Source organism: Silurus aristotelis (genome assembly GCF_946808225.1).
Source record: "Silurus aristotelis genome assembly, chromosome: 3".
NCBI lineage: Eukaryota > Metazoa > Chordata > Actinopteri > Siluriformes > Siluridae > Silurus > Silurus aristotelis.
In genome coordinates, this window is record NC_139576.1 from 36081679 (window position 1) to 36137227 (window position 55549).

At 40.2% G+C, this 55549-nt stretch overlaps 2 protein-coding genes across 3 annotated transcripts; both read left to right on the plus strand.

The window, feature by feature from the left end:
- Window positions 1-535: 535 nt before the first annotated feature.
- Window positions 536-26763, plus strand: lypd6b (LY6/PLAUR domain containing 6B). 2 transcript variants are annotated; one of them, XM_083536056.1, is made up of 5 exons: window positions 536-658; window positions 24127-24252; window positions 24980-25078; window positions 25279-25409; window positions 25954-26763. In XM_083536056.1, exons 2-5 carry the CDS (start codon window positions 24147-24149, stop codon window positions 26125-26127), a joined length of 510 nt encoding a protein of 169 aa, XP_083392182.1. In that variant the 5' UTR covers window positions 536-658; window positions 24127-24146; the 3' UTR covers window positions 26128-26763. The 2 variants fall into 2 exon arrangements, with proteins under 2 accessions (XP_083392182.1, XP_083392183.1); XM_083536057.1 differs by lacking the exon at window positions 536-658 and adding an exon at window positions 22356-22774 and having other exon boundaries at window positions 22817-24252.
- Window positions 26764-32475: 5712 nt separating this feature from the next.
- On the plus strand, window positions 32476-55073 carry lypd6 (LY6/PLAUR domain containing 6). Its single transcript, XM_083537273.1, has 5 exons — window positions 32476-32660; window positions 47544-47712; window positions 50564-50662; window positions 50892-51022; window positions 53152-55073. Exons 2-5 carry the CDS (start codon window positions 47595-47597, stop codon window positions 53320-53322), a joined length of 519 nt encoding a protein of 172 aa, XP_083393399.1. The 5' UTR covers window positions 32476-32660; window positions 47544-47594; the 3' UTR covers window positions 53323-55073.
- The last annotated feature ends 476 nt before the right edge of the window (window positions 55074-55549 follow it).

A 55549-nucleotide genomic window follows, 5' to 3' on the forward strand; every position in this document is an offset into this window, starting at 1 on the left:
ATCCTGATATTACACACACTATTACTGCTGTATTTTGAACAAAAATCCTAAAGTTCTTTATCTAATGTGATGCAGAATAATTCAATCTGCATTCCCATGCACTCTCCTGCTTTATGTGCATTACTGATCTGTCATGTACTCAAGATTGTGGTCTTATTTTATCTGTATTGTCTTGAAAAGTTCCAGCTAGAACCAAATTCCTTGTGTGCATCAACACACTTGGGCAATAAACTTTAATCTGCTTTAGATGTAACAATTATGGGATGCTTCTGCTAGAGATGCTGTATGTGGTGCAGTTGTGGCTCCAGTGAAAGGAGACGTGTTGAATTATATCCATTGGGTTTCTTGCGTTGTATTTTATTAATGACATTCATTCTTACTGTATGAAATTCCAAGAAATGCGAAAATAACTTGTGTTTTATTGTTTGTTTGTTTGTTTGTTGGTTGGTTGGTTGGTTTTTAGCAAAATCAACCTCACCTGTAGCTAAGCCACGCCCCCAATCGCAGCATCCCTGCCTTGTTTTGATTTGACCACGCCTTCTCGTGTGTTCGCCCCGCCCCCAATGGTTGACTCTCTCCAGCTCTCGCTGTGTTTCTTTCACTTCTGGTTTTATCTCATTTTATTATATTTCCGAAAGAAAACTCAAACATCATCAAGGTAAGACCTGCTTTTTTTTTTATCAACAGTGTGGGGGATTGTGTGTGTTTGTGTGAGTCAATCCGGGTATTTATAGCCGAACGCGTGCGCCTCCACTTCTGTTTTATTATAAGCAGTAAATAAACAAGAAGCTGTTCCTGAAACCGGATTTATTTACTAGTTTGTTTGTTTGTTTGTTTTGGGGCTGGATTGCAGGAACGAAGGAAGAACAATTTTTTGTCACGTGTTAACGTTTTATGTGGTATTATTATTTCTAGGAAGCAGTCTTTCTCGCAGACTAGTGTGACAGATACAGAGTCACGTGGGGAGTGTGTCCGAGTGTGTGTGTGTGTCCGTGTCCGATCGTTAGTTAGTTAGTGTGTGTGTGTGTGTGTGTGTGTGTGTGTGTGTGTGTGTACACACGAGCAGAACAACAGCCTTTATTACACAAAAAGCAACAACACACTGGTAACTGAAGCTTAGGTTTGTGTTAAGTTTTAGAATTTGTGTATGTGTTCAGTGTAGTGTAGTGTGTGTGTGTGTGTGTGTGTGTGTATAGTGTTAGGTGTAGTGTGTGTGTGTGTGTGTGTGTGTGTGTGTGTGTGTGTATAGTGTTAGGTGTAGTGTGTGTGTGTGTGTGTGTGTGTATAGTGTATAGTGTATAGTGTTAGGTGTAGTGTGTGTGTGTGTGTGTGTGTATAGTGTTAGGTGTAGTGTGTGTGTGTGTGTGTGTGTGTGTGTATAGTGTTAGGTGTAGTGTGTGTGTGTGTGTGTGTATAGTGTATAGTGTTAGGTGTAGTGTGTGTGTGTGTGTGTGTATAGTGTTAGGTGTAGTGTGTGTGTGTGTGTATAGTGTTAGGTGTAGTGTGTGTGTGTGTGTATAGTGTTAGGTGTAGTGTGTGTGCGTGTGTGTATAGTGTTAGGTGTAGTGTGTGTGCGTGTGTGTATAGTGTTAGGTGTAGTGTGTGTGCGTGTGTGTATAGTGTTAGGTGTAGTGTGTGTGCGTGTGTGTATAGTGTTAGGTGTAGCGTGTGTGCGTGTGTGTATAGTGTTAGGTGTAGTGTGTGTGCGTGTGTGTATAGTGTTAGGTGTAGTGTGTGTGCGTGTGTGTATAGTGTTAGGTGTAGTGTGTGTGCGTGTGTGTATAGTGTTAGGTGTAGTGCGTGTGTGTATAGTGTTAGGTGTAGTGCGTCTGTGTATAGTGTTATGTGTATTGTGCGTGTGTGTAGAGTGTGTATGTGTGTATAGTGTTAGGTGTAGTGCGTCTGTGTATAGTGTTGTGTATTGTGCCTTTGTGTAGAGTGTGTATGTGTGTATAGTGTTAGGTGTGGTGCGTCTGTGTATATTGTTAGGTGTAGTGTGCGTGTGTGTATAGTGTGCGTGTGTGTATAGTGTTAGGTGTAGTGTGCCTGTGTATATTGTTAGGTGTAGTGTGCGTGTGTGTATAGTGTGCGTGTGTGTATAGTGTTAGGTGTAGTGTGCATGTGTGTATAGGGTTAGGTGTAGTGTGTGTGCGTGTGTGTATAGTGTTAGGTGTAGTGTGTGTGCGTGTGTGTATAGTGTTAGGTGTAGTGTGTGTGCGTGTGTGTATAGTGTTAGGTGTAGTGCGTCTGTGTATAGTGTTATGTGTATTGTGCGTGTGTGTAGAGTGTGTATGTGTGTATAGTGTTAGGTGTAGTGCGTCTGTGTATAGTGTTATGTGTATTGTGCGTGTGTGTAGAGTGTGTATGTGTGTATAGTGTTAGGTGTGGTGCGTCTGTGTATAGTGTTAGGTGTAGTGTGCGTGTGTGTATAGTGTGCGTGTGTGTAGTGTTAGGTGTAGTGTGCATGTGTGTATAGGGTTAGGTGTAGTGTGCGTGTGTGTATAGGGTTAGGTGTAGTGTGCGTGTGTGTATAGGGTTAGGTGTAGTGTGCGTGTGTGTATAGGGTTAGGTGTAGTGTGCGTGTGTGTATAGGGTTAGGTGTAGTGTGCGTGTGTGTATAGGGTTAGGTGTAGTGTGCGTGTGTGTGTAGGGTTAGGTGTAGTGTGCGTGTGTGTGTAGTGTTAGGTGTAGTGTGCGTGTGTGTGTAGTGTTAGGTGTAGTGTGCGTGTGTGTATAGTGTTAGGTGTAGTGTGCGTGTGTGTATAGGGTTAGGTGTAGTGTGCGTGTGTGTATAGGGTTAGGTGTAGTGTGCGTGTGTGTATAGGGTTAGGTGTAGTGTGCGTGTGTGTATAGTGTTAGGTGTAGTGTGCGTGTGTGTGTATAGTGTGCGTGTGTGTATAGTGTTAGGTGTAGTGTGCGTGTGTGTATAGTGTTAGGTGTAGTGTGCGTGTGTGTATATATCATTAGGTGTAGTGTGTGTATAGTGTTAGGTGTAGTGTGCGTGTGTGTATAGTGTTAGGTGTAGTGTGCGTGTGTGTATAGTGTGCGTGTGTGTGTGTGTATAATGTTAGGTGTAGTGCGTGTGTGTATAATGTTAGGTGTAGTGCGTGTGTGTATAGTGTTAGGTGTAGTGTGCGTGTGTGTATAGTGTTAGGTGTAGTGTGCGTGTGTGTATAGTGTTAGGTGTAGTGTGCGTGTGTGTATAGTGTGCGTGTGTGTGTGTATAATGTTAGGTGTAGTGCGTGTGTGTGTATAATGTTAGGTGTAGTGTGCGTGTGTGTATATATCATTAGGTGTAGTGTGTGTATAGTGTTAGGTGTAGTGTGCGTGTGTGTATAGTGTTAGGTGTAGTGTGCGTGTGTGTATATATCATTAGGTGTAGTGTGTGTATAGTGTTAGGTGTAGTGTGCGTGTGTGTATAGTGTTAGGTGTAGTGTGCGTGTGTGTATATATCATTAGGTGTAGTGTGTGTATAGTGTTAGGTGTAGTGTGCGTGTGTGTATATATCATTAGGTGTAGTGTGTGTATAGTGTTAGGTGTAGTGTGCGTGTGTGTATATATCATTAGGTGTAGTGTGTGTATAGTGTTAGGTGTAGTGTGCGTGTGTGTATAGTGTTAGGTGTAGTGTGCGTGTGTGTATATATCATTAGGTGTAGTGTGTGTATAGTGTTAGGTGTAGTGTGCGTGTGTGTATAGTGTTAGGTGTAGTGTGCGTGTGTGTATAGTGTTAGGTGTAGTGTGCGTGTGTGTATAGTGTGCGTGTGTGTGTGTATAATGTTAGGTGTAGTGCGTGTGTGTATAATGTTAGGTGTAGTGCGTGTGTGTATAATGTTAGGTGTAGTGTGCGTGTGTGTATATATCATTAGGTGTAGTGTGTGTATAGTGTTAGGTGTAGTGTGCGTGTGTGTATAGTGTTAGGTGTAGTGTGCGTGTGTGTATAGTGTGCGTGTGTGTGTGTATAATGTTAGGTGTAGTGCGTGTGTGTGTGTGTGTATAATGTTAGGTGTAGTGCGTGTGTGTATAGTGTTAGGTGTAGTGTGCGTGTGTGTATATATCATTAGGTGTAGTGTGTGTATAGTGTTAGGTGTAGTGTGCGTGTGTGTATAGTGTTAGGTGTAGTGTGCGTGTGTGTATAGTGTTAGGTGTAGTGTGCGTGTGTGTATAGTGTGCGTGTGTATAATGTTAGGTGTAGTGCTTGTGTGTATAGTGTTAGGTGTAGTGTGCGTGTGTGTATAGTGTTAGGTGTAGTGTGCGTGTGTGTATAGTGTTAGGTGTAGTGTGCGTGTGTGTATAGTGTGCGTGCGTGTGTGTATAGTGTTAGGTTTAGTGCGTGTGTGTATAATGTTAGGTGTAGTGCGTGTGTGTATAGTGTTAGGTGTAGTGCGTGTGTGTATAATGTTAGGTGTAGTGCGTGTGTGTATAATGTTAGGTGTAGTGCGTGTGTGTATAATGTTAGGTGTAGTGTGTGTGTGTGTAGTGTGTGTGTGTGTGTATAGGGTTAGGTGTAGTGTGCGTGTGTGTATAGGGTTAGGTGTAGTGTGCGTGTGTGTATAGGGTTAGGTGTAGTGTGCGTGTGTGTATAGGGTTAGGTGTAGTGTGCGTGTGTGTATGTGTGTATAGGGTTAGGTGTAGTGTGCGTGTGTGTATAGTGTTAGGTGTAGTGTGCGTGTGTGTGTATAGTGTGTGTATAGTGTTAGGTGTAGTGTGCGTGTGTGTGTAGTGTTAGGTGTAGTGTGCGTGTGTGTATATATCATTAGGTGTAGTGTGTGTATAGTGTTAAGTGTAGTGTGCGTGTGTGTATAGTGTTAGGTGTAGTGTGCGTGTGTGTATAGTGTGCGTGTGTGTGTGTATAATGTTAGGTGTAGTGCGTGTGTGTATAATGTTAGGTGTAGTGCGTGTGTGTATAGTGTTAGGTGTAGTGTGCGTGTGTGTATAGTGTTAGGTGTAGTGTGCGTGTGTGTATAGTGTTAGGTGTAGTGTGCGTGTGTGTATAGTGTGCGTGTGTGTGTGTATAATGTTAGGTGTAGTGCGTGTGTGTATAGTGTTAGGTGTAGTGTGCGTGTGTGTATATATCATTAGGTGTAGTGTGTGTATAGTGTTAGGTGTAGTGTGCGTGTGTGTATAGTGTTAGGTGTAGTGTGCGTGTGTGTGTATAGTGTTAGGTGTAGTGTGCGTGTGTGTATAGTGTGCGTGTGTGTGTGTATAATGTTAGGTGTAGTGCGTGTGTGTATAATGTTAGGTGTAGTGTGCGTGTGTGTATATATCATTAGGTGTAGTGTGTGTATAGTGTTAGGTGTAGTGTGCGTGTGTGTATAGTGTTAGGTGTAGTGTGCGTGTGTGTATAGTGTGCGTGTGTGTGTGTATAATGTTAGGTGTAGTGCGTGTGTGTATAATGTTAGGTGTAGTGTGCGTGTGTGTGTGTATAATGTTAGGTGTAGTGCGTGTGTGTATAGTGTTAGGTGTAGTGTGCGTGTGTGTATATATCATTAGGTGTAGTGTGTGTATAGTGTTAGGTGTAGTGTGCGTGTGTGTATAGTGTTAGGTGTAGTGTGCGTGTGTGTATATATCATTAGGTGTAGTGTGTGTATAGTGTTAGGTGTAGTGTGCGTGTGTGTATAGTGTTAGGTGTAGTGTGCGTGTGTGTATATATCATTAGGTGTAGTGTGTGTATAGTGTTAGGTGTAGTGTGCGTGTGTGTATAGTGTTAGGTGTAGTGTGCGTGTGTGTATATATCATTAGGTGTAGTGTGTGTATAGTGTTAGGTGTAGTGTGCGTGTGTGTATAGTGTTAGGTGTAGTGTGCGTGTGTGTATAGTGTTAGGTGTAGTGTGCGTGTGTGTATAGTGTGCGTGTGTGTGTGTATAATGTTAGGTGTAGTGCGTGTGTGTATAATGTTAGGTGTAGTGTGCGTGTGTGTATATATCATTAGGTGTAGTGTGTGTATAGTGTTAGGTGTAGTGTGCGTGTGTGTATAGTGTTAGGTGTAGTGTGCGTGTGTGTATAGTGTGCGTGTGTGTGTATAGTGTGCGTGCGTGTGTGTATAGTGTTAGGTTTAGTGCGTGTGTGTATAATGTTAGGTGTAGTGCGTGTGTGTATAGTGTTAGGTATAGTGCGTGTGTGTATAATGTTAGGTGTAGTGCGTGTGTGTATAATGTTAGGTGTAGTGTGTGTGTGTGTGTGTAGTGTGTGTGTGTGTGTATAGTGTTAGGTGTGTAGTGTGTGTGTATAGCGTTGGGTGTAGTGCGTGTGTGTATAGTGTTAGTTGCAGTGTGTGTGTGTGTGTGTGTGTGTGTGTGTGTGTGTGTGTGTGTGTGTGTGTGTGTGTGTGTGTGTGTGTGTGTGTGTGTCATCCCCGTTTACACTCGCCGCACCTCACACTCATTCCCCACTCAATTATACTCACTCCATCTTCATTATTCCCATTAATTCCCACTCATTCCAAGGTATTTCCAAATATTCCCCATCATTTCCACTCATTCTCAGGTATCAGAGCTTTTCAGTAATGATATTTATGCACAGGGTTTGGTTTCTCTGGATATTTAAATGTCTAGGTTTTTGTTGTTGCTCTGAGCTGTGTCTCTGGGTCTTCTGTTCTGGTGTGTGACTGCACCTGCTTTAAAGAAAAAGCAGCTGTCCAACAGGTGCACCGGTACAAATAGACTCCAATCCTTTGGTGCTCATTTGCTTTTATTATAAAGGAGTTGTGTAGGTTTTGTTAAATCGGGATTGAAAAACAAAAATCGGGCAAAATGTTTATTAGAAAACGAGAGGAAAGTTGAAGGAATTTAGCTCCTTCCATTAATATTGGCACCCAAGAGGTAGCCATATGGAAATGTACCCCATGCTTAGGGTAAATATGGTGGTAACTAATTCTTCGGGGCTGGTCTTTTAGAGAACCTGGAAATTTTGTTAAGATACATGGTATATGGACTCCATCATATATCAAGGTATTAAATGAACACCTGACTATTTCTGCCAGAGAACCTTCATTAGACTATTGTTGGATCTTAGCTTGATCCAAAAAATGTATTGAAACTACAAAATCGAGGTCCAAAAAAATAGGTCACTTGAACCTCAGAAAACCTGTAGGGTGAATTGAGTCCTCCAGACATAGACTTTGAGACCTTGACAATTTGAAGGATATGTTAGTTTTGCATGTATTTTCAAACCCATCATTTATACAGTAGAATTGAGTACAGACTCGTACAGACGAATCGAAAGTCTGTATTTTTTTTATGACATAATATTATTATTAACATCCCTACTGGAGTTTACACATCTGATTACACATCCGCACGGTTAACTTGTATAAAATATTTTTATTTCGTATTTCTGTAACTTATCTCTTTTTTTTCATGCATTTAATAGCTTCTTTTTTTTTTTTTTTTACTCCGTATTGTCTTGCATTCCTTGACTATGAGAATGGATTAGGGTTTATCCGGAAAGATTCTGGACGTCTGCGGCGTTTGCCAAATTCCGCCAGGCTGAACTGCTCCCTCCAGATCCACGCCCTCCATCTGGAGACATGTATGTGCAGAGTGCCTCTGTGAGGAAAATTGGCCGAGTTCCCTTTAGCATTGAAGTGGTTTTAGAATCGCAGTTGCAGTAAAATGCTGTGCATCGAACGTCGTTTTTACGCCTTATTATATGGTCTTAAAAAGCTTTCAAGAAGTCTGGAAAACTACGGAATTTTAAAGTAAAAAAAATGTAAAGAAAACCTGTCAAGAACATCCACAACTCCATGGTCTCAGCAGAACCTTTTCTGAAGCATCATGCTGCCTCCGATACCATCAATTAGGCATTGGGCATCCATGACCCTACCAGTTGTTCTGTTTTGGTAGGTAGTAACTATTGCACACCAGGAACACGACCACACTCTCTACAGGTCTTTGATCGCCATATACCGGTACGCATGGGTCTGTTTACAAAGCTTGGACGCCAGAAATCTGTCGTCGACATGATTAATTACACCAGTCCCTCTCCATCCCAACCATGTCTCTCTCGTTCCTCAGCGTTTTTCTTTTACGAGCGGTATCTCCCTCCATCGGTCATTTTTCTCTCGGGCGAAGCAGAGCGTCGCCTCTCCTCTTACCGCAGCTGTCAGTGCGGAGTCTCTCCACGCCGTTCGGAGATCACAGGCGGCCTTGTTCGCTTTGAAGTTCCTCCATGCTTGTGCAGATATCTGGAGTGAGGCCGTCTCGGATATGAGGGCACATCCATTAGCCTGTCAGGATGCCCCGCAAGCAGCGCCCCGGATCACGTTCCCTCCCATCTGCAGGTGAGGCGTGGACCCCCGTAATAAGTGGAACTGTCAGTGCCTGGACGAGACGAGGCTGAAGACGTTATGGATGGAAGATCTAAGGGGTTACATCAGGTTTTTAGACAGTCGCACGTGTTGAGCTCCTTTGGCTCGATCAGAATCAGGTTGAAAAGAGATGAAGAGTAAAGATTGAATACCGAGGTGCAGTTTAATCTTAAGCCTGAACAGGACATTCAGATATGGCAGGATTCTTGCTTTTTATTAAACTGGTGTCTTTGAACAATGAAAATCGCCTTTGATTATTCTTAAACCTTACTTTTGTCTGTAGGTCTTTACTAGGGGTGTAACGGTACATGTATTTGTACTGAACAGCGCTTGTGTCTCGGTGGACGCGTGTACCGGATGCAATATTTTTTACACGCGGAACATCATTAAAATCGGGGTTCCCACCCGAACGTATTATATGGCGGACCGCACGTTAGTTTGGTCTCCGCCTCGCACTTTGAAAGCAGTCACTGTTTTTCATTAATTTTTTTATTATTAAACTTAAAAACATACACAATAATGCTGAAGCTAGAGTTAACGCAGTGTCACTGTGTAAACTATTTAATGTCACTCAATTTATGTTTATTCAATTTAAGCGATAATCAATTTTTTACCGGAATTGAACCTGAACCCGGACCTAAAACCTGGGTTATGTTCCGAAGGTTGAATTGTGTGTACAATAATATTGCAACTCGATATTATACCCGTTACTAAGGACTTTGACTCAAACTAATTGGATTAGATGCACATAGTTAAGCTTTTCTTTCCTTCTTGCCTTCATGGTGTTGTGGTTCACTCCAACAAGGTCATTAACCGCATCTGCCTCAATCAGTTCACCTCAAGCCAATTACTGAGGAATCTCAAGAATGGTCCCACACCCCCAATTAGTGGTGTTTATCACTCATGCAATGGCAACTGGTGCTCGTTCGGACGCCAGACTCTTTGCTTTGGGGGAAACGTCCTGCTGCAGAAAGTTTTAGGAGACAGCTGGATGGGGATGAAAGAAACATGGTATGTAGAGGAATACAGTGAGACGCTAACGTAGAGGTTGACCGATATGGGTTTTTCTCTGGTCGATGCAGATATTTATTTGGCCGACACATGATGCCGATTTATTTAGCCGAAGGTTTTTTCCCGTTTTTATTTTACGTTTTTGTTCCCCTTCAACAGTTAATTAATAAGACGTAATACCGAAAATTGCTTAAATTAAAAATGTATTAAACAACACCAGCCTCCCCAATCAGGGCACTTTTCAGGTTTGCTAACAATACACTTCCAAAAAGTTGCTTGTGTTCTCCCTCCAAAAGTAACAAAACAGTGACGAAGGAAAGAGGGAACAGACACTTATCATTCTTGCTCTTGTCTTTGCAGACATGATTGGGAAAAACTACACATCAGTTTAATGAGGATCGCGGCAGGTGTATTGCTCTCTATATATTTACAGTTTCGGTTTCCATGTTTGGATGCCAAACACAGACTACTGCCCCCTGCTGGTATGGGAGAGTTCTGTTCTCTAATTTGCAGCACAATCGCCCGATGCCGATTCATTTCAAAATGCCAATAAAGGCCAGATTAAATGGTGGACCTCTACTCTAAAGGTCCACAAGAAACAGTACAGTAGCTTTATAAGGATTGGTATACTTGGAGCTGTTTATAAAATGGACAGGAAAGAAATTTCATTACACTTCTCTCATCCTCTTGTGGCTGGAATTAAAAGTTTGGCAATAATTACCACTTTCAGTGCCGTCGAATGATTTATAACACCAAATCTCCTGGATGATCCCTGCCTAGTTTTTTTTTTTTTTTTTCCCTTCATCAAGCAGCTCCATGTCTTTCCGAAGGTTATTTCCCTGCCTCCTGCTTAGACGATGCACAAATACTTTTGGTAAGTAGATGTTTCGATTCCCCTTTAAATAGAGGTTTGTTGCTCTCCTTGAAGTAGCACGTATAATACCTAACCTCTCAGTTATTTACCCTCATCAGAAAGTAGACCGTCATTATACCAAGGCAGCTTGGCATGTCATGACGACGTGATTTAGGAGGGACCATATTTAGCTTTCGGAGGAGGGTCACGCCGCAGGCTAACGTGTCTGTCACAGGAGTTGGTTTCTGACATGCTCGGGTTTTTTTTAAAAAGGAATGAGATGACAGGAGGCGTTTTGCGGAAATAGGGCTTTATGTGCTAACATAACATAGATTAAGGGTTGTCCTTGAAACTCAATTTTAATGTTTCTACTTACATCAAGGCTGTAGCTTGAGTTTAGTTACCTAAATGTATAGTCTTTTAATTTTTGCTCCTTAATAGACACACATTGTATGACATTTTAACAATGGTAATGTTCCAAAAATTATTAAAAGTTTTTATATATATATATTTATATATATAAAAGAGAATTTGTAAAAAAAAAAAATATATATATATATAATTTTTTTTTTTTTTTTTATTAAACTAATTAAGTTAAGTTTTCATAATCATCCACTTTGGATAGCGTTTTTCAAAAAGCTGCGTTTTCGTTGAACATTATTTATTATTAATTAAATTGTTAAACTGTAAAAAAATAAATTTAATTAATAAATAATGAACATTGCACTGTGTTAGAATTGCAGTTTTAATAAAATTCTGTTAATCGAACCTGGTTTGGTTTTGGTGTTCATTCTTATGAGCTACAGTAGTTACAACCTTTTTATTTATTCCTATAATAGCAAACATCAGAGATTCTGACTCTGACATACATCAGGGATTGTATAAACACGTGTTCTAGTTTTTAGGAGTTTAAAATCATTATTTCAGATCTTAAATAAGGTCATAGAAATCTTTATCTTAAATGTGTAGGAACCCTGTGAGAAAGAAACCTTAAGAAGAACCAGACACATAAGGGTACCCCATCCTCATCACCGAATCTCCATTCATTACAGTTCCAGTTTCCACTTTCTGTAGAAGACTTATTCGACACATTAAAATGTACAGACCATGAGATCTCTGAGCAACCACTTCCATGGTGGATCTATTCCAGCGTTGTAGTTCAGAGGCCATAGTAATACATTTTGCACCTCAACACTGAAGAGAATGATTCAGTGTTTGTTCAAGGTCATATCGGTGATAACCTGTGACCGGATCGACAAGGGGAACCTTAACTGCTCAGATAAGCACTGAAACGAGGCCAGCATCCATCCCATGAGTATCACTGTGTCACTAAATGGAGGGTCCGGGGAGGGTCCTTCACCCTCAGCTTTAGGGCCTCAAATGGCCTGAAGATAATACGGGATGCTTTGGGTATTGATAAGAGGTACATCCTCGCTTTTATCTAAATGTGAGAAAGGGCTTAGTTCTAGGGACTGTGGGAAATCTTTCCATCGCTTTTTATTACCTGCTAGCACAAGCGTCAGTCATTAGATCATGGCGGCTACAACAGAACACCTTTGGCAACACTTTGGGTATTATTATTTGTAATGTGCCATAATATGTATATGTTTTAAAAAACCAAGCAAACAAGACAGTTTGTGGTTAATGGTAATGAGGGTGAAGAGATCAGTTAGCCGATTAGCTAGCATCAGAAGTGGAAAGAGTAATAAAATAGGCTACTCAAGTAAAAGTAAAAAGAACCTTTTTGTTTTGTTTTTTTCGGGGGTTTTTTTTGTTCAAAAAGGACATAGGAAAATAAATACAAACCTAGTAATTTTTACTGAAGTAACACCTTAACAAATTAGACTGCAACAACAATAACAACAAAAACACTACAGTTCATGATTGAAGTCTAATGTGAGTTATGCAGTTCCTGTTCTAATGTCAATAAGGATAAAGAGAGAAATGCAGATTCAGAATTCACACAGCGAGCGCATTGAACAACTTTCGATTCGACGGCATTTTGCTTTTAGCCGCCTTGTCTTGTCCGTTTCTATCTTTTTTTTCTTGTGAGTTTAGTGTGTTTGTTCTCTGCCTATCATTTAATCAGTTCAGTAGTTTTTCCGGGGCGCGATTTATTAATTTTTTTCCCCCCTTGCTTTATTTTTATTGATTTATTTTTTCTGAGTAATGGATATGATTTAAAATGAAGTACAATACTTCGAATGAGACGTACTTACGTAAAGGTAATATTACAAATTTTTAAAGCTACTTAAAAAAAAGTAGAAGTACTTAATAAAACTACTCAATTAGAGTAACACGAGTAGATGTAATTCTACCTCTGGTTAGCATAGTTCTCTTTCCACTTTCCTTTTTTCCTTCTTCTTATCTACCTCCATATAGGTAGATAAGATCTCCTTTATTACTGGGGTTCCTGTTGGTATGCTGTTGAACATTAGCCGTCTGAGGTTGCAAGCTAGTGCAAGTTGTTGAGATTTGATATTTTCATGGATTCAGGGTTAGATTGTCAAAGGGCGACTTCAAAACTTGTGGTCCTTCTGCCTGCCTTGTCTCACATTTACATTTATGGCATTTAGCAGACACCTTTATCCAGAGCGACTTACATCTGAGCAGTTGAGGGTCAGCGGTTCTGCAGCTGTGTCAGTTTGAGGTAGACACGCTTTTGTGTCCCCGAACAGCGAATTCTTAAAGTCTTTACATTTTATTATCATAGACACTTCAAAATATCATACCTTTTTTTTTTTCGGTGGTGTCTCACTAAAATCTTACCCGAGATAAGAACTGATAAGAACCGTAATCTAATTTTCAGAGATGAAATTCCACGCAACATGCTGTTGAAGCCCGGGAGACATCAGAACTCTGTGACACTCATCAAACGCACAATCAACACTGCTGGCTCACATCCTCTGATATGTGAGAAAGCATCAGAAGAATATGGGCTCACTCTGCTCTCCCACACAGGATAAACACTCAGAAATCTCTGCTGAATTGCCTTGTCTGTTTTCCCAGGTGAGACAGCTAGCTAAAGGCTTTTATTTAATCTTAACTCGACAAGGCTACGCTAAGGATAGAAGCCAATCTCTCATCATCTCGGGAGATTAGATCTGCACAACCCCCCAAAATCAGCAATCGACAAAAGCCCCGCCAGACGTAATAGCCACTTGGGTCTGGACTTTCTGCTGCAATTGTCCTCCACCAGGGCATTGGGCCAGTTAATTAAAGAGACCGCATCTTCCAGAAGACCTCTGGAAACGGATTCAATGAAAATGATCAAATCCAAATTTCGCCAAGTTACACACCTAATTAAACCTCTCTTTAATCCACTGTGTTGGAGCGAAGTGCTTTGATACTTTCAGATTAGGTTCGTGATGAGGTTTAATGAAGGTCATGTCCTCGCCAAGTTCGATGGAAAGAGGTTTCTGAAGACGCACAGCTATTGAGTTTTCGTGTATTAAAAACTCTTTGTTTTTATAAATAACGTTTTAACAATCCAGTATTTTGGATTCTGATCTTCAACATGAACGGCTACATTATAAGGGTATAATGGTACACGTATACCAGTTTGGTGCACATGTGTTTTCACATGCGGAACATAGTTCCCTCACAAACGTATTAAGTGATGGACCGCAAGTTTGTTTAGCCTCCGCCTCGCACTTTAGACCTAGTGTCACTGAATTATTATTATTATTATTATTATTGCTACTATTATTAAACTTGAAAACACACCAAAAAAAAAAGAAAGTAGCGTTATCGCAGTGTCCCTGTGGCCAGAAATACGGTTTGTAGTCTGTCATAAAACGTTGTTTTGCGTATATATGTGAAAATCACTGCCACTTTTTATGTCCAGCTTCAAGAATTTTTCTTAAAAGGAAAAAATCCTGACAATTCCACATATCAAGGGAGTAAATAAGTTAAGGATGTCAAGGAATGACGGCATTTGTTTTTTAGTCTAATTTTTGTTTTAAATATTTTATTTTTATGAAATATTTAAAAATATTATTTTACATATTTAAGCAATCAGGCATTTTATTTAAAATATATCTTAAAAGTGTAAACTGTTGAAAAAAATTTATAAAAAAAAAAAAAAAAGACAAGCAGTTTAATGTTTTGCATTTCTCCCTGAATATACTTTAAGGGACACTTAAAACTGAGGTACATACCAAACCGTGAATTTTGTGTACCGTTATTCAGTACAGTTTTTTTTTTTTTTTTTTATAAATTTTTTTTTTATTATTATTTTATAATATATCATTATTTTTTGTAATAATGTTCAGTTCTATTTTACATGGACAGCTGAGATTGTCTGTAATCCATTTTAAAAACATTTTAGTTGATTTAATCTAACAGTAACGGTAAAATCCACATCTAATCGGCAGAACGTGATACGCCGTCACTCAAAAAGTTGCTAATCTGCCGATCTGTCAGTGAGATAAATTGCTAGAACACGCCAGCTACGGTCTCAGGAATTTGAGAACCATTTTTTTAAGAATTTTGAATTGTGAGGACCTGGTTCATCAACTCGGCGCTGACGTTAGTGATACCCGAGCCTAGTTTCTCTTGAGGCCTCTTCCAGCCTTCTCCGTGGCTTCTGAGGCAATGGACAAACTCATCTCTATTTCCCAGCCAAGTGAGCCACACAAAGAGAGGTCTTGTTCGGGAATCGTGCTCTTTCTGAACCCACGAGCCGGTGAACAGCAGGGCCGCTGAGAGACCGATGGAGGAGGAGGGCAGCGAACTCGAGGGTGTATAGGGTGTAATCAGTTGGCCAATTAAACAGACCTTGGTCTCTCACCCACATGTAATGAGAGTGCCAGTGAGTGAGGGGTTCGTTTCTTTTAAAGGGAAAAAAGGGGCAAGAGTTGTGAGGTCTATTACAATCTTTCACTTTGCTCTATAGATTCATGTCATCATGTGTTATAAAAGCTGATTACTGTGGGATTTGTGTACTACTTATAGATAGATTTCATATATTATTTAACTTACAATTTAGAGCCCTTGTTCCCATCAGGCCAAACAGAGCTTGGAGAAAAAGCGTAGCTTCCAGCTTGTTTATTTAGTTTATTATAGTTAATCAGCTTTTAGGTTTCGTGTACCAACATATACTCAGAACATGGCAAAAGCCCAGGAAAAACCTTAGAGCGTGGAGTGAAATGTGAGAAATGTGTAATTTTCCCTGAAATGCTTGGATTTTTTTGAAAGCACCATGGAAAAGGATCCTCGGGGCCTCCGTTCTGAAAGTTCGCCTTTTTCCCGGGTCATTGCAGAGACCAAAAAGTGTTGTAATATACCACCTCAAGCGTTCAGGTTTACTGCTCAATACTAATTTAAGTGTAGTATGAAGGTGGTTCTTTCAATATTCTGGCTCATTCTTCAATGAAAGGACTTGTGGGTGCCAGAAAGTTCTGCATCCATGGCTTCATCACTGACCATATCCAGTTCGTAAAGCATCCACAGGAAGAAATGGTGATGTGATGTGATGTGATGCAAAAGCCATTATTATAAAACCAATTTGTAAGCCATTCCAAGTCACGATATAACTCCCCGGTGCAGTCTAAGATCTACGACAGGGTTGTGCCTTGATCATAATTCAAAATGCTGCACTTAACAAACATGCCTGGGGGAAGTAAAGCAGACCTGATCAGATAACAGCATGCTCACGTATTTATTGCCCCAATACAGTTTAACCCCCAAGTGTTGGAATACTTCATTCCAAAGGAGCCATCGAGGATCTTACTAAAGCTCACGTCATGTTCTCAGCTGTACTGCTGATTCCTACAGAACCATAGGAGGTCCATCATCAGTCTGGATTCTTGAGTCCTTCACAGCAAGGAGCCTTCTGTAGATCTGACATGTCTTTGTTTTTTTTTTATTACTCACGTATTGTCCTCGGGCTCTTGGGGATTTTACAAGTGTCTGACTTCTGATTTGGTCAGCGCTGACAAATAACAGAGAACAGTCCCACTTAGGTCATAAAAGCGACACAAAAAACTTTGTAGGGTAACATCCTTCTTCTTCTTCTTTTTCTTCTTCTTGTTTTTTCTTTTTTTCTTTTTTTTTTTTGCATCTACATAATTTCAGCGTTATATATACGCCATATCATATAATATTTATTATATTATATATTATGTTTATATTTGTTTATAATCTAGTAATCTGGAAAAACGTTTTGGTGTTTTTTGTGGTTTCTGGTAATTTTAGCTCTTTTTAATAAAATCTTTTAGCATTTAAAAATTTCTGACTTGGCTACTAACAAAACATCGTCACGTAACATCACTGTGAATGATTGATTAATTTTTTTCCCCATGAGCCCTCAGTGCTCAGGACGATGCAGGTTCGCGTGACAAACCCTTCCGTTCTCTAGATACCGAAATGCGATCTGTTCGCTTTTGCATGTCAATAAGGGCTTCCCTCGCTGTGCGTATATCATGCAGGCAGGAGGGTTTCAAGCTGTTCCATTCAACACGGTCCATTTATTTACAAAACTGATTTAATAATAGCGTGTTGTTTAATTACCGTGGAATTTTAAAGTCGGGTATCGATCAGGTTTGCATTCAGATTTAAACATTATTGAATAATTTTTTTTTAAAGGATAATAGATACTATATGGACGCCTGAATATAGCTGCTTTGTTTTCAACATACCATTCCATATTTTGTCTCTATTTGCTTTTCTGGAACCTTCACACTTCTGGGAAGATGTTTCAAAAGAATTTGGAGTTCCAATTCTTTCCAAAAGGGTAAATAGCTCTATAGCAGGAGAACTTTCATGCACTTCCAACCCGTGTAGAGTATATCTTCATGGATCTGGCTTTGTGCACAGGCACATTGTCATCAAAAGGTTTGGGTCTTCTAGTTCACTTGAAGGGAAAGTTTCTAGAGGTCGCCCGATTCAACAATTATGCTTAGTATTCGGCACCGATACGGTTATATCGATAGTTTTTCCGGGTTGCGTTATACCGTACGACAGCAGTCCCCAGACACTTCGTGCTGTTGTTTTTTTTTTGGATTCTGTTTTTTATTTATTTGGAGTGTTGATTTTTGTTTTAGTTTTAATGCATTAATCTTTGAAAGCATGACGATATATATTTTAATATATTCATTTTTACTTTATTTAGCACATTTTCATAATTTTACCTTTTTTTTTTTTTTTTTTTATAAAATTCACTATCGTACTATTTTATTTGGAGTATTTGTTTTTTTAATTCACCACAAGACACCTTTCTGAGGATTCTAAGGCCAACTCGCTAAATATTTCAGCATAAATACATTTCATGTGCTTTCAGGGTTGACTTTTGCTTTAAGCCAAATCCATCTGATGTGTGTCAGTGTGTCAGTCAAGTGCTAGCATTGCCTAGATACACGTCTTATTTTCTAGTAAACAAAGCCGTAAATTCCTCGGTGGTTTCAGTGCGCTGACAACCACAAAGTAATACTCTAATTTTGACTGGGTCATGAGCGAGTGCTTGCTGTATCTCTAAAGTTACATGTGTGTGGCCGCGGGAAGACTTCGCTTCACAATATCGGTTTAATGCCACCCCCTAATCTTCCTCATCCTGTCTTTGGCAGGTTTCTATTTACGTGCAGATTTTTCACATAGTTAATCAAGTTCGACTGAACCCCAGCGATCAGCCTTCAAAAAAAAGTTATGGCCGCTGCTGTAAACTATAATTAAGCCTTCAGATCATGAATGAATTACGCCATGTGACATGGGGGACACGTATTTAAAAACTGTTATTTTTGCGCAGTAACTTGTGCAAACATTACCACCCAGCGTCAACAGTTCCTCCCGAGGTTTTCTGTTCTTGTTTGTTCTCGGAAGATGCACTATATGAACATGTATTGGGACATCGGACTTTTCCAGACATATGTGGTTCCTGCCCAAACTGTTACCATAAAGTTGTTGCCACACAATTGTATAGAACGTCTCTGGATGAAATTGGAAAGCCAGCTCAATGGTTTCCATGGGTTGGAGTGGAAGATCTCGAATGGCCTTACTCTGATCCTCAACCCTATTGGGATGAATTGGAACATTTGGTGCACCCCAAGCCTTCTCACATCACCTTCATCAAGTGCGTGACTTTACTAAAACCCTTGTGGCTGATTGAGCACAAATTGACCTCAAAAACCCTTCCAAAATCTAGTGGAACATCTAACAAGCAGAGCGGAGGTTATTATAACGGCAAATTGGGGACTACATTTGGAATGGTATGTTCGCATACCAGTCTATTGGTTAGGTCTCCACACACTTTTAAGGACCTGTACTTTTATTATATTTTTTACTTCAGGGAACTCCACTACATTTTAGAAAAACGTGTCATTTTTCACTACTCTGAAGTGAGAACATAATGTGCCATAAATGAGAAGCTGTGGTGAGACCAAAGCATAGCTTCATAACCCTTCTGGTGAGCGTGTGTCAGGATTACAGTAATATTTTAATACATCTTTTGCTATTCGTTTTTTTTCTTCCAATTATAAATACTTATATTCTTTTTAAAGATGTCAAATCAATAAGACAAAAACCATTGCGACAAACAAACCCAGAGCGCCATTGAGCAATGCTGAGTCTTCAGAATACATCGTCGCCTGAAGGCATGACACTCAGTTTGCCTCGTCTAAGACGACCGGCTGGGATATGAGCTCATTTACGAGTCCAAATGTTACCGGGCCTCTCCAATTTGAATAGACACGTTTTTTTTTTTTTTTTTTTGTTTTACGACCAAAAACAACTGTAGCTGTAGACAGATTAATTGCGTCTGCCTGCTGTTTATAAAACGTTCCATTAAAGTACGCAACATGGCGTTTTAGTGTTTCCTGAAGACAGCGATTCACGCTGAGCTCATACGAGTGACGTATTCGATCATTACGCGTATTTACCTTCCGGCTAAGATACTTTTAGGTCTTATTTTGATAATCCATTCAGCGGACGATTTCTTTTTACGATTAATCGGGGTCAAACAATTTTTTTTTTTTGCCTATTATATTTATATAAAACCATAATTTAAGGTATTTCTGTATAAAAGTGTACTTAAAAAAAAAAATGCAAAAAACTACCTTTTTATTGAGACATTTCTGTAAATTTTTTTTATAAAAAATCGCAACAGTGACTAAAAAATTTACTCGTTTACTGCTGCTTTTATTTGTTTCTTTTAGATTTAGTGTTTGTTCGCACAGTTTTAATTGGTTTCATCGCTATGTCGCGAACGAGGTGATCGCACAACCTGAACAGTTTACACAATAGCACTTTATTACACTACTATTTTCACATGATGATGATCGTACAGTTTTTGCTTACCGAACCGATGTTTCGCCTTCATCCGTGACTTGGGACGCCACTTCGCAAGCGGCTCTGTTATCTTGGCATGCTAACCCGTAACTTGAGAAGTCCAAATACTTGATAACGGCATTCGTTGACGAATTTCATTATTGATTTTTTCGATTAGTTGTTGCAGCCGTAGCAAATTTTTTTTACGAAAAAGTCGCGTTGTTATAAAAACCGTTCGAGAATTCAGCAACGATTTACTACTGTTACAGAGAATGGAATCCTCCTTTCCTGAAATGGAGTGCTAACCCTAATCCCTCTGTTTGGGTCTGAAACCACATACATACAAGGGGTTTAAACCTTAAGCCTTGTCATGTAATTTATAGGAAGCTTTGGCTCAAACTATCACTGCTGCCAGAATGTTTGGCGGTTTGCTGGAGTACAACAAGACGTATCGTTATTTTCCAGAGCAAACAGTCGTCTGGAGTGATATCTATCATGGAACAACCTGCACCTAAATCCTATTGAACTGCTCCGGGATCAACTGAGTGTGTGTAAAGCTGGGATTCGTTATTTGGTTAAAGTAGATTACAGAGTTTGTTGTATTAAAAAAAAACACTACAGGAACATCCATGTGTCTCTTAAGACGCCAATGTGCACTTTTTATGTTGTCACACTTTATTTCTAGCAGTAGTGTAGATAAAAATAATATATAGCTAATCTCCATACCGGTTCATCACCCCACTGCATGTCATAGTAACTGATTCAACTCTGGAGGAGGAAAAAGCTCTGGAGGACAAAAAAGCCAGCACTTTGAATTGGCAACCGAACGAATGAGTAAACACTCATGTGGGGTGTAACAGCATGAACACAAAGCACTTGTCAGGCGGTGTGTGTGTGTGTGTGTGTGTGTGTGTGTGTGTGTGTGTGTGTGTGTGTGTGTGTGAGAGAAGTGTACCGTCAGGTGCTCCCTCCTAAAACAAGCTCTCCAGACCTGGAAAGCCATTAAAGCTTCTAAAACCGGACCCCTCCTGCTGGGAGTGTGCTTTAGAAGGGCTTGTAATCCGGGCTGAAGTCTTCCTCAGACTTCATGGGAACCAGCATCTCATAACCTTTAGGGAATCCTAAGAAAAGTTAAAAATGTGGTTGAAAACTTCCGTTTTTTTTTTTTTGTTTTTTTTTTTTAATTAAAAAAAGTCGGATTTAATTGTAAACAGAGCAGAAATCCGTGCTTGTGAATATGAATGCGAATGAGCTGAAGAACTGATCAGTGACCAGGAGGCACAAAACAAGTAAGAACAAGTTGCTTCCTGTAAAATGGACTTTATAGCAGCTATAAAGAAGCTATAAAAAAAAAAAAAGTCCTGACACTGGAGACTTCTTCCACACGGACAAACGTTTGTAGACACCTGAACATAATTGTACTTTTCAAACATCCCGTTCTCCATTTGCTCTTATAACAACCTCCACTCCTCTGGGAAGATGTTCCACTATATTTTATGGAGATTTGAGACATTTCATTCAGCCACAAAGGCGATTGCAAAGTCCGATACTGATTTCAGTGAGTTGAGGAGGCCTGGGGTGGTGTTCTGATTTATCGCAATAGGTTTGATCTCTATAGAAGGAGATCTTTCACTTTCTAAGCCATGTCAAGCATATTTTAATGGACCTGGCTTTGTGCATTTTGGTACTGGGACAGGTTTGGATCTTTTAAGTTCCAAGTGAAGGGAATATTTCATGCAAGCACATCTAAAGAGATCTTATACGATTGTTTGCGTTCAACTTTGTGGTAACATTGTTGAAGATCATATGGTGCTGGGACTCTTAATCTTCTGACTGGGTTTCCACGGTGTCTGAAACAAAATTAGGCGCTAAAAAGTCTCTGAAATGTTGTAGTCCTTTCGTTTGCTGGTCCAAATCTAATTCGATGTATTACGACTACAAATGAGAGCAGCAGCCAATCAGCTTTCGGTGATTGGCGTGAACCTCCTCTCGGATTGTACCACAGACGTAAAAGGTTTTTTGTTTATTTTTCAGCTATGGGGAGGTGCAAGTTTAGTGATTCTTGGTTTGAAATAACCTATGATTTAGGGCTCGGTTGTGTTCGTGTTTTTGGTGGTCTTAAATTTAAATCTTAAAATGTTGTAAATTGGACTCTGTAAAACCTGATGAGTAACCCAAAGTTACTGTTGATGATTCCCAGGACATTGTTAGGGCAGGTGATCCCCCAGATCATGGATGACTTCACCAGCTGTATCCCCATGTGACAGTCGGACTGGACTTGTGTTTTCTTTGCATTGCACGATAAAGTCCTAAACTTGAATCCGTGTTAATGTGATGCAAAGTAGAAGGAATGTAAATAGGAATGACAGTTTATTTAGTAATTTAGTACCACCCCCTTCCCCCCAAAGTGGTGTGTGTGTGTGTGTGTGTGTGTGTATGATAATCACCTTTACACTTCCTTGCTGAATTCACACACTGGCCTCAGGCTGCCGCTAAACGGCTCCCGTCGTCCAATCCCGAGCCTGCGTTCTCAGGAAGTCGTGAGGTCGCTGATCCCTTTAGGGAAAGGGGTTGAAGAGGAAATTGGCTCTCTTTTGACTTTCCTCCCTTCTTCACATGTGAACGCTATCAGTCGGCTCTTTCACTCGTCAGAGTCGGGCAACTTTGTTATTTGTCATTTTTTTCCTTGAGATTTTCATTCTACAGCCTCAAGGTAAGACTGATGATAAAATGGCTCGAGTTTCAGATTCTAGATCATCACACCTTGTTGTTTCTGCATGAACGGGCGATAAAACCTTGAACACTCTGCGTTTAATAGTTTTGTTTCGAACTGCTCTTTGCTAGTTTATGCTAGTTTTATTTTTCAGGAAATTGGGACGTCTAGGCCGGAGATGCACATCCCTGTTGTTTTGGGACGGTTCTTTTTATCCAAAACTTTAAATGTCCTCTACTGATCCACACGCTTCAGCCAACATGGTGAAGAGTGAAGTATGAGCTCCACAGTGCAGACAGTTCAAGCCTTAAGCAGATAAGCAGCAGGGTGCCATTACTTGTAAATGTGTAAATAATGCGGGTGTCAGACCGGACTGCTGAGGTGAAAGGATTAACACTGAAGTGCTGAATCAGCCATTAAGGCACCAGCATTTCTTCAGAAGACGATTTTCTGTCCTGGCTTGTCCTGTCCTGTTTTTTTGTGTGCTATATGTAGCCTCTTTTATTAGGTCTTATTTGTGCAGAATGAACACGTTCTTGTATCCTACTGACATTTGTGTCTGAAGAGTCTAAATACTAAATAAGCAAAAGTTTTGGGACATTAGAAAATTAAACCTGGTGTGGCCTATGTTGGTGGAGTGCCACTAGCTTGAAACACGGTTAAGGGTCTGTGAGGTGAGTATGGACTCCATCCTTTCCAACATCGCATTCCATATCCTTGATTGCGCTTCTAACACCCTCCACTCTTCTGGGAAGATGTTGCACTAGATTTTGTGGAGATTCATTTAGCCACAAGGGTGTTTGTAAAGTCAGGTGCTGATGCCGTTGAGGCGAGGAGGCACGGGGTACGTTCGCATTCCTCTGAGATCTGAGCTCTGAAGAAGGAGATCTTTCACTACTCTTCACGACGCAGGCTTCAGGTCTCCTAGTGCGAGAGAAGGGGAATTTTCATGCTTCCAAAGACGTCCTACACAATTGTGTGTGTGCCTCTTAATTTGATGTCAGGTGTCCAAATACCTTTGCTGTTATTCCATCAGATTGCTCAGTCCTCCAGACTTCACAACTTAGGACTTTCCCATGATTCTCCTGCATGTAGGACTCCAGGTTTCCTTAGATGTTTGTTTTTTTCCACCCGATCAGTTCGAACCTCCTCGACGTGTCACTCTGTCACAATGAATTATCAGTGACGCTCAAACCTGAAGTAATTAACGCAGACACGCTCAGCTCGAGCAGGATATCGGAATGTAAGAACACACGAACTCGCGCTCGTTCCGACGTAACGATACGTGTGAGAACCAGGTAATCCGGATTGCGAGCGAGCATTAGAGCGTGGATAACTCGCACCGAGTAGTGGTTGTGTCCAGCGTTAATGATTAACCTTTGGGGTCACCATGTACTTCTGCTCCTTCATAACACCCAATGAAGACATTTCACCCTGATCCCTTCTTCAGGCAAAGGAGAGATTGTTTGCTTGAATAAGTGTAAGGAAACAATAATACTAGCTTTAATTTACAATCCTTGGACAAAAGTATTGGGACGTCGGACATTTTTTTTCCAGCCATATGCAGTTCTTCTTCAAACTGCACACAATTTTAAAGGACGTCTTCGGATTTACAAGGATTTTCCCCCTCAAATTTTTTCCAGCATGGCACCATTTCTGTACTCTCAGAATCTCCACAAAATCTTCTCAGAATCTCCACAAAATCTAGTGGAACATCATCTCAGAAGAGTGGAGCTTATAAGACCAGCAAGACTAAATGTGGAATGGGATGTTCCAAATAGCACAAACATCTCATTCTCAGGTGCGCTGATTGATCGTGTCGCTTTTTTCTGCTTTCAAGAGTAGGCTAGAAGTCTTAAGTCTCGGTTTATCCTCACTTTGCATCTTCATGAGAGGTGTTCTCAAGTAGACGATTTTGTTTTCACTTTCACAAATGTTCATGAATAGATATTGTCTCACCAACATTTTTTGTTTTCCATTTCAGGTGCTTCAGGTTAGTGAAAGATGGTTGCCCCTGTAGTTGTGTACCTCCTGGTTGCTTCCAAGCTGCTTTCGACTGCAGTGAAGTGTGACAGCATCAACTTTTACAACATCAGACCTCCTGTGGATGGTGAGTGCTGGTTCTTTTCAATCGTGCATGCAGCAGGTTGTCGAGACAATTTCTCAACGTCTGATTGGAAGGTCATGAGTTTAAATCCCAGTGCCGTCAAGCTGCCAATGCTGGGCCCTCGAGCAAGGCCCTTAACTGGTGAGTCGTATAAACTAGAGGTCAAACCGATACGATAATTAACCCATAGTTAAAATAAAAATAATAAATTACAATGTAAATTAGTATTGAAATTTAGTTATAAAAAACAAAACAAACAAGAAAACTTTACTGAATCATCAAAATATGTTAAATGAAATAAATATGAAAATATTAATAAATGTAATTATATAAATAATAAGTAATACATATAATATGGCGCTCTCCGTGCAGCACGCCGTCTCGCGTGTAAAAACAAAAAGCACATGGCGTCAGTGATTCGCCTCTAGAGGCCGCTGTCGTAACCACATCAAACCCTCTCAGCCGCTTCAGCGACACACGCTACCCGTAAAACTATCGCCATGGATTTTTGCCGCTAGCTCCTGCCATCGATTTATCGGCAAAACCGAGAATACGGTCAATCTCTAGTATAAATGACATTCTGGAATTGTTGTGGATAAGGGCCACCAAATAAATGTGAGGTTTTTTTTTTTTTACTTCATTTAGTGCGCTTTCATCCATTTATTGCATCGTATTGATTTCCATTCTATTCATCCTGCTATCTCTAATACGGACAATCGTATGTGTGCAGCTACGCCGTATCCCAAAAGCTTCAAGTGCTTCACATGCGAGCAGGCCTCCGACAACTACAGCTGCAATCGCTGGGCTGAAGACAAGTGGTGTCCTCAGAGTGAGTGCACCTTCTTACCTTCTCAACATCCTCTCACCTCATACATTTCGGGAAAATCCTGTACCCAGGAAATCAGAAATACAATTCATGATTGTAACGTGTCCATGAAGATGTAGGATTCTTTTCGCTTGGTTCCGTCCTCGTGGGTTTTATAAAAGAACTCGAACATGGAGTCTAGTCATAATTCCTGTGATTTACAGATACACAGTACTGCATGTCCGTCCATTATTTCGGGCGGCACGGGAGAACGAAGTCCGTCACGAAAAGGTGCGCGGCGTTCGACGACTGCAACCTGACCGGCTGTCGGCATCACGGGAACACACACCACGGGGTGAGCATGCACACGTACACACACACTGCTCTTGTTCCTGCATGCGTTATTCCTACATAGGGTTGCAGAAATCCAGTTTATTACATTGCAGGTGAGCCTATAACAGGGAATTTTTATAGATTGAATGCAATTTCGGTTGAATTTCACCAATCATGCACACTTACTGCAGGGCCACTGAGGCCACGCCCCCTACATGCACCGTGCATTCCTCCGTCACATAACACACAACATTTCTCAAATCCTGCACACAAAATAATATCCAACTTGGCGAGTATTTACGTAAATTGCATAAACATTACAGTCATTTATGCTCCTCCGTTGTGGTGTGTGTAAGCGACTATAAGTTATATTAACAATTAAAGATTTATTTGTATGTAATAGGGTTTATATAAATCTCCCAGATTAAAATCCCATAAAAGGTTTCTGGAAATTTTCCGCCCCTTTCTAACCCTGTTCCTACGTATCGCTGGGGTCTGACGATTGTTTCTGCTGTATGTTATTATCTTCTAGTTACGGTTTTGATGCTGACCATCTGCTTTTTCAGGAGTGTGTGTCGTGCTGTGAGGGCATGGCCTGCAACGTGGAGCTTCCCACCAACCACACAAACGCCGTGTTTATGCGCATTCAGGAATTCAGCTCGGCCGCGACGCGCCACACGAGCAGCCGGACTCCTGTACTTCTTCTAACCGCAGCATTCGCAGCACTGTTGCCTTTGTGATGGAACTTGACACGCTCCATTGACGTTTAGAGCTTTCCGAGATGCTTTACTGCTCACCACGGTTGTAAAGAGGGCTCAGATTGGTGTCACTTTCCGCGTCTGACCTCAGGAACATGGTGTTTCTCCATGCAGAACTTCTGCTCACTGGATGACAGGAGGTTTTTTTGGTTAAAATTTCATTGTTACGACTGGAACGTCGCTTAAGACCTCCAGTAGAAATAATATCAAAGCCGTCTTACTGACCGTCCAGCCAATCAGTCCACGGCAAGAAGAATCAGAGGCTTGGCCCATGGTAATTTTTCGCCCGTGACATGCTGAACAGGATGGACAAAAGAAATCCGATTTCCCAGGAGTAATGCTGCAGGTGGTTTGTATTGACCCTGTTGAAGGGACACGTAAAGGACAGAAGGATTATGGGATGATGGGACCGCCTCGTCCAGTGGCTTGAAGCCCAGAGATTAAACCCAGAACTCGCTGGAAGAGATCTGGTCTTTTTTTTTCTCTATAAAGAATTGACATGGAAAGAAAAAAAATGCGACCAAGGGTCCCGGCTGAAGCGCTTAGAGACATTTAACGGATATTTATAGCGGGATTTATGAATGAAGAACAAATAAAAAATGATAAATACCATAAAAAGAGGACTTATTATTATTATTATTATTACAGATTTTAAATTTTAAAAAGCTTCTTCGTTCTTACATTTTTATTTTACAGCATTATCATAATAGACTGTATATGAATTTATTGGAAAAAAACATCAATCATCAAAGACGAGCGTATTGCTGAAGAAAAAAATACCTTTAGAGAAGCGAAGAGTGTAAAGATGACGTGTATACGTGACCCCAAATAATTGTGTGTGTGTGTGTGTGGTGAAATGAGGGTCTTGGTTTCTTAAAAATAAAATTATAAATAATATAAAACTCACTTCACTAAAGCCTGATGCTAAACACAAAGCCGTGCACCATTTGTAGCTTCTCTGTCTAGACTAATAAAGACGCTGTGTCTGACTAAACATGCCATTTTTCTTTCACATTGATCCTGAGTCTCTACTGAGATGCTGACGGTGTTGACGTGTGTCAATAAACATGGCTTTGTCTTTGACCCCTATGTTTTGTCAAAGAGAAGGTGTTTGGTGAGTGTTAACATGTCAATGGAAGTCAGATCCACCATCCAGCCGCCTGAGAGAACATTGGAGAAAAAAAGGTCTTCAAAAGTCTTAAATTTGACTTGGAGAAACCCTGCCTTAGAGTCCTGATCTTCTTTATCTTCTAAAGTGAAACCTTGGTATGGCCTTGTGCTTTTTTTTTTTTTAAATCGACATGCTGATCTTCCTGAGATGCTTTGCTGCTCACCACAGTTGTAAAAAAGTGCTTAGTCATGCCTCAAAAGATGCTCTCGTTTTTTTTAAATCTGAAATCGAGAACATGTTTCTTCATGCAGAAGTGCTGCTCACAGGATCAGTGTTTTTTTTTTTTTTTTCTCCAGTTTATCGTAACATCCGGTTTTAATTTTCATTTCCAATTAAATACTAAAACGAACAAACTACACCATAGTCAAGGAAATGACATTGGAGGCGTGGCCGAGCGCCAGTTTGCGAATGGAGGGCGGAGTCGGAGGAGGTAAGTTGTAAGGATCCATCACCTGTGCGTAATTATATTTTATTAATAAGTGTTCTCTGTGTATCTAAAAGAGAGAGAAAGAAGAGTGTGCTGAGATCTGTAAGTATATAAGTGTACATATGTGCATTTTCTGTTATCTGCTCTTCCCTGATCCAACAAGCTCACTGCATGCCCATGTTCAGACGTGTAAATTTAGGTCACGGTTTCTATCCAATCAGATTTGTCACATAATGTTATCAAAACTAATGCACCGAAAAAATGTACAAAACTACCCAGAAAACTGATGCTTCTGCTGATGATGTACGCAGGAGGTGCAGCTGCGGCTACAGTGAAAGGAGACGTTAAATTGTGTTCATTGGGTTTATCGCTTTAGTGATGACCTTCATTCTCGCTGTATGAGATTCCTGTGATGCAGCGCTCTGTTCTACTACTTCTCTATGATATTGATGAAGAGGTGGTTTGATGATGAGGTGGTCTGGGCGTGAACTTGTACTAAGAGACCAAAACCTGCTCCAGCATGAAAAGTCAGCTCCATGAAGATATGGTTTACATAGTTCATGGGTTGTGAATGAGCGATGATCTTCAAAGGGCCACTCCGAAAGCTGGTGGAACGTCTTTCCAGAAGGGTGGAGGTCAGTATAAGAGCAAATGGGGACTAAATGTGGGATCGGATGTTAGCGCATCCCGATCGAATCCGATTTTCCCATTTAAAACTCTGATCTTTAAAGAAGATCCGTTACTACAGGGTTGATTCAGCAAAGCCTCGTGCGCACGAGCCATTCTCCACTCGATGACCTTGCGAACGATTTCTCGTCTGTCAGACTCGTTGAACAACCATCAAAGGTCCAGCATGCCGAGAGGGAAAGGTCAAGAAGATGGCACTTCTTTGAGCTTTAGATTGAGGTGGTCCCCTGTGGTGCCGTGTAAACACAAGGTTCGGCGCAGATGCTCATGTTCCTACAAACAAGCCCTGTGATGTTTCGGCACATTTCACAGCAGGAGATAAGTCAGAGGAGCTGCGTGACCTGACCTGCATTTCCTCCTGCGTGGAAGTGACTGGATTTGCTTTAATGTCACGTGAAATGTAGTCAATTTAGTTAATGCCATTTTGCATTTATTGCTATACTGTTACTCTAAAGGATCTCTGTATGACCGTAAGCTCCTCTTATGCATCTTTTTGAACATTCTAAATACAGTTCCTATTTCCTGTTATAATAACCTTCACTCTTCTGGGAAGATGTTCCACTAGATTTTGTGGAGGTTTGTGCTCGTTCAGGGACACGGATGTTAATAAAGTCAGATACTGATGTAGGTGAGTTGAGGAGGCCTGGGGTCCAATCAGAGGTCCAAATCATTCATGTTCAGTAGGGTTGAAGGAGATTTCTCCACAGCTTCGTGGTCACTGGAAAAGTCAGGTGTCCCAATACTTTTGCTCAATGTTTGATTTATTGAAACAAACAGTTTTGCATAAGCTTTAGGTTTCATAGGTAACAAACCTGTGCTTTTTTTTTGTTTGTTTGTTTGTTTTCTTTCTGGCGTAGCCAATCATCTTATTGGTACAAATTATTGGCACCCTTCCTCAAATGGTGAATGACTACGTTTTAGAATTTAATTGTAGATTTTTTTTATATTATGATTGTGTGCAATTATGTTTGTATATGATTTTTATTTTTATTTTTTTGACTTTGTTCAGGAGATGAACAAAATAATGCCTAAAAACTTACTACAACCACATTTTGGTGTTTCGAGGATAAATTTTATTAATTATTGATTAACATTTTTGAATGATAAAAAAAAAAAATTCGATTTTGAGAGAGAAAAAAATAGTGGTAGCCTCAGTGTTACAATTTTAAATAATTTTAATATACATTTAAATAATTTTAATTTGTATTTCAAATGAATTCAAATGTATTTAAATAATTACAATTTCCGATAATTTTGTTGTATTGATTTAATGGCAGTTTGCATCATTTGTTATAATGTTCATTTCATTATTATTTATTTATGCATTTTTTCCTTATTTTTCGGAGCCTTTAAAAGCCAGACGTCAGACGACGTCTCCTCAGTAAATGGACTCCGGTGCTACACGCTATTGAATTTCCAGCAATAAATGAGAAAAGCCTGGGATTTGAGCTTGAACTGGTGATGATGGATGAACATGGCAGTGTGTCTCAGAAGAGTTTGGTGTTGAAGGATGAAACGACTCCTATAGGCAGAAATCCATCAAACGTGAGCGTAGTGAAGGAACGGAGAAGGTCACGTTGTTCGACTTTTTCTTTTTTTTTTTTTTTTTTTTTTCTTTATACATTCACTTTATGTCAAAAAAACTCAGATGGGCTGAAAATCCCGCCACCCTGGGGACCGCCAAGACACGTCCTTACATCAGACGTCCTGCCTGATCGCAGAAACACACACACACACACACACACACACACACACACACACACACAAACACCATGCGGCTGCTATGAACTGGTCTATTTTTTTATCTCAGTGTTGTGTGCTGCAGACAGATGGATGGACGGATGGATGGATGGTTGGATGGATGGACGGATGAATGGACAGATGTGCTCTGCATGTTAATATGAGCAGAGTAAAATTTTCCATTGACCAACTCCTAAAAATAAAGCATCCCTTCTGTGACCAGGGAAAAAAAGGTGCTCGGTGTTGCTCCTGTGAACAAATCCCCCAACCCAAAAAAAAAAAAGCTATTTATAGAAATAAAAGAGCCAAACGTGATCCCGGACACGCCCGACTAACGGAAATTTCCGAGCTGCACCATGAACAAAACACACACGTTGGAGGGCCAAAAGTATGTGGACACGACGCTGCGTCTTGACTGTTCCTGGAAGGTATTCTAATAGATTTCTGGGGATTGTTTTTTTGTTTTTGTTTATTCAGCTATGAGTGAGATCAGGAAAAAAGGTGTTTTGGGGGTTTTGGTTTACTGCAAAGGGTTTGCTTGGGGTTGAGGACCCCAAGCAGGACCATGTCTTCATGGAGATCTTCGTCATGAGGGAAGTCAACTCGGACCTTTTAGATCCTATGAAGGAAATTATGGACAATTTGATACGATTGTGCGCATCCTGTGTGGTGGCGGGAGTGTGTGTGTGTGTGTGTGTGTGTTTGTGTCCGTGTCCACATACTTTTGGCCTGTGCTTTAGATTGACAGCTAACATTCAAACTATAGGTTTATTATTATATTTAAAGCATCAGCGTCCTTTCTTTTTATTTTTTTTGCCTTTCGTCTCGTTCTCCTGCCAACAAACCCGTAACTTTTGCTGTCTAAACAATGATCTCAACGTGAAGGAAATGTGCTCCAGGTGGAGGCTAAAACCTAAAGAGTTTTCCTGCTTTCACAGTCGTCCAACAGGATAATGGAAAACTGATGATGTAAACGGATTGGAAGTGATTTTTTCGTTCTTAGCCACGCAATGCGACCAGAAGTATTCGGACACCCGACTTATCCAGCCATTTCTCCTTCGTTTGAACTTGAACTGGGAGACCCGAACCTGTTCCAGCATGATGATGCCCCTGTACACAAAGCCAGCTCTAAGAAGAAGATCTGTTATAGCTATAAACCCTATTGAGCATCTTTAGGATGAATTCTTCAGCAAGAAGCACAAACAAATCTTCTGCTCAGGAGTCTTTTATCTTTTGTATTTTTCAGATTTTGCATTTTTGCTACGAATACCTAAGTAAATAAATAAATGCTTTTGTACGTTGCACTCTTTCAACGTGCTGACATGCAAGATTCTGTATAAATCAGAACTAAATGAGGGTTTAAAGAGTGAAGAAGTAAAAAAAAAATGAAATGTGGAGGATTTTGAGATTTCAGCAATCTTACAGTATCGTTGCTGCTTTTGTGACTTGAGATTTTTACACGAATCCTCTCACTTTTCACAATACAAGCCGTATTTCTGCACAGAAGGAGGCCAAGTCAATGTGAAGTTTAGTTATCACTTAGTGACCACAAGAGCTCGTTCACCTGGGCTTTATACAGTCGTCTCGACGAAGCATTTAAAGAATGCTTGGGTATCGCTTTTACAACTTCTTACGTTCAGCTCTGATTCTTAAATGTTCCTCTGAGATTACAGGCTGAAAAGAACGCTATAAAATTCTCTTCTACTTTTTGCTCATGCTGAAGCTCCAGTAGCTCCATTTTATTCATGTTCATATTATTATATTATTATTTTTTTAATTTACTGCCCACCAGCAGAGGGCGCTGTTATTAACAATGCAACCTTATAAACAAGAAATCTTCTAAAGCAATAAAAAAAATAACTATCACAATAATAATAGTAGCAGTAGCGTTAATAAAAATAATTATAATTATTATTCAAATAAAAATAATAGCAAATAATAATAGTAGTACAAATAATAAAAAATAATTATAGCAATAAGACATTTATTGTTACCGTTGACGTTGATAATAATAATAATAATTATTATTATAATAAATATTATTATTTATAATAATAATATTATTTAATTTAACTTATTATTATTATTGTTGTTGTTGTTGTTGTTGTTGTTGTTGTTGTTATTTTATTCTGTTTATCAGCATGTTATTTTTTTTAGATGAAGCCTATTAAATGGAAAACACCAGCGGTTTGCAGGTGATGATTTTGTTTGTTTGTTTGTTTGTTTGTTTTGTTTAACGTTAACAAGGTTCAGGTGCGCGTAACCGCGTAACTGGAGCGCGCACACCGGAAGCGGCGCTCAAACGAACGCGCGTGCTCGCTCGCGTGCGCGCTGCCGACTTGTTACGGCGCAAAGCGCGGACGAGCGCAGAGATGGACAGAGTGCGGTTAATGTGAAGAAGAGAAGGAAGAAGAGGACAAGGAGGAAGAAGAAGAAGGGATCCGGTTGGAGTAGAGGTTCCGAGTTGAGGGATCTGCAGGGGGTTTTGCGGTGAGTAGCGCTTCTGAGCGCATTTTGGTGCGTCACTGTTTTGCGGTCCAGGAGGTGAGAGAAGGTTATAAGAGGTGATGTCAGGGTGAGAAAGCAAAACAAGTCAATAGGATTTCAGATCAATAGACATGAAACATCTTGAGTGTGTGTTAGAAGGCTGCAGGACAGAGGAACAGTGTGTGAGAACGTGTGGAAGTGGAAGGAACTCAGTAGGAACTGGGTTCAATGCAACATAACCAACCTGAGCTTCTGTATCTGAAATTTTCATTTTGTCTGCTGGCATGTGCAAAATAATAAATAAATCCTGGAAGGTGTATATATATATATAAATAAAATAGAATAAATAAATATAAAGGTGTCTGAAGAATAAAGAATGTGCAGAAGCAGTTTAAAAAAATACACTAAGAATAAATATACAAAAATAGAGAAATATTAAATGACAGAAAGGTGCAAATGTATAAAACACAATAGAGAGGAAAAAAAAAATATATATATATATAAATAATTTTTAAAGCAAGATGCATGTGTTTAAGCCCAAATATATAAAGAGAAATATAACTGTACAGTGTGATAATGGAGGATAATCTATGATATGGTGTGAATTTATAATATACAGTTATTACAAAATGTACAGGAGAATCAGTGAAACGTTGATCAGCGAGACCTCAGTGTTCTGGCGGTGCTGTGTGAAGATCAGTTGGTTGATGGTTGTTGGAAAAAAGCTGAACGTTCTTCTAAAGTTATTTATATATATATATATATATATATATATATATATATATATATATATATATATATATATAATATACAGTATATTGTGGTTTTTGCCCTCTGTCATCTCCCGGGAACGATCAGGAATGATCCATGTGTGTTAAGGTCGGAGTGTGTAAAGTCATTGCTATGCTGTGTGTGTGCACATGGTTGGTATTCACTCTCGGGCCACGGTGGGTTCGGATTTGAAGCCGAGGTCAGACTGGATTGTACCGGTGCCCAGAGTGAGTACAAATACAAACAGGTGCATGTGTGAAATTGTGTGCATAATTAGAGGAGTTTTGTGTGTGTGTGTGTGTGTGTGTGTGTGTGTGTGTGTGTGTGTGTGTGTGTGTGTGTGTGTGTGTGAGAAACTCTGTGCAAATATTAAAAAAATAACCCTAAAAGAAGACAAACATATTTCTGATATATTTTACATTTTATTCCCACCTTGATCCCAGAATAGTCTTAGGATCAGTCGTAATCCAGAGCAGAATTTAGAAACATTTTTATTGAATTGTTTAGACAAGATTGATGTCCTGAGTTTATGTCAATTGGAGTATTTTAAAATGTGTCTCTTTTATTTATTTTTTTGTTTTTTTTCCCTCAATGTAAAATCGATGCGTTATTGATCCGTGAACTCCCCCTGAGTCTCGTCTTTTTTCAACCAGTAATCAAATAGTCATTGATGATGTCATTCGTGTCAGTGAATTAATTATTATTGAGTTCTTGAGTTCAAATAATTAATGAAAAAATTGTAATAACCTCAACGTATTGATGTTCATTCAGCCACCAGAGTGTTTAATAAAGTCAGCTACTGGTTTAGGTGATGTGAGGAGGCCTGGGGTGAAGTTCTATAGCTGGAGATCTTTCTCTTACATGGAGCATCATCATGGTGGGTGAGGTTTGTGTCTCCTAGTTCAAGTGAAGAGAAAATTGTGTGTTTGGGGAAGGAGCACGTGTACCTGGAAAAGTCGGGTGTCCCAATACTTTTAGCCATATAGTGTATCTGGTAGTTTTACGATGATTAGGATTCAGTCTGGTATTTTTATTCTATTACTTTTTAAATATACACTTATAAAAAAAAAAAAAAAAAAAAAAAAAATATATATATATATATATATATATATATATATATATATATATATAAATTCATGACAATTATATTTTATATATATATATATGTATATGTCTATAATTAATTTTTGCATTAAAGGGTTTATTATTTTTTAAATATTCATTTTTTTGCCATTTTTTTGCCTTTTTTTTTGCTTTGCTTATGTGAATATATTCATGCGTTATTTTTACATTATTTTCTCTCCGATTATCATGACACCAGGTTACGGTTTTACATTTGTAATTAAAAGAAAATGGAGCTAATAAGGTCATTTTTATAGCTAAGATTTATTCAAATTAAATTATTTAAATTTCTGTGATATTTGTTCTCATTCTCAAAAAGTCACTTAATCCATTTTCTAACACGTGTAATTAACTGTAATGTAATTAATAATTAGTTTTGAGTTATTTTGCGCTATTATGTGTTATAATGCGTGGCGTTGTGATGAAGTAATACAGATCCAGAGATATCAAGAGTAACAGAAATAAAGACTCGAGTTACAGCACCATGTCGAGGGGGATCAGTGTGCGAGTTTGATACGAGGAAAAGCAGCGAAGCGACGCGATCCCTCAAACAAAGGAAGGAATATTTTAGCGATGAAAGGATCCTCGGGTCCTGCTGACGGGACTGATGGATATATAGAGTCATGCTAAAAATAAATAAATACATGTGGACACCTGAGCCTAAGATAACACATTTGCTGTAATAATAACCGTCATTCTCTTGGGAAGATGTTCCACTGGATTTTATGGAGTTTGCAGAGAAACCATGTTGGCTGGAGAAATCAGACGTCCCAATACTTTGTCCTCAGTTTCCAGTGATAAAATAAAATGATTGTGCATCTCAAACTCCATCCTTTAGTGCTCAGACTGCGATGATCTTTTCTCCTCGACGTCTTCACGTCTTGAGCACATGTTCATTTGATGATCTGTGCGGTGGCCCAATTGTTCGAAGCGTGTTGTTCATCATTTTCATGGAGATCGCAGCAGTGATTTGATCGGCCGTGCAGCTGTGTAATAGATTAGTATGCACCCCCCCTCAACCCCCATTATCTCTCCGCTTTGAGAAATGAGCTGTCAGTGGTGAACCGAGACCAGACTCGCACCCGTTAGCTTGGACACTTTCAATGATAGGGGCTTTAAACGGAAGGCGGCGGCTGCGCGCTTTTGCGTACGAGACGACGCCATTAGTCGCCATGGTTTTGAAGACCCAGCGAAGGCCGTCGTTTGAAACGCGTTAATGACAAGGCAACGAAGACACGCATGAGGGTCATTACGAGCTGTCAGTCTGCACAGGGGTGGGGGAGTTTTGTGTGTGTGTGTTTGTGGGTGGGGGGGGGGTGTTAAGGCAACGTTTGGCATCCAAATGGTATCTTTTTTTTTAATAAGAAAAGGGGATTTAAAGGGGTTAGTTATGTAGTTTCCCATTACATTTTCATTGCATCGATGGCATTTGGCGATCTGCCCTCTCCTGCACGGTTTACAGTTTCATTTATACAACAGAGCAGTTAAGGGCCTTTCTCAAGGGCCCACCAATGGTACCTCGAACTCGCAATTTTCCAAATAGAAGTTTGACTGCTTACAGTTTTCTCGACTCTTTCTTAATATTGGCACACCGGTAAGTGCATTTTTCAAAAACAATTTGTACAAGTGTAAGTATTTGCATCAATCGCTTTTTTCAGGATTCACACTTTTACTGTACTGAACTATTGTTCGTTCGTTTCCTGGTTGTTCCTCCGTTTTCAGGAATTGGAATTCTGTGGTTTTTTTCTGTCTGTCGCCAATTGAAGGTTCACAATATTCGCCTTTGGCCTGTTTTAGAGAACTAGTTGATAATTTTTTGATCTTGATGCAATACACACCCTTCATAAGAGACCTTCAGGGTTGCAAAATTCCAGGAATTTTCAAGACTGGCAACTTTCAATGGAAATTAAAGGAAATAAACTGGGAATTTACTAAATTGCAGGTGAGTCTTTAACAAGGAAGGTAAATGTAGTTGGAAAAAAAAATGTTGCTGGATAATTTTGGTTCAAACAATCGGATCGAATGCAATTTAAGTAAAATTTTTACTGAGGCCACGCCCCCTACATGCACTGTCCATTCCTCCATAACACACATTTCTTAAATCTTGCACACAAAATAATGTCAAAAATGTCAATCTCTGCGTAAATTACATAAATATTACACGAAATTTGTGTAAAACTTTCTTATGCTGTGTGTGAACCACTGTGCAACAAAATTATACTAACAATTAAATATAAATAATAATAATTTTAAAAAGACATTTTTTTTTTTTTAAAGATTTGTATTAGTTTGTGTGTATGTGCACTAATATACAAATAAATATAATAATTTTGTTTGGTCATGATAGTTCCCATAAAAATTCCCATAAATTCCTGGTCAGTTTCCAACTGAAACTTGGTTGAACTGGCCTCCAGTTAAAATTCCCATGGAAACTTTCCGGAAATTTACCCAAACTTTTCTGCAACCTTTGTAACATTCAAGATTCATCTGCAGAATTCATCAATTTAAGAAAAATATTTTATAAAAAAGTTTTTAGATGATTATGACTTTCATTGAAAATCCATTGAATTTTGCATTCAATGAACTGAACAACAAGAAACGATGTGGAGGTTCAACAAGTAGCTTTAAGAATTTAATTTCTGATCTGAGAAACGCTGCAAAGCAACTGAGAAAAACTGTAACCACTGAACTATCGATACTCCGTCCTCCATTTAGATGAAATACCAAATGACAAATCTTGTGTGTCCACATTTCAGTCTAAATGCTTGACATGCGCTTGCGGTACCTTTACCGGTTTCTCATTTCTGCTGGTATACACACACCTCTGCTACCAGCATGACGGGTCTAAGCAAGGCTTGCTGCAGGTGTGAGGAATGCCCTTCCTGTAACGCGTTTGTGTTCTCTTGGGTGTGTAGATCACTTTCAGGACGTTGAATGTTCCCGACTCAAGTTACGTGCTTAGCCGTGCTTTTCGCCTCTTACCCAATCTTTCTTTGACACGAGTGGCTGACAAATGTGACCTCTTTAAGTGCTTAGTCTTAGTCAGTGCCTGATGTGGTTTTCAGCAAAACGTTTGCCCCGAAGGTACAGCAGATCATCCAGAACCTTCACGCCAGCTGCATTATATTGTATAGGACATCACAACAGCTCTGGACTCCACAAGTGTGGTATCTTGCAATAAGACATAATGTCCTGTAAGTTGCCAGGTGGAGTCTTCATTCAGGTGGGGCTTGTTTGTCCAGCTCATCCTACAGTTGCCCAATCAGGTTGAGATCTAAGGATTTTGGAGGCAACACCTTTGTCATGTTTTTAAAACCTTTCCAGAAGAGGTCAATAGGGAGCATTATCCTTCTGACAGAGGCCACTGAGATTAAGGAATGCTGTTGCCATAAAGGGGTGCTTTAGTTAGCTGGTATGTGTCAACCACATGAATTCTAGGAGCCAAGGTTTTCCAGCAAAACATCACCCAAACCAATGCATTGCCTACACAGGGTCACCTTCCTCCCGTAGTGCATACTGGTACCATCTTTTTTGCACAAAGCACATACAAGGCTGTCCAGATGATGCATCAAACAAGGCCACCATCTTCCATCGCTCCATGGTCTGTTTTTTGTGAACGCCTATCGTAGACACTTCCAGCAATTTGCAGGGCTCAGCAGGTGCACTTTGTCCACCCTGAGGCCACGCAACTCCGCTGCAATGCAGTGTGTTATGACTCATTTCTATCAGAGCCAGCTTTCACTTTTCCAGCTTCTTTGGTGGGATCGGACCAGATGAAATACCCTTTTTACCCCCTACATGCACCAGCGAGCCTTGGGCGCCCCCTAAAAGACCTGTTGCTCGAGTCCAGTCGTTTGGCCATTCCAATTTGATTCTTGTCACTCAAATCCTTACTCTTGCCTCTTGCCTGACTCTTGCCCATTTTTCCTGACAGGATGACTCCACGCCCTCCATAAAAAAACAATGCATGTATCTGGCAAGTAGTGTAGTGGAGTTGAGGGCTGGGCCAAGTCCCATAAGAGTCACCATGAGCATTCATCTGTCTCTCCATTAGCATGAGTGCTGCTCTCTGAGCGAGCCACGATTTCATCCGACCTAGCTGTTCACCTCCAGCGAACTTGACACGCATCTAACAACACCTCTTCATACACGCCATGCACATCGCTCAAGAGTGCGCAGCCGAGCGTATAAAAGCATTGCTCGCCGCGTACATTACTTATACTCTCTTTAAATTATTTAGTGAAGTTTGTGCTTCGCGTTAGCCGCATGGCTGACCGACACAGGATCAGCGAGCATGTCCGCCTGGGGGTTCATCATATTCACAGGGTTACAAGGCCACTCATCTGATCTTTAGTTTTTCATTATATACGTATGTTTTCCATAAATAAAAAGAAACAGTAGAGTGTATTTGTGCCAGACTTCCTGGTCAGATTCGGTCCATGTACATTAATTTGTTCATTTGAAAATGGCTCTAAACCAAAATAGTTCAATGTCGCCTCATTTATAGTTTCTTGCCATTTGATTTTGTGACTTATTATGCGAGTTATTTTGGGTTTGTGGTTCTCTTGAACACCCCGGATGTAAAATAACTGACCAACCGTCAATCCATCAGTGGCCAACATTCAGGCTTCACTCTGTGAAGTACATATGGATCACTATGTGCTTTTCAAAAGCAACAAGACCCACCTCATGCCATGTTCTACTGGACTGTCTGGGATCTCTGAACATGTTGCTCGAGTTTGTATCATATTATATATCATTTGTTTGAATGGTCCCAAAGTGGACGTTTCTTGCTAAGAAATGACCTCCAATTAATTCCCTTTGACTTATGTAGCCTTTATGTCCTTTAATTCTGAACGAACGCAACGTACACGAAAACTACGGCTTTTTCACACGGGGGACCTCCGGCGTCAGATTTTGATGCTAATTAGCTCCTCTTGGGACTCATTTTAGCAACTTGCCGAGCAAATGTATTCGATTAGTCTTTCCAAAGGCCTTCGCTCGCACCCTGCAGTGAACCTGCTGCCGTTCTTCGTTAGCAATGTACTGTTATTATTCAGCATTTAGCTAGTTAGCTAGTTTGTTTGGTTTTTACTTTTTTTTTAGCTAATATGATCATGATCGAATGTAGAAAAATTGGATTACTATTTGCAACTGTTTTTAACGATTTTTATTCCTCATTCTAATGTTTGATGTGAACTGAATGGTCTGTATCTTCATGAGTTTATCATTACGTATTGTGCTACCGCAACATGATTGACCGACTGCCCCCTTCTGCTCATCCTGAGTTTTTGTCAATCGGAAACCACTTGCACCTGCTGGGGATGGCTCCACAGCTTCAAGACCCATGAGATTATGTTAGATGGTTCCACTCAGGAACCGAGAAGATGGATTTGGACTGTAATTGATACGAACAGTTCTTCAAAAGTGGTTTAGGGCTACAATTAAACTCAATGATGAAACTAAAATTAATGGATATCCAGTAATAAGGATGGGGTCTCTTTTTTTTGCCTGGTTCCTCTCAGGGTTTCTTAGGGAGATTCTCCCTCTCATCACTGTCACCTTTGGCTAAACTGTTTTGGAAACATGTCTATTGTAAAAAGCACTTTATCTGAACTGAGATGAATGCTTCTTAGGATGTGTTTCTATGAAAGCACCATGGTTTAGACCATTTAGTTTTTTTTGTATATTGGACATTTTCTATTGTATTCATTGTAACAGATGAGTCATGTGAGAAGTAAAGAACAGGAATGTTGGAGTTCCTTGGTGTCTCATAGGTTTTGTGGTCACTGTGAATACAGAGCGAGGCATCCTGTATGGCTTTGAAGGAGCAAACTTACATAGTTGTGGTTTGAAGTTTTACATGCCGTGTCTATTTTTATTTCCTTTCAGACTCATCCTGCTTATGCTTCTGTTACAAAGAGATTTGCTCAGAGTTTTCTTTAAATCAAATTTATTTTTATTTGGACATTGTCTCAAATCAGCTTTACAGAGATAACGAGGTTGAATAAAATAGTGTATTCGTTTAGTACCTATAAGTTTGTTCCTTATCATTTATAAGTTCGGCAAGGAAAAACTCCCCAAAATGTCATGAGGCAGAAACCTTGAGAGGAACCTGACCCATCGTCATCCTCAACACCGAATGTCTATTCAGTTTAGTTCAGCTCCATTTGTTTAGCGCTTTTTTAACAATGGTCCCAAAGCAGTTTTGCCAAAGGTGACAGCGATGAAAGGGGAAAAACCTTTAGAGGAACCATTCACAAAGGAGACCTAATCCTCATCATCAGATATCCATTCATTATAGTTTCATCTTCGGAATGGTTATCACACCACAACACAAGTGCAACTGTATTCCTAAACCATTCTAGAAGAATTGTTCTCATTAATTACATTAATTCATCTTTCAGGTTCTTGAGTGGAACCATCCACCGTAACCTCATGGTCCATCATTGTTGAGGTGTTCAGTGATGGATGCTTAAATGGAGAACTGTACAATAAAATTGTAGTCCTGAGCCATTGTAGCAGACTGAGCAAATCCATCCTCAAAGTTCTTGTGATGTTCAGTAACTTTGTGGATCTTTAGGCTGTTGATATGGGACCATTATCACACAGAGTGGTGTCCAATCGAGAAGAACTCCATCCAGAGGTCAGGGTGAATCGGGCAGATAAATAATGACTTCTCCATATCTTTTTTTATAAATGTGTTTTATATGGACAAGCGCGTCAACCCGAGTTCCAGTCCTTCTTTTAGGCCAACCAAAGACGTGGCAGATGAGGATTGTTCTTTGAGAAAACATGGCCTTCGGTTCTTTTCAAGGTCTGTATTCGTGCCCTGAAAAGGCTTCAGTATTAAAAGCTACATGGTTCACCATGGCTGAAGAAAAATCCTAATTAGCTTGTTTTGCCTTTGCAACGTGGCAGGTCTTAGAGTTCAAGGGAGTCTTTTCCTTGCCCCATACTCCACCCGTGATACTCACATCCCCCCACATTTCAGCAGCTGCCCCTTGGATACATTATCCCTCCTCATTCTGATCCCTTATACACTTCCCACCCGCCTCCTAGACTTAAAAATTAGCCCCCCCAGACAGATTTAACCCTTCACATATCACCTGAGGATGGATTGACCTAATCTTGCTTTGGTACATTTGTTTGAAAAAAAAAAATATATATAAAAAAAGCAGCCGAGCTGATAGCAGTACAAAAGGAAAATGATTCAGATCATTTGGACATGTGGAAAGATGGGACACAGAGTGCACAGAAAAGCAGCGAGAGGGTGGGTGGAGAACGAGGAGGCGAGAAGAGCGATTTAAAAGTCAAATAAAGCTCGAACTTCTCCATCTTGACCTTCTTTGCAGGATTTGACTATAGCATCTGATTTCTGCACTTCGCCATGATTATAGACGTATGGTATGATATCAGGACGTCATCTTAAAGGTTTTTTTTCTGACCCTGATATTGCAAAAAGTGCAGCATTCGGTCCTCTTGTCTGGTCTACGGCTGTGGGATTTAAATAGGACGTTGAATCTTCGTCAAATTCAAGATCGAGATGCACCAAGAGGCGAAAAAATGAGTCTGAGTATGTATTTAGGTTTTATTTATTGATTTATTTGTGGACCAAATAATCAATCGGACAAATTGGCCAATCCCTTTTATTCCGAATAGTTGAAAGCATATTGCTCTCAAAAGGGTGAAATTGAATCAATATGCAAATATTCATAAAATGACCATATTATTTTTTTAGGACTGTTTATTTATTTAAAATGCCATTAACAACATTATTTATTACGAATATTTCTGGGAAAATCTACTGCCTGAAGAAAGTAAAGCTACACTACTGTATGTCTTGTTCCACATTTAGTCTCCATTTGCTTTTATAAGAACCTCCACACTGTTGAGATTCATACAGCGATAAAATCAGGTACTGATGTAGGGGAGGAGGCCTGGGGGTGCAGTCAGCGTTCACATTCATTCCAAAGGTGTTCAATGGGGTCGAGGTGGATAGCAGGAGATCCTCCACTCCAACTTCATGTAAAGCAGATCTTCATGGAGCTGGCTTTGTGCACAGGAGCATTGTCATGCTGGAACAGGTTTGGGTCAGGTGTCCCAATACTTTTGTCTATTCTACCAAGAATTTATTCCACGTTATGGTATTCAATCTTTTGACCTACTTGGGTTTTATGCCTGCGAAGGGGATTAGGAAATTACACAGAACTGCAGCACTTCAAAAGCGTAGGATTTGAGTTCACTGACCTGTGATTCTGATCCAAATTGACGCTTTGGGTTTTTGCCTGCATATGGCAGAAGGAACAGTTCGACACCAAATGGCAGGAAGATCTTCTGCAGGAATGGAATTGTTTTCTCTAATAGGTCTAATAGTTTAGAGGCTCTTGTTCTGCTAATGCTCATTGATATATATTGTATATGCTTCTTCTATGGCATTTCTGCACCAGCCATCCGTGATCTAAAGTCAGAAGTTCATGTCCTCTTTGCTGCTAATCCTACAGTGGCTAATCTCCTTTCATGTTTAAAAACGTTCAGATGCCTGCAGCAAACTGGAAAAGAGCCACATGGGGCAGGGCCGGAGGAAGCTCACACAACACTTGTCCCGCCCTTGCAGCTCTCTTACCCTCACAAAACCTGGTCCAACGGGTTTGAGGAAGTCACAGGAGAGGATTTGCATTTCGTTTATCCCTCCAGAGGGAGACCCTGCCGTTCACAGGCCACTTCACAGGCCGGCGTATCACGTTGCCAGCGCAGGCTAGTCGGCCCCACCTGGCAAGGGCCCGGACAGAAACCCACAGGTCTTTTGACCCTGCGGGGAGCCGCAAGAATCCGGCACCCCTGCAGGTTCAAGGCAGCCCCTGACCTGAAGTAATGAGATGACATGGACATTGTCCAACAATGTAGCTGAGTGTTCTGCATCAGGCTGAAAGGGTTTCAGAGCACTCTGATCGATATCAAAAGGTGTGCCTCGAGGAATGTGCATTTGAGGAGGAGCTGGAGGTTTCATGCAGAATCTGAGACTTTAAGGAATTACAAAGTGTCCTTGTTGATATGTATCTTATATTGTATACAAGGCATGACTACATGCTGTCAGAATTCGAAAGCTTTATCTGATTTCTCTAGCACTTTTTTGTAGGTGAAGTACCATATAAAAGCTTTATACCCTTTTTACCCCAAACCTAAGACCAATCCTACACTCTATGCCTTACCCCTTATCCCTTACATTTACCCTAAACTTCAAACTTTAACTCTAAACACTAACCCCTACCACCTAGCCTTACCCTAACTCCTAACACCTAAATTTTTAACCCTTATGCTAATCCATAACCCAAATCCTAAACTCTTACCCCATTACTAACCCTTACCCTAAACTCACAAACTAATCTTAAATCGCTCACACTTTCCTAAACCATAACCCCAATCTGGAACCCTAAAAAAAATACATAACTTTACACTTACTTTAACACTTGGCTTGAAACCTTATGATAAACTCTAACCCTTACTTTGACTGCTAACCATAAACCTAAACCTAACTCTTTTACCTTAACCCCTAACCCCAACCCTTATTTTAAACCAAAACCCCTAGCCCCAACCCTAAACACCAACCCTTACTTTAAACTCTAAACCTTAACCCCTAGCCCTATTCTCTAAACCCTAATTTAAACCCTAACCCTTAACCCCTAGCTTTAACCCTTACTTTAAACCCTAAACTTTAACCCACAGCCCTAACCGTAAACTCTAACTCCTACTTTAAATCCTAAACCTTACCCTAAACCCTAAACACTAACCCTCACTTTAAACTCTAACCCTATATCTTAATTCCTAAAACATACCTTAACCCCTAGCCCTAATCCTTAACTCTAACCCTCACTTTAAACCCTAAACCTTAATCCCTAGCCCTAAACCTAAACTCTAACCCACACTTTAAACCCTAAACCTTAACCTGTAGCCCTAGCCCTAAACACTAACCCTTAATTAAAACCCTAACCATATATCTTAATTCCTAACACATACCTAACCCCTAGCCCTAACGCTAACCCTAAACCTTAACCCCTAGCCCTAATGCTAACCCTAAACCTTAACCCCTATGCCTAACCCTAAACTCTAACCCCCTAATTTAATCCCAGATTCCTAAACCTTACCCTAACCCCTAAACCTAACTCTAAACACTAACCTTTACTTTAAACCATTAACCCTAAACCTAAACCTTAATCCCTAACCACTAAAATACAGTCTCTTACTAAAGTAGAAAGCAGATATCTAACTGTCTCTTTATCTCTAAGTGTTTTAAAATAGCAAATCTGGAAATTGCTCATTTCCTCTTCAGCATGACCAACAGGATTCAGTCTAGATTCATTCATGCAGTCACTTCCACAGGCCAAACATCTTGTACGTGTTCTGGAGTCTCTCAATCGCTTGAGCATGTTTTCATCATTAATCCTCAGATGAAGCGTGCGAGCTGACTAAGTGTTTTCAGCTGCTTCATTTCCCAGTAAAAGCTGTACATTTTCTCTCTTTCTGCCTCTCTCTCTCTCTCCAGTTCTGAGGGCATGCTAAAAGAATTCATGCTAACAGCGAATAGTGATTAGAGGGTAGAAGAGACCGCTACAGTAAAGATAAGTGAGAAAGCTAGCATGAGCTACAGCCTGATAAACCAATCATGTACTTTTTATCTCAAGACATCCAGCAAAGCAGATTAGATCAATATATACCAGGGTCAGTCTGAATAGTGGATTGTGATTGGCTGGAAGTTCAGGTGCAAATAGTAGACTTTTTTTTTTTTTAGCATTTCTAACTATTAGAACGATGGATTTGGATTAAGTAGGTTTTGTAACGTTTGGAAAACTCGCAGCAGACACAAACAGGCATGACTGACACACACACACACACACACACACACACACACACACACACACACACACACACACACACACACACACGTTCATCCCAATTTAGCGTTAAAGCAAGGCGGAATGTTTGCCGGGTAATTACCTTCTGTGATAGACCATGATCACTTCATACAAAGGAAAATGTTCTTTCGCCTCACCACGAACACCTGGAGCTCCTCTTCTGAATGATGTCAGGTGTTCCTCCAGAGCAGACGGACCAAGAGTGTTTACAGGCGTCGATTGTTTTCAGCGTCATTAATTCAGAAACGAACGGAAAGAAAATAGAAGGAATAGAAGAATCGACTTTTTCTACCCCCCTTGTAACTTAATGAGCACAAAATCTCCACAGAATTTTTGTGTCACTTCTTTCCAGAAGAGTGGAGGTTATTATAAGAGCAAATGGAGACTAATTGTGGAATGGGATGTTTAGAAAGCCTATCTTCATATTGTCTTCTTCTTCTTCTTCTCCTTTTGTCTTCTCCACATCTTTATAGTGTATACTACATAAAAACGAGCACAGTTTTCATCCCATTTGTTTGACCTAAAATTCGATTTCTTCGATCTGTTTTACTCGCCGTGCTATTTTTTCTTTTTCCCCTGAAAAACTCTTTTGTCAGCCATTGCACCTGCTCCTGATGTTATCCTCGAGCAAACGACACCAGAAGCTCGAGCCGAGTAAAGTTAGACTCCTTTACAGGAGATAACGCTTGCCGAGATGCATCTTCAGCCACCGAGACAGCTGCGGTTCTGAAACCAAATCCGTGTCTTGCTGTCGGAAAGAAGAAGCGTTCCTTTAATGAATTACTTAATGTACTCCCGGGAGGCTGAAGGTCACAAGCTCGTAGGTCAAACCAGTTTTTTTTCTCTGGTTAAGTCTGTAGACATCTGACCATAAGATTTCTACGCTCCACATGTAGACTGCATTTGTCCGTTTAATAAGCTCAAGTCTTCTGGGAAGATTCTGGAAGTTCCACTAGATTTCAGAGTCTATTGGGATCAGGACCATGCCAAAATCCTGCAGGGAATCCAGTAGAATCCTGTTTTTTTTTTTCTATTTCTTGGTCTTTTTTTTTTTTTTGAAAAGAAGTACAACTCTAATAACTCAACTGCCCACCGTTAGTCTTAAAACAGACACGTTTAGTCTACTAATTAATGTTTGGTGCTGTGGAATGTAGCTAAAGCATTAACCTTTCAGAGTGGATTACAAACGCAGACTATGAGGGGCAGAGAGTGGACATGGAGGATTAGGAGACTAGACCGGCTAGACGCCGTTCCTCAAGGTGGACCAGGTATTAAGTAGTTTATAGCAGTGGTGGACGAAGTACACAAAAATTGTCTCCTTTAAACTTTCACTTGAGTAGAAGGACAAAAGTTTTTGCCTTCAAATGTACTTAAGTATCCAAAGTACTGATTAATTATGACTCTGATATTCCTCTTATCATTTTTATCACAAGACTCTTTAATCACCTCAGTTTATGTGAAAAGACTCCATTAATAAAAAAATGTGTTAAACACTGATTGATATCTATTCAAATGATCAAAACCTTTTCAAGTACTTCAAAGAAAACGTGTAAATGAGGTCAAGTGTGTTGTGGTAAATTCAAATCTGGCGTTTCTTCATCATTCGTTCCTCTCTAAATGTTCTGCTTGATGCTGAACTGTATGTTGGTGATCAGTAGATGCACCGAGCGCAGATCAGAACACGTGTAAAACAGACCCTGATTGGTGTTTGCTGTGTGTTTGACCAGTTTTTATCCTCATAAAAAAAAAGGAACGCCTAATTTCACAAAAAGTGACAGACTTTTAAACTCCTCGAATGGTGGTCTCAAAGCAAACATGAAGAAGGTACGAACAATTGGAAACTCTGTGACTCGTGAGGATCAGGAGACCGGCAGCCTGCTGACGTTTATGTAGTGAGACCGTATAATGACACGTTTTTATTCCTGGGACAATGTGCTCGCTTCTGTTTCTCTTTAATACACTGGGTAGAGGAACACAGGCAGTGTTTGGAGGCCACATAGTGTAAGTGAGATCAAAATTGAAAGAATGGGAGAAAAGGAAGACACTGGTGTTGACATTTTTTACTTGTTCCCTTTCACAGGTGCATTCTGGGACCTTTCGCAAAGCTGCATGTGTGAGCGTACGCCCAGCGATGGAACCCTGGCCTGTAGTGGCCTGGTTCTTAATGCTGACTTTCATCGCTGACTGGCTGAAGACTGTGCGCTCGAGAGACTTCACGAAAAAGGACATCGTTTTCCTCCATCCGTCTAGTAAGTATCCATTATTTAGATCTATAAAAGTTCAGGGACACCGATCGCTTCCTGGTTCGAGCAGACGGCCCAGTTGCAAGAAACAAAATCGCTAGATCATGTCAAATAGTCAACTATAGGGGAAAAAAAATCCAGCTAATTGAGTAATGTATAGCAGAAAAAAGATCAGTGTATAAAAAAAATAATAATAAAATTGGGGGGCAGATTGTCAGTCATAGATGATGTCATCACTAAGGAGTGGGCGTGGCTACCTCGCATTCTCCCCGGCTCGTTGTGATTAGACTCACCTGTTAGCAATTACAGCACTGAGCAACGAGAAGAGACTTAAACAGCAAACTCAGGGGGGGGTTTTGATCAGAATGAAAAAGATATTCTAAACTAAAGACAGAAAAGAAACAGAAGAAGTGGTGAATAGAGAGAGAGAGAGAGAGAGAGAGAGAGAGAGAGAGAGAGAGAGAGAGAGAGAGAGAGAGAGAGAGAGAGAGAGAGAGAGAGAGAGAGAGAGAGAGAGAGAGAGAGAGAGAGAGAGAGAGAGAGAGAGAGAGAGAGAGAGAGAGAGAGAGAGAGAGAGAGAGAGAGAGAGAGAGAGAGAGAGAGAGAGAGAGAGAGAGAGAGAGAGAGATTTCATTCCTGTTACATTTGTGTGCACAACTTTGAAGCCACACTTTATTTGTGCATCCAGAACATTTGTATATTGAGAGTATTTCATTTATTTTTCATTTATAATTATATATCTCCTCCTTTATTAGTCCTGAATTTCCTTCAGGATTATTAAAGTTCCATCTTATATTTCACATTTAGTCCCCATTTTGCTGTTTTAATAACCTCCACTGCAATTCTGAGAAGATATTAGATTTTGGAGTGTGTGGTTTGTAGAGATTTGTGGTCAATCAGCTACAAAAATCGGTACTGATGTAGGTGAGGTGAGAAGGCCTGGGATTCAGCATGAAAAACTCATTCCAAAGGCATTCAATTGGGGTTCTGTAGCTGGAGATCTTTTACTCCAACCCATATTTTCATGAAGGTATTAAATAAAGAGAAAAGGTCTCCAACTTCGTGCCAAGAGTTTGGGAAAGAACCGCATATGGCTGGAAAAGTGGGGTGTCCCGATACTTTTGACCATTTTTGGCGCGTCCTACACTCTTGGAAACGCTATGAGATGGAGATTATTAAAGTCAATGTTGATGTGCAATGTTTAGTAAATCAAACATCACATTATTTTTCTTTTGCATTCACCAGAACGTCCATGTGATATATTTCTGATTGACACCGAATAAAATAATTTCCTCTGCTACTGCATCCAGTGACCTCCTAAACAATTGTGCACCTACATTAGATGGTAAAAGTGGGGAAAAACAACATTTGGCTGGAAAATTCAGGTGTCCCAATACTTTTGGCCGACCAATGGCGTATCTCGACCTTTTATGCAGATTTATTAGAGGCATTTTTTTCTGACATTCTCACCGCCATCTCTTGCGCGTTTTCTTTACAGCCTCGTCGTATTTAAGTAAGCAACCCAAAAAGAAGAAAGAAATAACCCGGCCTGGGAAAACACGTTTCCATCGTTCGGAAAATTATTTCCCATGAAAAACGTGTTCCTTCGAAAGGAGCCTGGAAACGATTCCCATTTACACATTTGCTCGTCCTTTTTACGAGTCTTTGATCGTCGTCCAGAAGGAACAGCTGCCTTAGATATGCATGGGAATCTCGTCCCAGTTGCTCCTGAGATCAGACCGCGGCTCACACTGTGCACGAGAGCCGAGATATTTCAGTATCAAAGGGGTTCGTCACGCCGCAGCTGGTAGTCATGAGCGGTCCTGGAGATCCAGATCCTGGAGACCAAACCGCTTCATCCTGCCCCACAAACGGGTTTTATTAAGTGAACATCGGACATGGGCAGGTTGTGAGTGATTTGGATTTGAAGTGCGACTGGTTCTGCACAGTCCTGGATCAGATCAGACTTTTTCAGATCCTTAGTAGAATATATGTTGAATCATGTGATCTTTTCTATTTACGCTACATGGACAAAAGTTTGTTGAAACCTGACCATAAAATTGGTATCAGCTTTTTTTTTTTTTTTTGCTCATTGCACATTTGATCCAAATCTGCAGTTCTAATAACCTCCACTAGTCTCGTTCACCATCCTGACCCTAAAAACAAAGGATAGTAAAAAGAAGGTGAAAAGGAAAGAAAAGAAAAAAGGAAGGAATGAAAGAAGGAATTGAAAGGGTGAAAGAAGAAAAAGAAATCAAAGAAGGAGGGAAGGAAGGAAAAAAGCACGAAGGAAGAAAAGAAAATAAGATTAAAAAAAAGGAAGGAAGGAAAAAGGGTTAAAGAAAGAGTGCGAAAAAGAAAGGGTAGAAGGAAAGAAAAGAAAAAATATAGGGAGGAAAAAAGAAAAAGAGGAAGGAAAGCAGGAATAAAAAAGGTGAAAGAAGGAAAAGAATAGAAAGGATGACTGGAAAGTAAAGAAGGAAGGAAAGAAAAGGTGAAATGAGGGGGGAAGGAAAAAAGAAAGGAGAAAGAAAGAAAAGGAGACAGAAAAGACAAAAGAAAGAAATAAGAATGAAAAATTCCACCTTTTCTTGTTTCCAGGATGTAAAAATTCCTCTGATCTGATTCGCTCGTATTTACCTTTTTTTTTTTTTTTTTTTGCATTTATTTCATAGAAACTAAACTGAAGGAAATCCTGATACATTCTGCTGAAAAATGAATAAATAAAAACAAAAAAAAACAAATATCGAACCTCCGCAGTGCTGCTGATCCTCAACTGCTTCGACGTGCATGTTGTCACAAGTTGGTTCCGAAGTTTGAAAACCAAATCGTCTTTTTTTTCCCGCTTTGCTCACAGCTACGCCGTATCCAGGAGGGTTCAAGTGTTTTACGTGTCAGGAAGCGGCTGACAATTACGAGTGTAATCGCTGGGCGCCAGATGTTTACTGCTCACAAGGTAAGAGCATCCAGCTCCAGATGTTCCACAGGGCAAGGATTCTTTAAAAGTAACGTCCATCGTATTCCATCATAACGAGCATTTCATTGGCCTTATACGTGTGTGTGTGTGTGTGTGCGTGTGCGTGTGTGTGTATCTTGATGTCGGTAGGACGTTATCATGAAATACGCCCAACCTTTAATAGAAACATCCAATCAAAAACGTTGAAAATAAATCTTTCCATTTCTAGAGACTAAATATTGCTCCACACTGCACAAGCTGGACTTCGGTGGGAACACGGTGTCCGTGACGAAGCGCTGCGTCGCGCTGGAGGACTGTCTCACTACCGGCTGCACCGACTCGGACCACGAACGGATCAGGGTACGTTCCCTGAGACTCTCAAAGCGAAAAGACGTATTTGGATCGACGAAATTTCATACAAATTCAAAAGTCTTGGAGATTTGAACATTATTTACCTAAATAAATACATTACGAATGTGATGGTGGTAAAGGAAAAACTCCCTGAGAGATCAGGAGGAAGAAACCTTGAGAGGAACGAGATTTCCAATAATTATAGTTCTACCATTGTTGAGGTGATCAACTCTTGATGGAGACTCGAGTATTTAGCGCTATCGTATTTCCAAATCCAGCCATTTACATGGTTCCTGAACAAAGTTTTGGCCATAAGATTGATATGTGCTTCTATTTTTGAACATCTCGTTCCACGTTTAGTTCTCATTTCCTGTAATAATAACCTCCACTCTTCTGAGAAGATGTTAGATATCGGAGTATGCTTGTGAAGCTCGGCAATCACACTGATTATTCACTAGGATTTAAAGATCTTTAGAGCAGGAGATCTCCATAAATGGTCCAACCCATGTAAAGCATATCTTCATGGAGTTGGATTTGTTCAGGCTAGGTTCTTGTACTTCAAGTGGGACTTCTACGCATACTTTTGTCCATATAGTGTCTCTCGAGGTTGTTTATGTGAAGCCCTTCTCATCATCAGCAGGACTATAAGATTAACCGTGACTTGGCCACCTCCATAATGGAACCAGGTTTTGATAGAGCAGGAGCATCTAATACGAGTTCCCGTCCGTCCTCGTAGCACGGAGGATCACAGCACGATCAGCTTCACATTCATCTTTAACTCCTTCGCTGAGTGATTTCACTCCGCTTCGAACATCTTTTACTTCACGTAATCCAGCACTGAAAGATTGACTTGTTCCTGTCACCATTGTGTAGCTTATCTTCTGCCTCTAAGTGGAGAACAAGAAAGAAGGAAATGACAGTGCATGTAGACAAAGACCAGGGAGTTTCCCACTGAGTTATAGTAAAGCAGCCAGTCGGAGGTCAGCGCTTGTCTAGGTCTAGCCTGTATCGAGTGATGATGGAAATGATACGAGCTGTAGATACACACCTGCAAGAGATTCTCTTCCATCGGGTAGGTTCTGGTGAGGCTCTTTAGCAAGATCTTCCACTCCAACCCAAGTGTTAGGTTTGCCTCTGAGCAACTGAGTCTCATCCTGCTTGTGGATGTGCATGTAGACCTCCACTATGAGACGATTGAGTTACATATCAGTACTACTTCTTCTTCTTCTTTCAACTTCTCCCATTAGGAGTCCATCTCCAAACCACTCTGTCCTCTACATCTGCCTCTTTCAAACCAACTACCTGCATGTCTTCCCTCACCACATCCATAAACCTCCTCCTTGGTCTTCCTCTTTTCCTCCTTCCTGGTGTCTCCATCCTCAGCATTCTCCTACTGATATACCCCATGTCCCTCCTCTGCACATGTCCAAACTATCTCAATCTCTCCTCCCTCACCTTGTTAACAAAACGTCCTACATGCGCCGTCCCTCTAATAAACTCATTTCTAATCCTGTCCATCGTCGTCACTCCCAACATCTCAACATCTTCAGCTCTGCTACCTCCTACCTCTGCTTTTTGAGCATCGCATTCCACATTTAGTTCCTCTTATAATTCCCTCCACTCATATGAGATGATGTTTCTCTGTGGACCTTCATTTAACCACAAGGGTGTTAGTAAAGTCAGGTACTGATGTAGGTGAGAAGGTGAGGAGGCCTGAGGTGTAGTCACATTCACATTCATCTCAAAAGTGTTCAGTAGGGTTAAGGTCAGATCTCTGTAGCAGGAGATCTTCCTCTTCAAATCATGCCAAGCATATCTTCATGTAGCAGGAACAGGTTTGACCCTACGAGTTCTAGTGAATGGAAAGTTTCATGCTACCACATCTAAAGACATGCTGTACAATTGAGTGCCTCAAGATTGGACAGTTTGGAGAAGAGCCACATAGGGCATAAGTTCAGGTATCCCAATACTTTTGTCCAAAATGTATATGCACAATGGGCAGATGTTATCAGATGTCAGGAAACGTTTCATCTCGAGGAGATGCTAATTCCAGGCTAATCTTAAAAAAATCGTAAAATTTTGTATCAATGAAAAATTCTCTTGCAGACGATTTATTTTATTTCCCTGCATCTGTGCAGGTGTGCGTTTCTTGTTGCGAGGGGAACATCTGCAACATGGCGCTCCCTCGGAACGAAACGGACGCCGTCTTCGCCACCACGTCGCCGCTGAACGCCTGCGATCGCATCGCCGCCCCGGCTCGTCCTCTGCTTCTGTCTTTCCTCCTCCTCCTCTTTCTCAGCCGGGGCTGATCCTTGTAACGTGTTCTTCGCTTGAGATGTTACAGGAACGCAATCGTGAAATCGCAACATACGGATTTCCGCACGCGTTAAAACGGGACTCAAATTCTTGTTCTTTTCAGTGTCATGGTTCAATTACCAAACAAAGTGTCACATTTGTTGTATTGTAGCAAAACTGACCATCAGGTTGGTGTGTCCTTCTTTTTGAAAAGTCCCATTGCACCTTCAGTTCCCATTTCCTGTTCTGATAACCTCCACTCTAGATGTTAAAGAGTGCTTGTCAAGATCTGGGCTAGGGTTGCCAAATCCCAGGAATTTTCAAGACTGGAAACCTTCTATGGGAATTAACAGGAATAAACTGGGAATTTTACATGGAATTTTAATGTAGTTGAAAAAATATATATTTTGCAGGATGATTTTGTTAAAAACAACCAGATTTAATGCAATTTCCGTTGAATTTCTGTCTAATTTCATCAATCACATGCACACTGCACACTTACTACGAGACTACTGAGGCCACGCCCCTCTTTCACGCACCATGCATTCCTCCAAAAATGTAAAAAAAAATATAATAAAATCTGTATTAGTTTGCATGCATGCAGTTTATATACATTTCCCCAAATTTTTAATAGATTCCCATAAATTCCTGGTAAGTTTCCAAATTGGAATATTTCCAAAATTACCCCGATGAAGTTCCCATGGAAAGTTTCCGCCCCTTCGCAACCCTAATCTGGGCTCCTAAACCATAAAGGATCTGATGATGTAGGTAAGATGAGGAGATCTGGGGTTCACTCAAGAGTTCATCTCAAAGCTCAGAGCTCTAGAGCAGACCCCTCAAGATCCATTCCAACCCATGTGAAGCAGATCTCCATGGCTTTGTGCACAGGAGCTTTGTCATGCTGGAACAGGTTTGGATCTTATAGTTCAAGTGAAGGTGAAATTGCATCCTATAGTTGTGTATAACTTTGTGTTAAGAGTTTTGGATGAAAAGTCAGGTGTCCCAATACTTTTGTCCATACAGTGGATAATGTTTGTGCCATGAATCATTGATTGAAACGTGTATTTCATTAATAGGAGGTTTTCTAACATTAGAATGAACTGGAATGTGGAAACATTATTTTTTTATTTTTTTTTATCGATGAGCAAAGAAAAACCTGATGTCAACTTTTTTGCTCTGACGTGATGTTTTCTAATATTAATAAGCACTTGTGTACAGATGTATGATTGTGTTACTTTTTCATCCTGTTAATGCTACTGTGATGTAACCAGTTCAATGCGTTGTCAGAGAACTGGTCATAAAAAAGAAAAAAAAGTGCAGTGTTTGCAACTACAGTGTTATTGTTCATATTGAGTTGTTCAGGCAGACTGCCCAGGACTGGAACATAGAAGTTGTTTTCTTTTCGAATATACTGTAAATGCCAAGCATGCAATTTTATATATATATGTATCTTTTTGTATTACTTTTGTTTTCCCCCATAATGCTTTTCGGTCTCAAATCAAAAGGGCATGTTGGTTACGCATTGGTAACAGAAGGGCGAACCCGAAGCCCATGATCTCTCGTGTCCTCGGTATCGCTCTGGTATAATCGAGTACCCTTGGAAGAAGACCAAAATATCGTGCGGGAAAGACAAATATGCGGGACCAAAATATCGTGCATGAATTGCGGTGCGGTATGCCAAAAGTTTTTTTTTTTCCTTTGTAAATGAGTGTAAATACTTTTGAATATTATAAAACAGTAAAACAGCAAGTCTTTTGCAATCTTATTTATTGTCACTGCTGATAATTTAATATATATATATATATCAATTCACTCTTATTTGTAGGGCATCTTTTAATAATGAACATGGTCTCAAAGCAGCTTTACAGAGTTAAAGCTTTTATAAAGTCGTATGAAATAATGTATACCTTTAGTGTGTTTCTTAACATTGTTATCCCTAATAAGCGAGTCAATAGTTGCTGTGGTGAGGAAAAACTCCCTGAGATGGTACACAAGAGGAAGAAACCTTGTGAGGAACCAGAGTGAAAAAGGAACCCGTCCTCAATCTCAATACTGAATGTCCATTCATTACAGTTCTCCCATTCCTCAGATCTTTTTCAGATTCAGACCTACATATACACTACCTGGGACACCGGACTTTTCCAGCCATATGTGATCCTTCCCCAAACTGTTACCACAAAGTTAAAAGCAAATAATTATATAGGATGATCTTTGGATTTGCATGAAATGTTTCCTTCCCTT

Coding starts and splice junctions, on each gene's coding strand:
- lypd6b (XM_083536056.1), top strand. CDS start 24,147: ATGGTTGCCCCTGTAGTTGTGTACCTCCTGGTTGCTTCCAAGCTGCTT. Junction 24,253..24,979: donor CATCAGACCTCCTGTGGATG/GTGAGTGCTGGT, acceptor GTATGTGTGCAG/CTACGCCGTATCCCAAAAGC. Junction 25,079..25,278: donor AGACAAGTGGTGTCCTCAGA/GTGAGTGCACCT, acceptor TGTGATTTACAG/ATACACAGTACTGCATGTCC.
- lypd6 (XM_083537273.1), top strand. CDS start 47,595: ATGGAACCCTGGCCTGTAGTGGCCTGGTTCTTAATGCTGACTTTCATC. Junction 50,663..50,891: donor AGATGTTTACTGCTCACAAG/GTAAGAGCATCC, acceptor TTCCATTTCTAG/AGACTAAATATTGCTCCACA. Junction 51,023..53,151: donor CGGACCACGAACGGATCAGG/GTACGTTCCCTG, acceptor GCATCTGTGCAG/GTGTGCGTTTCTTGTTGCGA.